General features: G+C 38.6%; 1 protein-coding gene, 2 long non-coding RNA genes and 1 pseudogene across 3 annotated transcripts; all 4 read left to right on the plus strand.

Annotated features, from left to right (window-relative positions):
- The first annotated feature begins 18965 nt into the window (after positions 1-18965).
- LOC127086872 (uncharacterized) lies at positions 18966-20322 on the plus strand. Its single transcript, XR_007789659.1, has 2 exons — positions 18966-19615; positions 19791-20322. It is a non-coding gene; the product is annotated as an uncharacterized LOC127086872 (long non-coding RNA).
- Positions 20323-26181: 5859 nt separating this feature from the next.
- Positions 26182-28246, plus strand: LOC127086873 (uncharacterized). The gene is made up of 5 exons (XM_051027692.1): positions 26182-26419; positions 26498-26712; positions 27138-27308; positions 27492-27727; positions 27819-28246. Exons 1-5 carry the CDS (start codon positions 26350-26352, stop codon positions 28066-28068), a joined length of 942 nt encoding a protein of 313 aa, XP_050883649.1. The 5' UTR covers positions 26182-26349; the 3' UTR covers positions 28069-28246.
- Positions 28247-37252: 9006 nt separating this feature from the next.
- On the plus strand, positions 37253-38064 carry LOC127083422 (uncharacterized). Its single transcript, XR_007788406.1, has 2 exons — positions 37253-37455; positions 37569-38064. It is a non-coding gene; the product is annotated as an uncharacterized LOC127083422 (long non-coding RNA).
- Positions 38065-51608: 13544 nt separating this feature from the next.
- LOC127086874 (probable L-type lectin-domain containing receptor kinase VII.2) lies at positions 51609-53903 on the plus strand (annotated as a pseudogene).
- Positions 53904-72089: the final 18186 nt, after the last annotated feature.

Here is a 72089-nt window from a genome sequence, read left to right on the forward strand (position 1 = left end):
TGTGTATTCCTCAGATGGTTATGATCAGTTCAGAGCCCAGATTCAGTGCAGATGACCAGATGGCTTGGAGGATGGCAACGCATTGCATTCATTCATCAGCATCATTGCATCTTGCATTAATTACATCTAACACATGTTTACCCATATGCAGGGACCCTTTGGATCGAGATCTTGGCTGAGAGACTTTCTATTCAGAGATGAGAAGACCCGGCTTGAAGGATGATGTTGCTTACAGTTTCTTTGACCCGGATATCAGTGTGCTGAAGGATATGATAGCGTTGATCACTCCTGACCATGTGGGGTTGTTTCGTGCGGTGTATGGGGGTATTCTGAAGATGGTTTTCAGGCTCATGGACAGAGACAGGAGCGCCATCCATACTCTACTTCAGTTTTACGATCCCGAGCTGAGATGTTTCGTCTTCCCAGATTACGTGCTAGGGCCGATGTTGGAAGATTATGCTGATATTTTGAATATCCAGATCAGGGATCAAGTTCCTTTCCGTGTTACTAAGGAAGAACCTGATATTGGTGGGATTTCCCGTGCTTTCTATCTGAGTCCAGAGGAAGTGAAGAGTAATCTGAAGGAGAAGGGTAAGCTGCCTGGTTTTCATCTGAGTTTCCTAGAGGCTAAGGCTAAAGAGCAGTCAGAATTGGGGAATTGGGAAGCTGTCTGTGCTCTGGTTGCGGCGAGCATTTATGGGATCATTTTGTTTCCCAACCAGAAGAACTTTGTGGATATCAATGCCATCCGCCTGTTTATTCGAAGGAATCCTATCCCTACATTGATTGGAGATGTCTATTATTCGGTTCATAACCGGAATGAGAAGAGGCGTGGGGGTTTGATTCGATGCTGCGCGCAGTTATTGGTCAAGTGGTTTATGGGTTACTTACCATCCAAGGGTGCTTTTGTTCTTCTGGGCCAGAATGTTACTTGGGCGACCAAACTGATGGGCTTGAGGGCTAAGGACATAGATTGGACTCACAGTAGTGGAGTTGGACAGGACTTTATCTGCAGTTGCAGGGGTTTTCCTAATGTGCCGCTTATAGGGGTTCAGGGTTGCATCAATTACAACCCGACACTTCTTAAGAGGCAAATGGGATTCGCTATGGAGCTTCCACCGTACAAGAGTGAGATTCAGGAATCTGTGTACTTCCCGGTTGAGGGTAACCAGGATAGGGTAAAGCAGGTATCCGATGCATGGCGCAGCATTCAGAGGAAGGGCAAGGCTTCCTGGGGTAGAGCTAACAACAGATCTTTTCCTCCGTTCGATGATTGGCTCAGAAAGAGAGTGGAGCTTACTTGTCTACCATTTCCTATGGTCGATCCGTGGTATCCGTTGGTTGAGGAGACTCCTTCTACTGTTAGTATGGATGAGTTCTTAGAGATGAAGCGGGAACGAGATCAGCTACTTGCAGAGAAGACGGAATTGGAGATGAGTGTTGCTCGGGTTCAGAGAGCTAATCAGGAGCTCAAAGCGAAGATGGAAGATCAGGATAAGCGGCATGCTTTGGAGACCAAGCGATTTGAGATGGATACAGCCTATTATGGGAAGATCAGCCAAGCTTTAGCATCGTCCAACCGGGAGCATGACATCACAAAGGAGAAGCTGTTCAGAGCATCAAAGGTGATTGAAGATGAGAAGAGGAGGCAAATCCTAGTCAGGGATCAGAGAGATGAGAGAGCCAGAGTCCTCGCTGCAGAGTGGGAAGCGGAAAAGGCAAAGATCAGGGCCGAGAGAGATCATTACATGGCAGAGAGAGACCACTACTTCAGGCAGATGAAGATTCATCAGAAGGAAGTTGGAAGACTACAGCAGGAGAACATAGAGCTCAGGTTCGCCGCAGAGTTCGCAAGGATGGAAGGCGAGATAAGGCCATCTGCGGGACCCTCATCCAGTTAGATCTTTCTTTTGTTGTGAATTACCGTCAGGCTTGTTGACGGAATTCACTTGTCTGTATTTCTTTCCTATTCTGGAGGATTGTATCTGACCTTATCGGGTTGATGTATGACTATTACACTGATTGTGCACTCTTTTGGTTATGTGATGGCGATTTTCATTCAGTGACTGGTCTTCAAGTTTTATTTGCTTTACCGTATGCACTTACACAAGCACACACATGGTTGGGGGTATCATGCTAAATCACATATCTCCAATCTGCACGACAAAATCAAACACTGCTAATCAGAATATTGATGCCAGATTATTATTTGTCTCGATGATGCCAGGGTCGAGAGACAGAGTGTCCTTCATATGGATAGGCACTGCATACATGCATAATCATGATAACTTGTGTTTTATTTTGCAGGTGACTATTACTAACGTGTTTGTTTGTAACCAGGAATCATTGCTCGCGCTCGAAGAGTAGTACCCCTGCACTCAACTCGCCCTCACAGATATTACACAAGAAGAAACACTCCCAGACTCATGGAGCTTCCCAGTGCTGATATGCTGGAATTGAAGGAGAAAATGACCGAACTGATCAATATAATGCAAGGTTTTGCCATTGGTCAGAAGGCTCTCGCAGATAAAGTTGAGAAACTCGAGCGGGTTTCTGCTCAGAACAGTGGGGTCAACCTGGATGGAGTCTCCAACCAGGGGCAGGGATCTCGTGATGGTGGAAAGAGGACAACAGTTGGTCTGGTGAATAATGCTGGTGCTGCTGGTCAACCTGGGCCTAGTCAGAATATGAAAGACAACTTTGTGCCTCCGTTTTATGGGTTTGACGAAGATCAGGAGGAAGATAGGGAGGCCGACCAGTTCTCTATGCGAAATGAGCCTTTTGTGCCTTACGACATTCCTCCTCAGAATAAGGAAATCCAGCTGCTGGCTGAGAAAATCAAAGTGCTTGAAAGTTATGCCACGCCAGGGGTGGTTAACATGTCCAACATGGGATTGGTGGAGGGGATTGTCATTCCTCAGAAGTTCAAGGCGCCTGCGTTCGACAAATACAATGGCAGTTCTTGCCCGGAAACTCATCTCCAGGCATTTGTCCGCAAAATCTCGGCATACACCGCGGATCAAAAACTGTGGATGTACTTTTTCCAGGACAGCCTGTCTGGAGGCTCCTTGGAATGGTACACCAAGTTGAGATCGTCCGATATCAAAAGCTGGCAAGATTTGGGAGATGCTTTCTTTAAGCAATACCAATTTAATGCTGATATGGCTCCGAGTCGTACCCAGCTGCAGGGTATGTCTCAAAAGCATAACGAAGGATTCAAGGAGTATGCGCAGAGGTGGAGAGAACTGGCTGCAAGGGTGCAACCTCCTCTGGTGGACAGAGAGATGTCCGATTTGTTCATGGGGACCCTGCAGGGGCCGTTTGCAGAAAGAATGGTGGGTTGCCCTGTCACCAATTTCTCTGACATTGTGGTGGCAGGAGAAAGAATCGAAAGTTGGTTGAAGCTGGGTAAAATCCAGGGTGGTGCATCTGCGTCTTCTTCAGGAACGAAGAAACCGTTCGGTAATAACGGTCAGAGAAAGAAGGAAGGAGACACCAGTGCAGTTTATACACAGCGCGGACCCAGTAGGGACCGTTACTTCCAGCACAATGCTGCAGTAACAATTCCTGCTGAGTCTCAGTCAGCACAACCGCAACAACAACAGCAGCAACAAAGGCAACCGTTCCAACAGAGACCCCAGAGGGCTGGATACCAGGTCAGGGGCAGAGCAAATGATAGACAATTCGACAGGCCTCCGGTGACTTATTCGTTTCTGTTGAAGAAGCTTCTGGATCTCGGGCTGGTGCAACTGAGGACGCTGGCGCCTTTGAGACCTGATCAGAGGCCGCCCAGTTACAATGAAAATGCTAAGTGCGAATTCCACTCGGGGGCGCCCGGGCATAATGTTGAGGACTGCAAAGCTTTTAAGCACGTAGTCCAGGACCTAGTGGATTCCAAAGCAATCAACTTTGCGCCTTCTCCCAACGTAAATGCAAATCCCATGCCTGCGCATGGTCAGAGGGGAGTAAACGCTATTTCTGTGGAAGATAGAGTGGGGCTGTCTGAGGTCGATCAGTTGAAGACGCCTTTGGTTGAGTTGAAAAGACAACTGCTGATGAATGGGGTTTACCCGGGCTGTGGGTTTGAGTGTGCTGAGTGCACTATTTCTACGAATGGTCGTGAGCTTCTGAGGAAGCATGTCCAGGGTCTGATGGACGGTGGTGAGATTGTGGTCGAGAGGACTGAAGGAAAGAAGGAAGAGGTCTCCACCATAACTATATACTATGATCCGGTGGATTTGTCTAACCTGGTGGAAGAGGCTCCAGTTACCATCACGGTACCTGGGCCAATTCCATATGACAAAGATGATGCCGTGCCATGGCATTATGGGGGAGAGGTCTACTGTAACGGTGAGAAGGTTGAGGAGCCATCTGCTAGTGAAACCACCGTGCTAAAAGTGGATAGTGCCGGTCCCAGCGGTTTCACTCGCAGCGGTAGGTTGTTTGCTCCCGACGCATTGAGGAGGGGGGAGGAAGAAAAAGAGAAAAAAGAAAAGGCCGAGGCTTTAGCCAGGGCAAAGGGAAAGGCTGTGGTGGATAATGGTAGTACTCCTGTGATGACACCGGCGCCTGCGGGGTCGGATAATAAATTTGATGATGAAGCTGAGGAATTTCTGAGGATCATCAAGAAGTCAGAGTACAAGTTGGTTGATCACTTGCAGCAGACTCCTTCAAAAATCTCAATTCTGTCACTGTTGTTGAGTTCTGAGGGTCATAGGGAGGCTTTGTTGAAAATATTGAAGAAAGCTTATGTTCCTCAGGAGATCACAATCAACCAATTGGAGACGGTCGTATCCAACGTGCATGCTAGCCATGGGTTGGGCTTTACTGATATGGACCTGACGGTGGACGGCAGGAACCACAACCGGGCTTTACACATTGCAATGGAATGTAAAGGAGCCGTGCTTTCGCATGTGTTGGTTGATACCGGCTCTTCATTAAATGTGTTGCCGAAGAAAGCCTTGGCAAAGCTAAACTGTGATGGGCTGATTTTGACCCCGACTGATTTGATAGTGCGTGCTTTTGATGGGTCAAAACGGGCCGTGTTTGGAGAGGTGGAGTTACCAGTAAAGATTGGCCCGGAGGTGTTTAAGTCAACCTTCTATGTTATGGACATCCAGCCGGCATACAGTTGCTTGTTGGGTCGCCCATGGATTCATGCTGCGGGGGCAGTTACGTCGACTTTGCACCAGAAGCTCAAGTATATCTGGGAGGGCCAAGTCGTTACTGTCTGCGGAGAGGAGGACATCTTTGTCAGCCACCTGTCTTCGTTCAAATATGTTGAGATGGACGGCGAGATCTGGGAGACGCCGAGCCAGGCATTTGAAACCGTCAGGGTGGAGAATGCCCTGTTCGCCAAGCAAGAGGAAGAGAAACCGTCCATCGCTTCCTATAAGCAGGCCGCTGAGGTGGTTAAAAGCGGAGAGGCTCCAGGCTGGGGCAGAATGATGGAGGTCCCTGAGAAAAAAGACCGTTTTGGGGTTGGATATCAACCGGGCCGAGGCTTGGGACGAGGAAGAGGACGTCGTGCGTCAGTAACTTTTACGAGTGCCGGAATGCTGGATCCGGATCACGTCTGTATGATGGATGAAGACTCTGACAGCGACTGTGACATGGACCGGTGGATAACGCCGTGCGAACCAGGGATGGAAATCCACAACTGGAAGGCCGAAGAAATCATCCGGGTCACTCTCCTCGAAGAGTAATATTTTTCTTGTTTTCTTTATTATTTGCATGCAAACCATGCGTGTTGCCCGACACGTAATGGTCCATTGTAAGGGCCACCTCATGTTTAAATTTGCAGAATTTTGCATCATTAATAAAAGGATGTTTTTCAGTTAAAAGCGGTGTTCCCTGTTTTTCATTTATTTTCGCAGTTTAAAATTAAAAACAAAATAAAAATGGCAATGTTTTCATTTTTCTTTTTGTTTTTTCACACCGGTTCTAAAGCAATGCATGAATCAACATTCATGCAGATGCGATTCCTCTCCGGATCTCATTGATAACAATCCTGTTACACCCTTGTATGACTTCGACAATCCAATCTATCTTGCTGAAGAAGAAGACGAAGAAGATTGTGAACTGCCAGGGGAATTAGCCAGATTGTTAAAACAAGAGGAGAAGGTGATTCAGCCGCACGAGGAACAGATTGAGGTTGTGAACCTGAGTACCGGCGAGGAGAAGAGAGAAGTGAAAATCGGGGCTGCTTTGGGGGAAAGTGTCAAGAGCAGATTGGTGGTGCTATTGAAAGAATATGTCGACATCTTTGCCTGGTCTTATCAAGATATGCCAGGATTGAATACCGATATTGTTATGCACAAGCTACCGTTGAGAACAGATTGTCCTCCAGTGAAGCAGAAGTTGCGCAGAACTCGACCTGACATGGCAATGAAAATTAAAGAGGAAGTGCAGAAGCAGTGGGATGCTGGTTTCCTTGCTGTCACTAATTATCCGCCATGGGTTGCAAACATTGTGCCAGTCCCGAAGAAGGATGGGAAGGTGAGAATGTGTGTGGACTACCGAGACCTGAATAGAGCAAGTCCGAAGGATGATTTTCCATTACCTCACATTGACGTGTTGGTAGATAATACAGCTCAATTCTCGGTGTTTTCCTTCATGGATGGCTTTTCCGGCTATAATCAAATAAAATGTCGCCAGATGATATGGAGAAAACAACGTTCATTACACCGTGGGGTACCTTTTGTTACAAGGTGATGCCATTTGGTCTCAAGAACGCCGGTGCTACTTATCAGAGAGCTATGGTGACTTTGTTTCATGATATGATTCATCATGAAATTGAATGCTATGTTGATGACATGATAGCAAAGTCCCAAACAGAAGAGGGGCATTTGGTAGATTTGGCCAAGTTGTTTGACCGGTTGAGACAGTTCAGACTGAGGTTGAATCCGAATAAGTGCACGTTCGGAGTGCGGTCCGGTAAATTGCTGGGGTTCATTGTGAGTGAGAAAGGAATCGAGGTTGATCCTGCAAAAGTAAAAGCGATAAAAGAAATGCCTGAACCTAGAACAGAGAAAGAGGTTCGTGGTTTCTTAGGTAGATTGAACTACATTTCACGGTTCATATCTCATCTAACAGCCACGTGCGAACCAATATTCAAATTGTTGAGAAAAGATCAAACAGTCAGGTGGAATGATGATTGCCAAGCGGCATTTGAAAAAATAAAAGAGTATTTGCAGGAGCCTCCGATTCTGATGCCTCCTGTTGAGGGAAGACCGTTAATTCTGTACCTGACAGTCCTCGAGGGGTCTATGGGGTGTGTATTGGGGCAGCATGACGAGTCTGGTCGAAAAGAGCATGCCATATACTACCTTAGCAAAAAGTTTACCGACTGTGAAACAAGATATTCACTGCTCGAGAAAACTTGCTGTGCTTTGGTCTGGGCTGCTCGCCGACTAAGGCAGTACATGTTGGTTCATACCACTTTGTTGATTTCCAAGATGGATCCGATCAAGTACATTTTTGAGAAGCCAGCTTTGACCGGACGGGTTGCGAGGTGGCAAATGATTTTGACTGAATATGATATTCAGTACACCTCTCAGAAAGCGATCAAGGGGAGTGTATTGTCCGATTACCTCGCTCAGCAACCCATTGATGATTATCAACCGATGAAGTTTGAATTCCCTGATGAGGACATCATGTTTCTCAAATCGAAAGATTGCAAGGAACCGATCCCGGAGGAGGGGCCTGACCCTGAATCCGAATGGATTCTGATGTTTGATGGGGCCGTTAACGTGAACGGAAGCGGTGTTGGTGCTGTTTTGGTTACGCCGAAAGGATCCCATATTCCTTTTGCTGCCCGGCTAACATTTGAGTGCACCAACAACGTAGCTGAATATGAAGCTTGTATATTGGGAATTGAAGAGGCGATTGATTTAAGGATCAAAAACCTTGTCATATATGGAGATTCAGCTCTGGTGATAAATCAGGTTAACGGAAAATGGTATACGCATCAATCTCATTTGGTTCCGTATCGAGATTATACGAGGAGATTGTTGACGTTTTTCACTAAGGTGAAGATGCATCATGTGCCCAGAGAGGAGAATCCTTTGGCAGATGCTTTGGCTACTCTGGCTGCCTTGATCAAGGTGCAGAGGTGGAATCAGTTCCCCAGTGTTGAAGTGGGACGTCTGGATAGACCGGCTTATGTGTTTGCTGTTGATACAGCGCCTGATGATGAGAAGCCGTGGTATTATGATATCAAACGCTATCTTGAGACGCAAGAGTATCCTGAGGGAGCATCAAAGAAAGACAGAAAGACTCTGCGGAGATTAGCCATGGTATTCTACCTGAATAAGGATGGGGTCTTGTACAAGCGGAATTTTGATTGGGTCTTGCTCAGATGTGTTGATGATGCAGAAGCAAGCCAATTGATGAAAGAGGTTCACGAGGGGTCGTTCGGTACCCATGCCAGTGGGAATGCAATGGTGAAGAAGCTGCTGAGGTCAGGCTATTATTGGATGACAATGGAGGCCCAATGTTTTAATTTCGTGCGGAAGTGTCATAAATGCCAGATTTATGCTGACAAGGTGCACGTGCCTCCAAATCCGTTGAGCTTGATGTCGTCTCCATGGCCGTTTGCTATGTGGGGCATTGATATGATTGGAAAGATAGAGCCTACGGCTTCGAATGGGCACAGATTCATATTAGTGGCTATTGATTACTTCACCAAGTGGGTTGAAGCAGCTTCTTATACGAATGTGACGAAGCAGGTCGTGGCCAGATTTCTCAAGAGAGACATCATTTGCAGATATGGGGTTCCCGAGAGAATCATTACTGATAATGGTTCTAATTTGAACAATAAGATGATGGCAGAGCTGTGCCGGGAATTCAAGATCGAGCATCACAATTCTTCTCCCTATCGTCCGAAGATGAATGGGGCGGTTGAGGCAGCCAACAAGAATATAAAGAAGATTGTGCAGAAAATGGTGGTAACCTACAAGGACTGGCACGAGATGTTGCCGTTTGCATTGCATGGGTATCGAACGTCGGTACGTACATCTACTGGGGCAACTCCTTTCTCATTGGTATATGGGATGGAGGCTGTGTTACCCGTTGAGGTTCAGATTCCCTCGTTGAGAGTCCTGATGGACGTGAAATTGCAAGAGGCTGAGTGGGTAAGGACCCGGTATGAAGAGTTGAGCCTAATTGAAGAAAGGAGGCTAGCAGCCATTTGTCATGGGCAGTTGTATCAGCAGCGGATGAAGCGTGCTTTTGACAAGAAGGTGCGACCTCGGGTGTATCACGTAGGTGATATGGTGTTGAAAAGGATCCTTCCTCCTCAAAACGATCGAAGGGGCAAATGGACGCCGAATTATGAAGGTCCATTCGTGGTCAAGAAGGTCTTCTCTGGCGGAGCCTTATTGTTAACGACCATGGATGGCGAAGATTTTCCATCCCCTGTGAATGCGGACGCAGTTAAAAAATACTTCGTATAATTGACCCGCTGGACGAAAAGAACAAAATAGTCCAGGCAAAAATGGGCATCCCGGCGAACCAAAAACAGAAAAAAGGTTCGGGCAAAAGTTAGGGATATAAAATGAAAAAATTGTACACCCGGCAAGTCGAAGACCTGAAAAGGCGACTTGGGCAAAAAGGGGTATCCCGGTGGACTGAAAACCCGAAAGGGCGGTCCAGGCAAAAGATGGATTGAAACGAACAACTGCGTCTAGCATGATCGTTTGCGCTTTGGTTTAAAGCATCATGGATAATACCCGGTAGGGATCAGTCAGAATTGTCTTGTTCAGAAGGCAGAAAGCATGGAGAGTCTGAGGACATATGGGGTGTAACCGAGTTGGAACTTGATGAGATCACGGGTTTCACATTGCCATTAGGATAGATTTTTCCTTTTGAGCGCAATTACCTCTTTTCAGGAATTGCTTCCTTTTGTATTGCTCATTTGAGCCACACTTGTCCAATCAATAAAATGCATATTCAGTCAAATAATTTTGTTTTTGTTTTTCATTACCGCTTTGATTGCGAAAACGTCCAGATATTTTTGATAAAGAATCTTGCATTTTTAAAACATACAGGTTCCCTTCCAATGCATGTTTATAAGATTGAAAGCTTGAAATCTTATTCGGAAGGTTGAATGACCCAAGTGTTGAAATCTTGACACGCCTGGGGCACGGTTTTATCTGACGGTCTGTTTTGCAGGTACTGTTAGATATTCTTCACTCACTTGCAGGTTGTGGTGTGGAAGCTTTTGAAAACAGATCCCCAGAGAGTTCGCTCAGGAACGGATGTGTGAAGAAAATGACGAAGACGTTGCGACGTACGACGATCCTTGATGATAATCAAGCAGGCTCTTCAAAATCGGAAGGTTTGAAAGCATGTAATTCCCCGCAGAGTCTAATCAGGGGCAAAGCAAGTTAGAGAACGGTAAAGGACGACGCGAGACGTCCGACGACCTTTGGAATTAATCAAGAAGACTCTTCAAAGTCGAAAGATTGAAATTTCTGTATAAATCCCAGGAGTACGTCTCTCGTCGAGCGCAGGGCGATTTGAAATACAAGATGATGGAGCAGAAAAGGTCCGGATGAGTCCGGGAATTCTTATTTCCCAGCTAAGTCCCCAAGCAGAATCGTAGGACTAGCTCCCCAGCCGAGTCAGTGTGGTTATACCTGGCAGGTTTATAATGGTGTTTCCTCAGCAGTCAGGTCTGAAGGTTGCTACCCCCGAGTGGAGCGGGTCTTTTCCAAAGAAATATATCTCCAGCAGTGTTCATCTTACCGGAGGATTGAACAAATTCCCGTGGCGGACGGGTTTCTGCATCCCCAGCTGAGCCGATTCTACCTATGGATTGATTGGGTCCTCCCCAGCGGAGTAGTTGTCGTTCCCCTAGCAGGGTCAGGATGATTACCCCAGCAGGTTGAAGATTGCTCATTTCCCCAGCGGGAGTATCTGTGAGGGTTCCCAAAGCGGAGTTGGGATCTATATCCCCAGCAAGTCAAAGACTGTGGTATTCCCACAGAGTGTAGTGAAGGATCTGTATCCCCAGCATGTCCTCGAGAGGGTGGGGTGCAAAGGAGGTATTCCCCAGCAAGGGTGGCATTTTCCTAGCAGCAGTGCTATCCCCGGCAGGGTGGAAATCGGAGCAGTGACGAGAGCCTCAGCAGAGAGTCTCGTGTCCCCCAGAGGATTCCCCAGAGGGGGATATTTCTTTTTATGCATTCATCATGAAAAAATAGCATGGCATATTGCATAAAAAATGAATAATCGCGTAGCATTTCCATGTTTATGGAGCATTACGCAGAAAAATCAATCATGCATCATTGCAAGCATAAGCTAGTCCCAAACCGTGGTTACCGTTTGAGGGGTGGTTTTGCTGAAAGATAAAGGTGTTATTCTGAGGAGTCTAGCATCAGAACGTCAGATCAGCAATGTTCCCCAGTAGTGCGATATTGGAGGAAATGTTTCCGTCAGGCGGAGAGGGAAATAAAATCAGAGGACGTTACGCGATTAGCAGTTTTCCGGAGTTCAGACCGAGGCGGTATCCAGACCGAAGTGGCGTTCAGGCCCAGTTTCCGATTCTCAGATCGAAGAAGTTTCCGACGATCAGGTTGATGTACTTGTGGTATTCAGGCCAATTTTCCGGTGTTCAGACCGAGGCGGTATTCAGACCGAAGTGGCGATCAGGCCAATTTCCCGGAGTTCAGACCGAGGCGGTATCCAGACCGAAGTGGCGATCAGGCCAATTTCCCGGAGTTCAGACCGAGGCGGTATCCAGACCGAAGTGGCGATCAGGCCAATTTCCCGGAGTTCAGACCGAGGCGGTATCCAGACCGAAGTGGCGATCAGGCCAATTTCCCGGAGTTCAGACCGAAGTGGTTTTCGGACCAGGTAGAAGAAGAGAAAATTTTCGGGGTTCAAGAAAAGCAAAAAAAAAAAAGAATGAGAATCCCGAGTGGATGTGGTGTTCAGACCCTGGTTATCCCTGCGTTACCATTTATTTTGGCATCCAGGTCGTCGGTTTTTCGAGTTTTTCTTCGCCGATGCTGATAGGCGTTGTTAATTATTATCCCATCAGAGTGCAAATTGTTCGTCTGTTCTTGGTATTCAATCACTCTTCATCCTGATCATCCGAAAGCCGAGGCTATTTCGTATCGACAGGTTCACAGTGGATTGAATAGGGGCAGCTGTAACACCTCAAAATTTGCCCTCCTCTCTTGGGACTAGCATTAACATATTTGCATTTCATTTTAGGACATTAGGCATTTCATATTGCATAACATGTGGTTACATAGTGCAAGCTATCTTCCCAAGTCTTGAATCAGAAGATGAGGAAGTCAGAAAATGCAAGCCTAGGGTTGTACTGATTGATCATGGGCCATCTGAGGATTGAGCTGTGAATTAGGGTTTTGTGACTCCCAAGGGTATTGGTCTTCATGTTGATGGAATCGATACATCATCATCACCATGGTTGGATGTCATCAGGAGATTGAAGAAGATTCCTTGAGATTAGGGTTTTGACCACTGGTCAACCCTAATCAGTTGCATTGGGCCAATCAGGGCATGATCAGGAGATGGGGTTTATGATGGTTATGGGGTTCATTGTATGATTATATTGTGCTTATTGAGGCTAGGGTGTCACCCTTGAGCCATTTCAGTTGGAGATTGGGGCTTAAATTGATCAATGCATTGCCAAATTCATCTATCAGATGAAAAGTCAACTGTGGTCAACTGTGCTTGATCTGATGGATGTGGAGGTGGAAATGAGTTGGATACACTTCATTCATGTTGGAACAAGTGATATTTGACATCTCAAAGCTTAAGAATGAAGAAAATCAAGTCAGGACAAAAACTGCCAAAAATAGCAGGTGACTGGTAACTGAAGTTTCCAAAAGTGGAAAGTTTTGACCTCAAAAACAGAAGTCCAAGGAAGCTTCAAATGAAAAATTGTTCAACATGACAGATGTAGATCTTGTTCTCACCTTTCCAAAAAGTCCAAGAACTTGAAAATCCAATGTGTGGTTTGCAAGATATGGCTCAGTGAATTTCAGAAAAGACCGTAATCAGGAGGCCATAACTACCACATACTTTGTCCAAATTGCAAGTTCTTTATATGCACAAACTCCATTTGACATGTACTTTGAGGGTACATCATTGGATTTTCCCAAAAATGGCCAATGCAAAAAGTCACTTTTCAACTGGACTGTTAATTGAACCAGGGGCAAAATCGTCCAACTTGTGAAATAATTGGAATTTTTGAGTGGGGATTTTTGCAACACCTCACAAATGGCATTTGAAATTTGTTGGAATATTCACAACATGCCTAGGCCTTGTGGTTTGAGAATTGGTTTTGAAAATGAATTGGAAAAATGGACACCTAAGCCATCACATAGTCAAAATGCAAAATATTGGGAATTTGAAAACAAGGCCAATACCAACAGCTCCCAAATGATATTTTTGACTTGCTCAAAGTGTTAATTTTCTGCAGAGCACGCTTCTAAATTCAAGAGCTTAAAATCCAAATTCACACATAAACCATTGCCCACTAATTCATTTTTTGGTTAATTACAATTAGTGTTGGATTAAGCATTGCATATATATTTTAATTACTAACAGAAATGAAAGGGGGCTAACAGCAAAGAAATCATTTTTTTCTGCAAAATTTTTTTCACAATCTAGCAGAATCACTCTAATCACAATTCTCACAATTCTTTTTCTCTGCAAAATCATTCTCTACACAAGGACTCTCTCAATTTTTTCCACAATCGCTCTCACAACTCTCACGACTCTCACATAATTCTCACAATTTTTCTGCAGTCACATTCTTTCACAAAAGCCATAACGGAAAAAACTGAACAATTGGCTCGTCTCGCATTTCGCCGGAAGCTTCACCAAAACTTCTCTTCAAAAATTCCATCAAGAATCCATTGTCTCGGCGCGAATGTGTTGTTGATTCTTAATTTGCAGGTGGAAGAGAGTTTCTGTTGATCGAAATTGGAGCAAGATCGCGACCGATTCCAACTGTTGCGAAGCCGTGAACATCCATAACAGTTGACGATTCTCGACAATCCGAATACCTTCGAGCTGCAAGAATCACTTCACGAATCTCCTGAATCAACATCTTGCATCTGTTTCGCGATTTGAAGCTCGAGCGCACGGTTCCGCCGGTACTGCACTCAAGAAGGTTGGGAATCGAATCTTGTAGTTTGTTCAAATTGAGTTAGGAATGTTGTAGATTGTGCTTTGTAGATTGAATATCAACCGATGGATTGTTTGATTTCACTGTAATTTGGTTGAGTTATTATCATTCGAAATTTGGATGCGATTTCCGTATTCGCTCTTCTCTTCGATTCGTCCTGTATAGTAGGTTATAGACAAATTGGCTTCCATAGTCATGATCCTGAGACGAAACCGGTTCGACCGGTATGTAGATCGCTCATTTCCGTCGCGATTTGCTCGAAACCGCTATCGCCGTTGAAGAACACGCCGGCTGCGCGAAGAAGACGATGAACATGACCATGCGCTTCAGTGTTTTTCCGCCCAGATCGCATCCTGGCCGTCCGTTCCAATCTAACTGAAACGCGGTGTTTTGGCATTAGCATTAAGTATTACCGTTTTGTCATCAGCTGTTAATTAAGTTAATAAATCTTAAATTAATTCTAAATAATTCTTAAATAAATATTTAGAAACTTAGAAAAATCATATAATATTCAATTTTAATCCAAAAAATTCAAGGATTTTTTTATTGATCATTTTTTTTCTCTACTTTCTTATAGAATAAAAAAATAAATTGTTGCTGGAAAAAAATATAAGTGGACCTATAGATATCTTTAATGTGTACATATTTCACATGAGTTACCATTTTAATTGTAGAGATCACGTACCATGTCCAAATTAATTGAAAATTTAAACATTGATTCTTGACATCCTTCTGGATTTTTTGACATAGGTTTGGTAATTTTTGGGCCTATGGTTTATTATATATGAATTATTGAATTTGGATGTGTACATATGTGACATAGTTTGGTATGCTGAATTCACCAAATTGATTACCATGCTTCCCTCTGGCCAATGGCCTTGAATTTTTGCATGAAGCTTGTTTAACATGTTAGCTATCATTGATAATTTTTGTGGATTTTTACAATCCATTTTCGATTTGATTCATATTTTTTCTTACTGCCTAGCATGTTAGAGTTCCATGGGTGTAACCTTTAGCATTTATGTTGCCATATCCTCATAATTAATCCAATGGACATGAAAATTGATAGCGTAGTTCCTGACACATTAATGTAGCTTTTGGCTTTGGTCCCATGAATTTCCAATGAACCATTGCTGTTTACCATTAGATGGAAGTTGGTGTATAATTTTTGACTTCATTTGATGTAGTTTTTGCATGCTGTACCATGTTTAATTAATTCCTATTGATCTATTAGGCCAAATGACTTGAAATTTAATAGGTGACTTGTTGAATACCCTCTGAATAAGGTGTAATTTTTGTGGATTTTTTGGATCCTTTTTGACATGTGGTTGGATATGATCTTGCTGGTTGTTTGTATGAGACTCAACATTGCTTCTTTTGCCTTCCATGTTGCATAAATAGAAATAGGAGCATAGTTTGAATATGGGGCCAATTGGGATCCCTTTGTTATTGATATTACTTGGTTTTCATCATGAATTGGCTGCTGTTTTAGGATTTTTCCATCTTTTTGACCCTAGGCTAGTCCTAGTGGTCATGTTACTTACATTTGAAGTTGATTGTGCCTTTTCAGGTTAAGAAGTTAAGGATTAAGGCTTTTGTTTCACATTTGGGATTGTGTTGCTTGACCTATAAACTAATGTGTTTGTTTTGTAGGATGTTTGAGCCTTGAGCTTTGTGCTATGCACATCATTGATTGATTGTTAATTGATCATTATATTGTTGTCTGTTTGTGAAAGTAGATGCTGATTCTGTTTGACTTTTGTACAGGTACCTTTAGTTGCTCAGTTCCTTGCGAACTTTTTGCTTTGCGTTGCTTAAGCAACTTGCATTGAGGTAGGTCTTCTTGACTTCATGTAGTCTGGAGACCCGGCTGTTACCGGGCCGGGCAAATTGTCTGAAGTCCTCCTTAAGAGGCAATGCTTGTGTATGTTTATTTTTAAGCCAAGCAGGAAAAGCCCTTCAAGTAAGGCAATTGGTGGAAGGTAGGGACGAGCAACCTGTCCCCCACTATTCAGTGAGTCTTCTCCTTGCTCCCATTACATGGTTGTAGCATTGAGATCAAAAGCCCAAGATCTGTGCAGTGCACATTGTGTCAGAGTCATCGAGTATAGAAGGGTTCCCCTATTCTGGACCCATGCTCATTTGTCAGCTCTCCCTGGTTAGGGATATGAGTTGTGAGGTCTGATCCTCACTTCACCTCTTCATCTGCTTCACCTTAGCCTCGTAATGGCAAGGTTAAGAGCAAAACCAGCCTGTACAGACGACTTGCTTAGGCAGTCAAACCCGATTGATTGAGCCCCTTGTTTGGCTATAGTGGGTGTTATGTGGATAATTGATTGACATGCTTGTGTTGTTTGAGATGCCTGTTCTCATCTGATATATGCTTGTATATTGTATGCTTGTGTGATTGCTTCTTTCCTGGTTAGGATAGTTTGTTTATGCAAGTAGGATAGAAAACCGAACTTAGGTGAATGATGCATGACAACATTAGGCTCGAGTCTCAGCTCCCTAGTTGTGTGTCTTTCCCCGGTTTCTGGTTAGCAATTTAGTCCCTTTCAGGGGAACTACATCGCCCTGATCCTCGTTCCAGACGAGGTATGTAGGCAGGTGGTCGTGCGAGACCACTCCGGGCAACCTTTTTCTTTTTTGCGTGCGTTAACTTGTTATCTGATTGTGTGTTTTGGCTCGGATGCCGACGTAAGCCCAGTGATTGGCAGTCGGGCTCCACGTTTGCCGTTTTGTACATATTTTGGTTCGGATGCCGACGTAATTCCATCCAGTGGTTGTCGGGCTCCATGTTTGCCACCCCCTTTGTATGATTGTTTTGTGTTGTTTGGCGTGCGTAAGCCGAACTACAGTGGCTCTGATTCTTGTTCCAGACAAGATATGTAGGCATAAGGTGCGATGCCTTATCGAGCCCTTTCTTCTTAACCCCACCTGCGTTCCCTGTGTATGTGTGTGATGTATGTTTATAGCAACCTTATCTTTCTAGAACGTGGATCCCTAGGAGTACCTAGGACGTGAGGGGTGCTAATACCTTCCCCTCGCGTAACCGACTCCCGAACCTTTTCTCTCTGGTCGCGAGACCATGTCTTTCCAGGTTTCTCTGAGCGTTTCCTTTCCCTATCTTGGGATAAATAACGTTCAGTGGCGGCTCTGTGTGTTTTTATTTTTAGCTCGCCGGTTGATTTTTCGCAGGATGCGACACCTGCTGTCGCTACGCAAAAAATACAGAGTCGCCATCGGTTTTTATTTATTCCAAAGGAATGGGAAAATATCGAGAAAACCCCAAAATATGGTCGTCGCAACCACGAATAGGTTCGGAAGTCGGTTATGCAAGGGGAAGGTATTAGCACCCCTCACATCCATGGTACTCCATGGGAACCATCTAGGATGTTTGCGCTTACGTGTGTATTATTTATCGAATGTTTGCTTGCCAAAGTTTTGCAGAGTGGAGGTAGATTTTAAATTAGTGTGCTCGCCAAGGAATAGATCCTCGTGCCTACGTATGCCCACTTGTTGAAGTGAGAAATCAGAGCGTTCGTAGTTCGTGGTTTTGAAATTTGTTTATGTTTGTTTTGTTGTTTTTATTACCTTGAAGAAGGGTTTTCGAATGGGTCGCCCTAAGGCTCAAACAAAAGGTTTGAATGCGTTGAATTGTTTTTAATTTTTGAGAAAAGTGTTATTGATTTCGAATCGCACTAAAGACTATGGATAAAGGTGAATACCTCAAACGGTCAAGTCGAACGTCTTGTGTTCGAAGCATTCAGGATGAGTGTAGGAGAGCTCCAGTCTCATCCCTTCTTTATCGCTTAAGGCTCGTGGCGTACGATCCTAATTGCCATTTATTGTATTTTTGAGTTTGGTTTAGAAAACGACCGCTTGACGTTGGATCAAGGGTTTGTTTATTGTTTTTGACTTAAGAAAAAGACCACTTGACGTTGGATCAAGGGTTTGATTATTGGTTGCGAAATGGTGAACGTTCCTAATGCCTAAGGAGTATCTAATCAAACAATAAAAGAAAGCAAGTAAATGCGTACATGAGAAAGGGGAGGGGGGTACATGTAAAGTACAAGGGAGTGCGGAAATAAAAATCATTCAAATGAAAGCTAATTCTAAAATCTAAACTCTATCTAAACATGCATTAGAACTAAGGTTAACCACATGAGAAATAATAACTAGCAATTGGAAAATTCTATAAGTCCTAAAACTAAGAGAGCATACAAAATTGAACTATTTCTAAACCTAGGGGTAGAATTGTCATTTCACAATTATGGTTAATATTGAATTAAATTTCTATTCTAAGTAAGTTCTATTTATTCTAAATCCTAAACTAATTTACTATTATTTCTAAGAATATTTCTACTTCTAAAGTTATTTCTAATTCTAGTTAAAATTCTAAAATTGTTATTTAATTCTAAAAATCAGTTTTTAATATTTCCACAATTAATCTCTAATTAATGTTTCTAATAACTTCTATTATCAACTAAAATTTCTAATTAGCTTTCAAAATCTATTTAGACTAATCCTAAAATTATTTCTAATTCTAACAAGTAAACTAATATAAATTAATTCTAATATTTCTAATTAACTAATCCTAAAATTAATATTTCTAATTATCTAATTACCTAATTACCTAAACTAATCCTAATATCAATTAATTCTAATAATATTTCTAATTACTTCTAAACTATCTAATTATTCTAAAATTATTACTAATACTGTTAATTGAAACTTTAAGTTTAACCATCTAAAATTCCTAATAATCCTAATTATGACTAATTTGATCTAAGTAACACCTAATCCTCTAACTACGCTAATTACAATCCTAATTAACCTAATTATATACTAATTGAAAACCAAACAAACAGTTAGAACTCAACACAAAATTCATCTTCTTCACACGGTTTCGTGACAACGAGAGTGGAACAAGCCACGACGAAGACCAAGCTGCGCCGCTCCGTCGCCGGCAACGACGATCTTGAACGACGATGTCGTCGCTCCACCTCCTCCAATCTTAATCAAGAACGACTCATCCATCAATACGGAACAGAAGCTAATGCGATTCGGTCCTTACCGGTGCCGGTGTCGAATCTTTCGCTGGATTTTCGATCGATTCTTCGTCCTCCCCTCTGCTTCTGTTCGTTTTGCCGTGGATTGAAGATTTGGTTTCGCGGTTCGATGAAGATTGGTGCGGTTTGTTGTGATTTCGCGTGGTGACGGTTGAAGGTTCGGTTAACGGAGATTACGGTTACGGTTACGGTTACAGATTCGCAATGGTTGAAGGTTTGGCCAATGGAGATTACGGTTACGGTTGTAAGAAGGTTTTGGTTAGAGATGCGATGAGGTTGAAGAAGAAGAATCTGGAAGAGGAATTTGAGAGAGGGAAGAAGAATCTGGAAGAAGCTTGAGAGAGGTGAAGATTGGTTTATATAGAGTGATGGAGAGGTTAGAAGTTTGTTAGAAAACTGTTATTTCCGTTTTTCATTTTATGCAGAAATTTTTTTATGCAGGTTATTACGATGCAGAATTTCGGTTCAATTATAATGCAGAATTTTTGTTGTGCAGGTTATTACGATGCAGAATTTCGGTTCAATTATAATGCAGAATTTTTGTTGTGCAGGTTATTGTTGTGCTGTAATGCAGAATTTTGTTCATGACTGGCTCACGTTTGGAGCTTGGTTAACGGCGTCGGCATTGGCTTGCTAAGCTTGTGCGTACTAGCTGCGTTTTGCTTGTTGTTGTACCGGCTTGGCTCATGCTTTTCGTTTGCTGCTTTGTGAAGCTTGGAGCAGCTTTTTGCTTGGTGAAGCTTGTCATTGCATCTTGGATTTGTACGCTTGCGTTTAGATAGCATGAAGTGTGTGTTTGGAGCTGGCTTCTGCATTTGGATAGCAGCTCGTGTGCAATTGGATTGTTGCTGTACTTTATTTATTACTTTTCCATTTGGCTGTCGTCATTTTTCTGCTACTGTCCTGCGATTTGAAGCTTCACTTCCTTTTGATTTTACTGTTAGCTTATTTCATTGCTGTTTCTATCTTTTTCTTAGCTTTTTATTTTTCTTATTTGGACAATGTTAATGTATGGATTGGATTTTGTGGTAATTGTATCAACAATGGGTAATTGGTATGAATTAATTGGATTTGGTTTAAAAATGGATATGGGTTACAATGGATTAAAACTATGTTGGATTAATAAATGAAAAAGGACTAATGGAGAAAAGGATTGGAATTGGATATGAAGTGGTTTAATGGTTGTTAAGTGGATATGAAACTTGTTTATGAATAAAAATGGTTTTTTAATGGATATTAAAATGGATCATGGTTAAATTGGATTGTGTTAAAATCAAACTAAATGGATTATGGATTATGATTTGGATAATGAAATGGACTTATTTGGAAAATGGTTAATGGGCTAAACTTGTGGGCTTAACAAAAAGAAATGAATGGGCTCAATGCAACCACGATTAAATTTCCAAAATCCATTCAATTTTTCAGTAATCAACTCGGATCATCCAACTCAACTTGAATTTCCAAAATTAATTCGAGAAAAGAACGAAATGATTTCTAAAACCAAAATTTATTTTCAAAGATCAAATCTAACTTCAAAATCAATTCAAACTTCAAACGTTAATTTGAAATTGAAATCAACACGAAGTTATAATTAATCAGATCCATTATTAACATGATGCCAAGAGGATGCCTGCTTGTGGCGAACCATGCTTATTCAATGAAATGAATGAATGAGGATGATATGCAAATATTTGGGATTAGTGACCTATAAGATCAATGTGAAGGGTGAGGCGAATTTCAGGGTATGACACCTGCTGAGATCCCACAACCACCTCTTGAGCATGTTACAGAGACATCTTCCCGAAACCAACAAAGAAATGAGCGTCGACCCGCCACCATGAAAGACATATATGCTGAGATGTTACGACATAACCAAAGGACGGAAGAGCGCAAAACCCAAATGATGCAAGCGATCCAGCAAATACAAAGAGACCAGCATGACTATGCAAACTGGTATGACCAAGGGATGAAGGAACTATCTGAAGAAATGCGTGCCTTGACACATCATGTTGATGCCATCCAGGAATACACTCAGCATGTGGGTTTGGACCCTAACCAGCATGGTAGAAGTGAACGTGCATGAGCAAGAGCTAGAGCACGTAGAGCCCAACGTCATGGCGAAGAGTAGTGATCCTCCTGTTTCTCCCTGATTCTCACTTGTTTTTGTTGCATTGAGGACAATGCTTTATTTTAGCGTGGGAAGGAATCCTTACCGTTTCGTTTATTTGCTTCTTTCTAAATAGCCATAACAATTTTTTTTATGCTAAATGCATACTTGATACCGTCCTGACACCTTAGATCTCTCACTTTTGCGAGATCAGTTTGAATACTCATTATACAGATACCTTAAGTTTCCGTTCTAGATTAACCCCTAATAGTTTATACTAGCAGTCAACACCATCTTAAACACAAACCATGTGAAGAGCCGATGAATATAAGTGATTGATACCTACAAATTGAGAAGAACCTTCATACTTTTGCTATTGAGAAATTGAAAATGCACCATACAAAAGGTTGCAAGATATATAAAAGGAAAGAAAAACCCGTTGTCGGTTGGTTCAGAAGTACCTGGTACTGGATTCAGTAGGGCGAACTGCGGTTCAATCCCCCACAACCTTCAATTGGGATATATAAAGGGTTACCACACTCGTGTACCAGACCCCGTGCTAAAAAAGGATCAAAGTCACTAACCGGCTACTTCACTAAGTGTGTGTAAAGGCAAAAGAATTAATGTGATTGCGCTAGAATGAAACCGGGTGAAATAGAAACAAGAAGCATTAGGTTGAGCTATAATAGCATGATCTGTAATGGTTTGTATAGAGGAGAGATTTATGTTAATGCTTGTTGCTTGTGTCGTTACTTTATCTTTAGTGTTTTACTTGAGTATCTATCATTCTAATGAAATACCTAACAACCACGTACGAATTGGAAATGTGTCATGTATTCGCTTTAACTATTGTTTCGAATTTTATACTAATTTTTTGCTTGTGGACAAGCAAAGATTCAAGTATAGGGGAGTTTGATAACGCGGAAATGTATCGTATATTTGCCTTGATTTACATTCAAAATATATGATTTTTGAATGTAAATCAAGGCAAATATACGATATATTTTCGCGTTATCAAACTCCCCTATACTTGAATCTTTGCTTATCCTCAACCAAAAAATCAGTATAAAATTCAAAACACTAGTTAAACGCGAATACATGACACATTTCCAATTCGTACGTGGTTGTTAGGTATTTCGTTAGAATGACAGATACTCAAGTAAAACACTAAAGATACAGTAACGACACAAGCAACAAGCATTAACATAAATCTCTCCTCTATACAAACCAGTTCGAATCATGCTATTATATCTCAACCTAATGCTTCTTGTTTCTATTTCACCTGATTTTATTATAGCACAATCACATTAAGCCCTTTTCCTTTACACACACTTAGTGAAGTAGTCGGTTAGTGACTTTGATCCTTTTTTAGCACGGGGTCTAGTACACGAGTGTGGTAACCCTTTATATATCCCAATTGAAGGTTGTGGGGGATCGAACCGTAGTTCTCCCTACCGAGTCCAGTACCAGGTACCTCTGAACCAACCGGCAACGGGTTTTTCTTTCCTTTTGTATATCTTACAACCGTTTGTATGGTGCATTTTCAATTTCTCAATAAGAAAAGTATGAAGGATCTTCTCCATTCGTAGGTATCAATCACTTATATTCATCGGCTCTTCACATGGTCTGTGTTTAAGACGGTGCTGACTGCTAGTATAAACTACTAGGGGTTAATCTAGAACGGAAACTTAAGGTATCAGTATAATGGGTATTCAAACTGATCTCGCAAAAGTGAGAGATCTAAGGTGTCAGGACGGTATTGAGTATGCATTTAACATAAACAATTTTTTGTTATGGCTAATTAGAAAGAAGCAAATAAACGAAACGGTAAGGATCTGATTCTCCTTAAGTTACAACATTATCGACAGTCTACCTTCACTAGAAGAACCTCTAAGAAGTTATCCAAATGATTGTTTGTCCTTTCAATGTAAAAAGGTGTATTGGTAATGTAACTTATGAAATGGATCTACCTTCGTTTTCGAGAATCCACCTGGTCGTACATGTCTCCATTTTGAGACCTTATTTGGTGATAAAATTGAGCAACTCAACTATAAATTCGAAGCTTTACAAAGAACCACCACCAACAGTTTATCAGGGGAATCAAAATAACAGGAAGTTATTATCACTAAGCTTTCAAAGAAAGAAGAGTACAAAAACAAACAGAAGCAATAAAGCATAAATGTGGAAGTGATTCAGTGAAAAAGGAAATGATTGTACTTAGCAAGTCTAACTCAATAACATATGTGGAACTAGAAAACTTATTACCTCCAAAGAGCATTAAAATCCAACTTAATGCAGTAACCAACAGTCCAATGCATGCCCCTTCTACTTTTCCTCCTTGCCACGCATCCCTACTTCTAGTGCGCGTTGCTGCCACGTGCCCCAATCATCCATCATTTGATTTCCATCAACCTCTCACTAACACCCTTTTAGCGTGCCACGCATCTCAACCAACTTCCCAACCTTTCCTCATTTCCCATATGCCAACCCATTTTCCACTTCCCCATATGCCAACCCATTTTCCACTTTCCCACACCCACCTAACCTACCTCGATCCTCAACTTTTTCTCTTCCCAAGACTGCACAAGTAACCTACCATAATGTTATGTCTAATCTCACCCCCAATTGTCCAATCGGGTCCCATTCAGTCCTCCTCACATGTTATCATTATCCTCCATCCCCACCTTCCAACCGTCAACAACTTGACTTTCCACGTGACCACACAATTACAAAAGAACCACATTAATGACTCACCTCCTGCCCCACAATGCCACATGTCACGTAGCTATCCCATGAACCTTGTGGGCAAGGTTCTTTTGGGGCCTGAAAGTATTGATAAAAAGCTCATATTTAAACCTAAAAGATTGACAAAAAAAAACATGTTGGTTTAAGGGATTTTATTCCTAAAGGTGTGTATGAGAAATTCCTTCTAGTATTTCTAGTATTCTAGTTTATAATGGTTTAATAAGTGGAACAAACCCAATTTTGTTTAGAGTAAATCCTAAATATTTAAGTTGTATTGTTGCTCCTTTGTGAGGAAATGAAAAATTTCAAAAGTTTATTTTATGTTTTTCTTCTTTTGCAACTTAGATTAGTGTTAACCCTTAGTAAGATCAATCATCTAGCTAGATGGTTTTAAATTGCGATGGCTTTGCAATTTTTGATATTGTAATTGGTAAAAATATTTGCTAGATTAAACAATCATTAAGCATGTTATACTAGTATCTAATTATTCATTAATCTTTAGAATGAATTTTTTCCGGTAAGTATTCCAAATTTTAAAGGCAAAAGGCTGACAATTTACATAACTTTGTGAGAATATTTTGTTTGTGCAAGCAGTTATTCTACAAACATTCTACAAACAAACAATAAAATTAAATCTTTAATGAAGTTCAGCTCCCTTACCCTTAAACACCTTAAATATCGTATTCATTTGTTTCGAAATTTCCACATATTCTAAAAAACAATCCAAATTTTGAGATGCTCAACGGCCATGGATGATAATACCTTTGATTATGGTGAGAATGTAAAAGAAAGAAAAAAGAAAGAAAGAAATGTTAGAAGTACCGTGATAATGGATGGTATTGCATGTGTCTCGTGTTAAAGTCGCACACTATTTTTATTACAAGAAAATTTAGTCTTTATATATTAAAGGAAAACAATTTATCAAAAGCTTGTGGATTGGAGAGATCTCCCAAGTAGATGTGCGACCTTAAGTCCAAAACAATTTTTTTTTAAATGTGTATTAAATAATTTCCAATTACACAGTTTAAAATAAATTATTAAATTATTCCTAAACAAAATTTTATAAAAATTTAATTAAAATTATTAATTTATTAATTAAAAGTATTAAATAATAAATTATTCATCAATAAAAAGTATATTTAAGCTAAATTAAAAAGAAATGAAAAACCATAAAAGAATAAAAGTAAAAAATATGCTAAAAAAATTAAAAAGTCACACACACATATATATATATATATATATATATATATATATATATATATATATATATATATATATATATATATATATATATATATATAAAGCATAGAAGATAATACGCTAAAAAATTAAAAATCACATATTCGAAAGTATCGGAGAACAAAATTATTTAATTTTTAAAATAAATAAATTCAAATACTTCTTTAATATGTATGGACACATTATATTGATGTATCGATACGTATTAAATATAATTTGTCCGAAGTTTTAACTGAAACTTGAAGAATGCTAGGATTATCCTAAATTTGACATTAATATCCTACACCGTATCTTATTAGAGGATGTATAGGCAAGTTTTTCCAGTTATAGATAAAATATTAAAAAATTATAAAATACAGTATTTTATACAGAATTTGGTCAAATTAACATTTCACTTTAACTTATCTGTGCTTCATTGAAAAAAACTAAGCTAAAAGAATTAAATAATGATTTTTTAAACTTTTAATAATTGCAACCATTTGGCTGTTAAAAATATATACTCCCACCGTTCTCTTTTTAAATATTATTTTTTGATTTTTTAAATATATCAAAAAAATTAATTATTATTATTAGTTTTTTAAACAAAATTCTCCTTTTATATATAATATTTTTAATTTTTTATTATATTTTTTTTCTCTATAATGATTATTTAAGAGATAAATTTGACAAAATGAAATTAATACTATCTTAAATTTTATAAATGATAATTAAAATTTTTTTTAAAAAAAAATACTTAAAAAGGAACGGAGATAATAATTTTTATCATAACTAACTCTGTAAATGGTTTTGAAGTGCTTGCATTCGCTGACTATTAAACCCAATTAAATATACTTATCCAAACAAACCTCAATCATTCACCATTTATAAAACAGCATCCAAATATCTGCTATAATTTGTCTCCATCTCAACATTTCGTAAACGAGCTAGGTTCTTCATTTGTCCTATACCTTTGAAATTTTCTCTTCTTTTGCCATCATAACCCCCTCACACACACTCACACACTTCACACCGCATCCAACATGGAAAACATCAAGCACAGTAATGTGGAAGTGAAAGGACTAAAGCTTCATGTAGCTGAAATTGGATCTGGTATATCAACACCCTTATATCACAATTATTTTCTTTGATTCATTTCAACACCATTATGACACTGTTTTGTTTGTTCAGGTGAAAAGGTTGTTGTTTTCTTACATGGATTTCCAGAAATATGGTATACATGGAGACACCAAATGATTGCGGTTGCCAATGCTGGATACCGTGCTATTGCCTTTGATTTTAGAGGCTATGGACTTTCTGATCATCCACAAGAGCCAGAAAAAGCAACTTCGATGGACCTTGTTCATGAAGTCAAGGATCTTTTAGATTCATTGGAAATCAGCAAGGTAAGAACCAAGATGTTCTGCACAATAATTTTCTCCCAAGTATAGAATCTCTTGTATTTTGTTGAATGTAAGTGCCAGACACCGATTCAAAGAGTATCGAATCAAAGATGTAAATTATTTTTCTGGCGAACACTTGTCTGACTTTTCCAACACGTGTCAGTCATAGAAGTGTCCGACACGCCTAATTCTAAAGGTGTATATGCTTCTTAGACAAGAACAAAGATCTTTCTAGTTGAGGTGAATGACATGTTTTCTTGGCTAGGCAAACATTAGTTCATTAATGATCATGTTGGTATTTTCCCTTTGATCAGAGTTTGAATGAACCTAAGTTATTTTAACTCTTGTAAATTATAATCCTTAGCTCACACCATTTGAGAACTTGTCTAAAACTTTTCTGGTGGTGCAATTTCAATTGCTTCTATCAGGCTTTCATTATTGGTCAGGACTTTGGTGCCATCATAGCATATCTTGTAGCGGTTGTCTATCCGGAAAAAATAGCTTCTGTCATAACTTTAGGCATTCCTTTCATCAATCCTGGTGCTTCTGCTGTCAAAAACGACCTTCTCCCAAAAGGCTTTTACATTACTAGGTGGCAGGTGCAAATTCTCTTCCATAATATTTTCATCCTCTTCTATATTCCTTCCGGACAATATAAGCAAAACGAAATACACGCATATCTGATCTATATTAGACCAAATATACATGTATTTTTTTTTGCTTGTATTTCACTTCGGAGTAGTTTATGACAATGATGAACTATTGAGTATAAAATAATTCAGGAGCCTGGGAGGGCAGAAGCAGATTTTGGCCGATTCGATGTTAAGTCGGTTATAAGGAACATCTATATTCTGTTCTCTAAAAGTGAGGTGCCAGTAGCAGGTGATGATCAAGAAATAATGGACTTGTTTAACCCATCAACTCCTCTCCCGCCATGGTTCTCTGAGGAAGACTTGAACGTTTACGCATCTTTATACGAAAAATCTGGCTTCAGATTTGCGTTGCAGGTTCCATACAGGTAATCAAAATCTCACTGTTCAACTCAATATCCATTTACTTCTAGATTGCTTTATATTCGTCTAAGTGGAACTGAATTTTGATCAACACAGATCTCTGACAGTGGAAAGTGGCCTAATTGATCCTAAAGTCAACGTTCCTGCATTGTTGGTAATGGGTGAGGAAGACTATTGCTTCAAGTTTCCTGGCATGGAAGAGTACATTCGAAGTGGGGTGGTGAAACATTTTGTGCCGGACTTGGAAATCATATATATTCCAGAAGGAAGGCATTTTTTGGGTGAACAATTCCCAGAGAAAGTGAACAAGCTCATCATTGAGTTCTTGGACAAACAAAGTATCTGATTGTGATTGTGGGTGGAGGCTAAGAGTCTCATGCTAATGGTTGTGTGACAAATGATTCTCTTGTGCTAGTGTGATTTCTATTCTGTGCATTGTACCTCTGATTTCATTAAGTAATTTGATTTGAGCAAGAACTATGCATGATTTTATTCTACAATGAAAATATTTTTAATTTTGGAAATATTAGTATAACTAGTATCATGTTGTCGTTCTAATCGGCAGCCCAAACTAGGGAGCATGTATCAACATACCGACACTTCATCTTGTGCGTTTTAGATTTACAATTGTAGAAAGAAATATCATCAAAACCATCAACGGAACATTGGATTGGGCTATACTATCCCTCTCCAGTAGGGAAAGGTATGATATTTTAAAAGAAATGCCGAAAATTTCCTAACTCTAGCACCGAGAGAATTCGGGATCACAGACTATGTCACGAACCCCCCTCATTGAAGTTACATATATTCAAATGATTTTCGGTAGTAAGAAGTTCAACCATAGCATAAAAAAACTTGAAATTTTTAAACACTCGGTAAAACTTCAACATTTTAGGGGGTTGTTTAAATTGGACTAAGCCATAGGGGACACAGAACCGTCCCGGTCAACTGAAAAATATTGAAGAAACCCCTCAAACAAACTTCGAGTCTAGATATATTGACACGCGGATTAGAAAGTCTTAATAATAATCCAACAATTGTGATGCAATTGTGAAGGAATATGTACCGGACAACGAAGAACTATTGAAAAATTCTATCGAGGAAGGTATGAATTCTATCTTCCCGAGCATTAGATGACAATTCATATTTCTCTTACTGCATCGAATCGGAATATACTGAAGGGGTTCCTAGGAAAACATCTATTACTCAGGAATGTGAGTTATGATTATCCTCGTCGATTGTAGGTTCAAAATGGCACTTGATGGCCTAGATCAGTGTATCTAATCATAGAGAAATGAGAGTGAGATACGATGAAGACAATCCCATTTTCTCACCACTCTCATTTGCATGAAAGATATGACGACTAAAATATCATTGTACCAGTAGCTAAACACCCACAAATAATCTAAAACCCAAATCAAACTATCATACTTACTGCACTCCAAAAAATGTAAAGAGTTGGATGAGGAAAACTTACCATCGGAGAGAGTTAAGATAGTTGAAGGAGAAGAATAAAATGTCTCAGTGTAGAGAAAGAACATTTCTAGTAAAAGAAATAATAAAAAGGAGAATTCAAAAGGAAGAAATGTAACACATTCAATTATTTATATGTGTGTCTTCGGAGAAAGGAGACAAAAAAATCAAAATCCCACAATCTAGAAGTGCGAGAAACCAAAGGTCGCACATCACCAAATAATCGAATAACATGTCATCTACGACATCATCAAAATAATAATTACAATGAGAATTCCTAGAAGAGTCATCGTATTAGGTCTAGTAATAGACCATCATGCTAAATACTACAAATTGGCGTGTGTCATGCGGTAAAGGCACCTGATTTCAAAAAACCCCATCATTTTTATAACAAAGAAGGGTGAGAATGCCAAAAGCCCAATGATGAGATAGTCCAATGATGATTAAAACATCAACAAATATCATCACCATCTTGGAAGAACCTCATATGTCATGTCCTAACTCTACTTGACCAATCTTGGAGGGAAACGGTTCCTATTTGGGCTGAATTCAAGAGAACATCAATCTATTAAAATATTAGCATATGTCAAAGATTATCCAACCTTAAATGCCGACCATCGTCGACAGTTGGATCAAGGGTAACATGTAAAGGAGGACTAGAAGAGAAAGAGCATAAAACCTCATGAGCATCTTAAGTTTTGCCCTAAGAATACATCCAATTAAGGTGCGAGATTAAATGAAGGATGTTAGATGACATAATTAGTAGTATTATGATATATGTCCCAAGGATGAGGATTCTGGATTCTCGACAATCCTAGAGTTTGTCTATAAAAGAGGTTCAACATCGTAGTTAAGGTATATATTCTTTAAAAACCTAAAAGCATTCTTCTTTACCTCATTCAATCACTGACTTAGGTGACAGAATGTTTGCACACACCACCCTCCTTTTTCGACGTTGAGAAAACCTGAATATAAAAAACATTATTGAAATCCTCCATCTCAATGAAGTTAAATCTATCATCAAGATTCATTAAGTTCAAATCGATCATGTATTTCCTTGATAATTCACTCCAAAAAGTATTATTAGTAAAAATATAGAGTTAATTGTTTTAAATTTATTACATAATTGTATAGCATCCCATATTTATTTCGTATAATTTCATTACTTATTCAATATGTATATTTTTTTTTAATTATACCAAATTCTTAATAATTTATCTTTATCTTTTGTATCATGTGATTCCTAGTAAATATGATGATTATAAAAATAAAAAAAAAAAGGAAAAAGTTATTATATGTAGAGAGCGTATAGGTAATATGATAAGAGTTTTTCTTTTTTCACTCTTTAAATTTTTTAAAAGTTTATGGAAATAACATAAATTCTCTAAATTTTAGAAATCAAAACATGTTTTAAAGACATCTGAATTCTAGAAGCCAAACCATGACAAAAATAAGAAGAAAAATAATTTGGATGTCTACATTCAAACTCCAAAAGTGTATTTCAGATTCAAAAATTCAAACATACTAAGGGGTATTTGGAATGTATAATCCAAACTAGGACCAGAATTAAACAAACAACAACAAGGATTAGTATATCCAAGTTCAGGATAAAGAATAAGGTCAAAGATATTTTCGCTCACTATTATTTGGGTAAATTTTAGTTTTCCCCCTTGTATATTAGTTTTTTACTATTGCACTCTTGTTATATTATTTTGCACTTTTATAATATTATTTTGCACTATGACTTTACAAATTAGATGATGTGGTGGGGAGGAAAACTTGAACTCTCTCCAAATAGCAGAGGGAAAAAGCAAAACTTACTCAAACGATAGGGGCAATATTAGGCCCACAAGAGAGAAACTAAACAAATACTATAAGGTTGAAATTGAAAAAAAAATTATAAGGGAGAAATCAAAACTTGTCCAAATGGAGGGGAAAAAGTATCTATAACCCTAAAAAGTATAACAAAATACCATTCCATATCGAAAATGTATGGATCTCATTAATCATATACCTTTTAATTAATATTCGGCTAATATATATATTGATCCTATGTTCCTGATAACAAAAGAACAATAAGATCAATAAAACAAAATGCGGAAATAGAATTAGAGGTTTTACCTCCAGCCATTGTTGCAGTGTTGTGAGTGCGCTGCCTTTGATTCTTCCAAGCTCTTGCTCTCTCAATATAGATGGTGTATTTTCTTTTCTGATGAGAGAAAGCTTTGGCGACCAAAGACTATTTATAGGTTTGATTCTATCATCAAGAATTTAAAGCCATTAAAACTCATTACCACCCAATTAAATGGTCATATCAATTTACATTAAAACCAAAATAAATCATACCCTTTTCAGAACCAAAATTCCAAAACTATATACCACATTAAAATTGGTTTTTTATTATTAATAATTATTATAATAAAAATAAGAAACCGTTACATTCTCCCACTTGGTCCATAGAACTTATTATTGGCATAAATGAGCCATGGAAAACTTACTCAAGAAATAAATATGTAATCATAGAGATAATCTCTCTTAAAGCGAGTAGTCTCATCTATGTATTACAACATGTCTATTTTCAAGTATATATCTGTAATGTGGTAACTAACTTGATGAATAAGTCAATGTTTACTCTTGGTCCAGATGTAACATATTTTCTCAAACTGATGTGCGCATGAAAATGAGAAAACATCACAATATAAGAGTTTTATTAATAAACTGTATGTATACAATCATAAGGAGGACCCAAGTCCCATGTTCTCTACATGATCCTTAAATTTTATTGGTGGCATGCCCTTAGTCAAAGGATCAACGATCATTAAATCAGTACTAATGTGATTAATAACTACTATTTTATCTTTAACTCTTTCTCTAATGGCTAAATACTTTATGTCGATGTGCTTGCTTCGACTTCCACTTTTATTGTTCTTAGCCATAACGACAACTGCTGAATTATCGCAAAAAATCTTCAGAGGTTTGGAAATAGAATCCATGATTCTAAGTCCAGAAATAAAACTCTTAAGCCATACACCATGAGAAGTAGCCTCAAAACAGGAGACAAACTCGGCTTCCATAGTAGAAGTAGCAATCAAGGTTTGCTTAGTACTTCTCCATGAAATAGCTCCATCAACCATCATAGAAATATATCCTGATGTTGATTTACGAGAATCAACGCAACCAGCAAAGTCGGAGTCTGAATAGTCGATCACATCAAGATTGTCCATCTGCCTATACATTAACATGTAATCTTTTGTTCCTTTAAGATATCTCAACACCTTCTTTGCAGCTTTCCAGTGATCCATACCTAGATTACTCTGATATCTTCCTAAGATTCCAACAACAAATGCAATGTCGGGCCTTGTGCATACTTGAGCATACATAAGACTTCCAACAACAGAAGCATATGGAATGTTCTTCATTTGTTCCCGCTCAAAATCATTCTTAGGGCATTGATTCAAATTAAACCCATCGCCCTTGACAATGGGTGCAACACTTGGTGAACAATCTTTCATTCTAAATCTCTCTAAAACTTTATTGATGTAGGTTTCTTGTGATAGACCCAAAATTCCTCGAAGTCTATCTCTGTGGATCTTAATGCCAATGACATAAGACGCCTCACCCATATCCTTCATATCAAAGTTTTTAGAGAGGAATTGTTTCACCTCATGTAGAAAACCTTTATCATTGGTTGCAAGTAGTATGTCGTCCACATACAAAATGAGAAAACAAATTTTACTCCCACTGACCTTCTGGTATATACATTGATCCATGGGGTTTTCAATAAACCCAAATGAGGATATCGTTTCATGGAATTTAAGATACCATTGACGAGAGGCTTGTTTTAACCCATATATGGATCTCTTAAGCTTGCAAACCAAATGCTCACCACTATTAGAAGAGAAACCTTCAGGTTGTTTCATATAAACCTCCTCCTCTAAATCACCATTAAGAAATGTTGTTTTCACATCCATTTGATGCAACTCAAGGTCAAAATGTGCAACTAATGCCAAGATGACACGAAGAGAATCTTTCTTAGATACAGGAGAAAAAGTATCAGTGTAATCGATTCCCTCCTTTTGAGTAAATCCCTTAGCAATGAGTTTGGCCTTGTATCTCTCAATGTTGCCTAATGAATCTTTCTTGGTTTTAAAGACCCATTTACAACCAATGGCCTTTTCCCCATTAAGTAACTCTACAAGATCCCATACGTTGTTGTTTTTCATGGAATCCATTTCATCATTCATGGCATCATACCACAAATTTGACTCTTCGTAACTCATGGCTTGTCTAAAGCTCTCAGGATCATTCTCAGCTCCAACATTATAGTCAGATTCTTGTAGATACACAATGTAATCATTAGGAATAACTGATTTTCTTGTCCTATCAGATCTTCTTAATGTTTGATCAACATTTTCTTGTGGATCTTGTTGCTCAACTAATTGTTCATCATCTTGATGACCAACTTGATTTACTGGATCATTAGAAGCTTGTGGAGTCTCGATGATTGGTTGATCAACATCCATTTGAACTTGAGGGATGTTGTAAATAGTAACTAATCTATTACTTGAAGTGGAAGGTTCATACTCTATATGATCATGCACAGAAATTGAATTTTTGATTTGATCGCTCCCACTAGTCAAATGATTTTCAAGAAACTTTGCATTTCTTGACTCCACAATCCTAGTTGTATGAGATGGACAATAAAATCTATAACCTTTAGACCTTTCGGCATATCCAATGAAATACCCACTAATGGTCCTCAAATCTTGTTTCTTTTCTTGTGGGTTATAAATCCTCACCTCAGACGGACATCCCCAAACGCGCATATGTCGTAAACTCGGCTTCCATCCTTTAAATAACTCAAATGGTGTCTTTGGGACAACCTTGGATGGAACCCGGTTTAGAATATACACAGCCGTCTTTAGTGCTTCATTCCACAATGATTTAGGAAGGTTAGAGTTGCCGCACCATGTTCAATAATGTCCGGTTTCTTCTTTCTGCAACACCATTTTGGTTCGGAGAACCGGGCATGGTGTATTGGGAAACAATCCCATGTTCTTGAAGAAACTTAGCAAATGGACCAGGTGCTTGTCCACTCTCAGTGTATCTACCATAGTATTCACCACCCCGATCTGATCTCACTATCTTTATTTGTTTTCGACACTGGTTCTAAACTTAAGCCTTAAAGACTTTGAAGGCATCCAATGCTTCATATTTATTGTTAAGCAAATAAATATTCATACATCGTGAGTAATCATCTATGAAAGTGATGAAATATTTCTGACCGTGTGCATCCATATCAGGACAGCATATGTCTGTATGAATTATTTCTAATATACTTGAACTTCTATTGGCACCTTTCTTAGACATGTTGGTCTGCTTTCCCTTAATGCAGTCAACACAAGTTTCAAAGTCAGCAAAATCTAGAGTATTAAGTATCCCATCTTTTACTAACCTTTTAATTCTCTCTATGGAGATATGTCCTAATCTCCGATGCCATAACATAGAAGAATTCTCATTAATATTACACCGCTTAGTGCCAATTTGAACATGCATTGAACTATAAATGGATTCGATTTATAAATTAATACGATAAAGACCATCAGACAATATACCATTCCCAACACATTATAAATTATAAAATAATTCAAACAAGGTGTCTTTAAAATTAAAGGAATATCCAAAAGGTACAAGTCTAGAAACTGAAATCAAGTTTCGTGAGAAACTTGGTACATAAAAGGTTCTTTCTAATTAAAAAAAACCATTACTCAAAATTAAATTGCAAGTTCCAATAGCTTCCACATGTGAGCCCATCCTGCTTCCTGATAGGACAGTCCGCTCACTTCCCACTGGCTTCCTTAGGTTTTGCATACCCTGTAAGGAATTTGCTATATGGATTGTTGATCCAGAATCAATCCACCAGGTGTTAATATTAACATCGGTCATATTAGATTCATAACAAACAAATGAGAATAAATTACCTTTCTTCTCAAGCCATTCTTTGAATCCAGGGCATTCCTTCTTCATGTGTCCTCCCTTTTTACAGAAGTAACACTTTGCTTCTTTCTTGATATCGCCTTGCGGTGGTATTTTGAATTTCCCTTTCTGATTGGCTTGTGACTTGTCAGTTTTGAAAGCTCTGTTCTTCCCGCGAGTGCTTGTCAGCAATGCACTCTCACTCTGTTCCATTACAAGCCTTTCTTCTTCCTGAACACACATGGTCATTAATTCATTGATTGACCATTTGTCTTTATGTGTATTGTAGAAGATCTCGAAAGGCCTATACTCAGACGAAAGATAGTTTAGAATATAGTGCACCAGGAAGGAGTCAGACATATCAACCTCAAGTTTCTTAAGTTGAGCTGAAATGTCACGCATTTTCATTATGTGCTCACGCATACCTTTCACACTGGTGAGTCGGTAGGAGGAAAATTTCATAATTAATGTGCTTGCCAAAGCCTTTTAAGAAGTGACGAACTGATCGTCAATGACTTTCAGCAAATCACAGACATTCTCATGCTGATCGACAGAACCACGTATTCCACCTGTGACCTTAATCTTAATGAACATCACATTGAGCCGGTTGGATCTCTCCCACCGCTCATATAGTGCGATTGCAGTTGGAGTACTTTCATCTGTAATTGCAGGTGGTTCGTCTTTCCTAATAGCATAATCTATGTCCATCCATTCTAGATGGAGGAGAATTCTTTCCTTCCACACCTTATAGTTATCTCCTCTGAGCTCGGAATATCACATCGGATATCAGAAAAATTAGCAGGTTGATGATTTTATTTGTGACGAATTCGCCTATGATCCACAACAACCATCTATTTTAACATTGATGACGGTTTTAAAATATTGATGTATAAACAAAGGCAATTCATCTTGTTTTGGAAAATTGTATCACACTTGTGAAAGATTTGATGATTAATTAGTATGATGTGCACTCTTTCTAGTTGGGTGTGATTTTTTATGTGAAACTTGTCTATCAAGATGCAACGAGTTGACATGCTCAAGAAAAGATGGCGAATTCTCGGTAGAAAAATTCTGTCCTTTTTGGTGTATCCTATATCTTAGCCTTACTTGTAGGTGCACATATTGAAGTTGATTTTGGATAAGAAAATAAACGAAATTGCTTTTTCATATATATCATTATGTAATAGTAAACAAATTTAAACGTATAACTATTTATCAGGTATTTTTATTTGTTATCAGATATTTCATATGTTACATTTCAGATCTTGGACTTTTGATAGACTCTTTATATATATATATATATATATATATATATATATATATATATATATATATATATGTTGCGCATTATTAATATATTTAATAGTAATTGCAGTGTTGGTCTTTTGTTTCCTTCAATGTCATCAAAATGTTTCTTGGAATGACCATATTATTATCACGTCAAGAACAACTATGGTCACTTTCATTTTTAGAAGATATGCATATTTATGACCTTCAAAATAATTTTCAGCTTATAAATGTGTATCCATTCAAATAATAATAGTCCATAAACTATAACTCAAAAAATAACTCTTCATTCAAAATGAACACTCACATTTTGAGGATGATGTATCCCTGTGTTTCTTCTTCTTTTTATATTTTTGATATTTATCCGCTATTTCACATTTCGATAAAAGAAATGAAGTTGTATTTTTCTATGTTAATGTGATATTGAAATAATAATATTAAATTTTAACTTATTTATTTCACCTCTTATCATATCACATTTTGATCATTAATTGTATACGAGAATCAATATATGCATTTGAAAGTAGATGACAACTTTCACATCAACGACTTTCACATTGATAATTTGAGGTACAAATTCACATGAGTAACACACACAATCGATAAAAGATTCATCATGGGAGTCCATATTTAAAAGGATTAAATATGTATGTGATTCTCTTAAAAATTTCATAATTCAATTTTAATCCTCTAAAAATTTGATCGGAATAATGTTCTTTCTAAAGTTTCCGGTCCACGGTTTTGGTTTATACCGTCAATTTTCTCTAACACAAACTGAGGTGGAAGGACAACTAGCATATTTTTGACACCTAGCAGAGGAACAAATGACACCTAGCATATTTACCCTAACTTACACTTTCTTTCCCAAATTTCCTGCAACTTCCCTAGCAGTTCATCATCTAAAAAATCCAAACCAACTTTTCTTTTCATCTCAATTCCTCACCTCAACGATTCTAATCAAACTCGTTTCAATGTCTTCTTACAACTTTTACGAGATGTACTGGGTTCTTTTATACATTGATTCAACAACCTTTAAAATCGTCACTTGTAATTTGTTTTTGTGCAGCTTAGTATTAATCTCACTCAAAGTTTGGTTGTTTTATATTTCAGATCTACAAGACATTAACAGTTCTCTTCTAAAAATCATCTGATTATACTTATTTACTATATTCCTACATTTGTTAGGTTCTATATGGATTATTTAAGATAACTGGGATTCCACTTGAACTGTTTGATGAGTTGTCAGCGAGGAATTTGGCTATTTGGAATGTGATGATACGTGGGTTTTGAAGGGATAAAGGTTGAGTATGTTATTTCATGAAACTCTCTGGTTTCTATTTATGCAAACAATAATTCAGCATGAGTTTAGGAATGAGTAAAGACGAAATCTAGAGTTCTCTGATACTAGAGGTAGAAAGTTGAACTTTATTAGTGTTTTTCACTTGAGTTGGTAATTAAATTAAATTTTAAACAGTTTAAGAGAAATGAAAAATATGAAGTTTGTATATTCTACGATTCATAATATTTGAAGGTATTTGAAGGTGTTGGTGTTAGTTGTCAACAAGATTTTAGGAACTATAATAGGAATATAGTTATTAATTGTTAATTATCATGATTTGGCTATAATTATTCTGATTTAGTTATAATTAGAAATATGTTTTATGTGTATATAAATATAACCTATTCCCTCCTTGTAATATACTATTGAAATAATATGAAAGTTTTATATCAGTTTAACATGGTATCAGAGCCTGGTCTTAATCCTGTCCTACGGTAACACTTTCCATCCTTCTTCCATGGCCGACTCGGATTCAAACTCCGATGAGGTTACCTCGTCTTCCATTCTTGCTGAATTGACGAAGAAAATGACGGAAGTTCTGAACCGTGCGTCATCCCCGTCACAAATTGGTTCTGACCATACGGTGGCACCGATTGGCATCAAGTTAGATGGCAACAACTATCCCCTTTGGTCCCAGGTGGTCGAGATGTATATCTCGGACAAAGACAAACTAGGATATATCAATGGAGATCTTCCGCAACCCCCTCAAACAGATCCTACGTTTCGACGTTGACGAACTGACAACACGATTGTTAAGGGATGGATAATCAACTCAATGGACTCTTCTCTAATCAACAACTTTATTCACTTCTCCACTGCCAAGCTGGTGTTGGATGCAATTACGACCACGTACTTTGATGGCAGTGACACCTCCCAGGTGTATGACCTTCGGCGACGGGTGACACGTCTTAAACAAGCCGGTGGTTCTCTTGAAAAATATTATAACGATCTCCAAGGACTTTGGCGTGAGATAGATTTTCATCGTCCAAATCCGATGACATGTCAAGTTGATATCCAACACTACAATACACTTATCCAAGAAGAACGAGTGTATGTGTTTTTGGATGGACTTGATGACCGCTTAGATAATATCAGAAGCGATGTTTTACAAATGAAACTGTTTCCAACTGTGGAGCAAGCATATGCACATGTTATGAGGGAAGCTCTTCGTCAGGCAGTGATGACAGACAACTCCAATGAGTTATCTGGAGTAGTTCTTGCATCTAAGGGTCTCAAATTACATAGCAGTAAGATACTTTCTCATTCCAAACATAAAGAACCATCTAATGGCACTAAGTGCTCTCATTGTGGAGGTAACAAACATACTAGCGAGACCTGTTTTAAGCTTCATGGTTATCCAGACTGGTGGACAGATTTTCAGGCTCGAAAGCGTCGCGATACAACTGATAGCAACCCGGGAAAAGCTGCAGTAGCTACTGTCGAACCCCATCTTTCCCTCATTCCAAAATCAAGTTCCCACACCACTGAAGGTAATGTTCTGATTTGCTCTAATCATGATGATGACTCTAATGCATGGATACTTGATTCCGGAGCTACCGATCATATGACGTTCGATGCTGCTAATTTTTCTGAATGTTCAACCCCTCGGCGCTTAAGTATTGCCAACGCAAATGGTGGTTTATCGGCGGTAACAGGGGCTGGAACTGTGATGTTATCACCAACCCTTTCGCTTTCAACTACACTACTTGTTCCCTCTCTATCTCATAAGTTGCTGTCTGTGAGTCAAGTTACAAAAGACTTGAACTGTGTTGTGCTGATTTATCCATTTTTTTGTTTCCTTCAGGATATTCTCACGAAGGAGATCATTGGGCGTGGTACTAAGAGAGGGGGACTTTACTATATGGAGGATTTTAGTGTAGGCCGAGCGCGTCACATGCATTATCCAAGAAACAATAAAATGGAGCAAGTCTTACTTTGGCATCGCCGATTAGGCCATCCTTCGTTTGGCTACCTGAAACATGTGTTCCCAAGCTTATTTTCAGATACATCTTTGTTGAACTTCAAATGTGAAGCTTGTATTTTAGCCAAGAGTCATCGAGTTACTTTTCCATCAAGTATGAATAAAAGTAATGCTCCATTTGCTTTAATCCATTCTGATGTATGGGGTCCATCCCCAAAATCTTCTATCTCTGGTTATCGGTGGTTTGTGATATTTGTTGATGATTGCACTCGAATGACTTGGATTTATTTGTTGAAACAAAAAAATGAAGTGATACACATATTTCAACAATTCCATAAAATGATTCAAACTCAATATTCAAAGAAAGTTAAGATCCTTCGCTCTGATAATGACGGGGAGTTTGTAAATCATCAATTCCATGAGTATTTCAAAAAACACGGACTTATTCATGAAACCACGTGTCCACAAACCCCACAACAAAATGGTGTTACAGAACGAAAAAATCGCCATATTCTTGAAACTGTCCGTGCTCTTTTACATGGAGCACATGTGCCTCACCACCATTGGACTGGCGTTGTTACTACAGCAGTACATCTCATCAATCGGATGCCATAGAAGGTCCTTGAATTTAAAACTCTGCTGCATACCTTGTCCACATTTGTACCGCTGCCTACAATACAAATGTTGCCACCTCGAGTCTTTGGGTGTGTTGCGTTTGTTCACCTACATAAAAACCAGCGTATAAAGCTTGATCCGTGTGCCATTCGCTGCCTGTTTTTGGGATATGGTGTACACCAGAAAGGGTATCGTTGCTATGACCCTATTACTCGACGCATTTATGTAACTATGGATGTTACATTCTTGGAATTTGACCATTTCTACTCATCTGTATCACCCAATTCTTCTCTTCAGGGGGAGACACCAGAAGAAGAGTCGAATTGGTCGACATTTGACTAGTTCAAAGATATTGATATACCTTCAACTGAAGTTTTTGGTGATTCTTGTAAAACTCAAACAGATCATATGAGTCCTGAAGTTGAAGTATCGGAATTCCCCCCTCTCCAGTACTCAACGATCCATCTCCTGAGAATATCATTGAGGTAAACTCTCCTATATCTCATAATAATAATAATAATGGTGATATCTCTCTTAGCTATGAATTACCTCATATGCATAATCGGGGAAAACCACCGAAGCGTTACTCTCCTGAAGAAGAGGATCATAGATCAAGGTATCCAATTGCTAATTATGTCTCTATTTAGCACTTGTCTGAACCCCTTAAGAAATTTGCAAATGAGATGTCTTCATACAATGTACCTAGCAATGTTGAAGAGGCCATTGAAGACCCTAGACGGGTTCAAGCTATGAATGAAGAAATGGAGGCATTAAACAAGAATGCGACATGGGCTCTTGTCCCTTTACCAAAAGGAAAGAAACCAGTAGGGTTTAAGTGGGTTTTCTCTATCAAGTACAAAGCTGATGGGTCTATTGAAAGGTACAAAACAAGATTAGTGGCTAAAGGCTTTACACAAACATATGGCATAGACTATCAATAAACTTTTTCACCTGTTGCCAAGTTGAGCACTGTCAGAGTTCTTTTATCTCTTGCAGTAAATCTGGATTGGCCATTGCATCAGTTAGACGTGAAAAATGCATTTCTCCATGGGCACTTGAAAGAAGAAATATATATGGATATCCCTCAGGGATACATGACAAATTATGAGACTAAGGTGGTGTGTAAATTGCAACGCAGTTTGTACGGCTTGAAGCAATCTCCTAGAGCGTGGTTTGGGAGATTGAACCTGGCAATGAAAAAATATGGCTTCCAACAAAGCAACACATATCATACGTTGTTTCTGAAACATCGTCAAGGTAAGGTCACAGTTTTGATTGTGTATGTAGATGATATGATTATTACAGGAGATGACTCTGAGGAAATAACAAAACTTCAAAAACAACTTGCAACCGAATTTGAGATGAAAAATCTAGGTGGGCTCAAATATTTTCTAGGTATTGAAGTTGCTAGGTCGAAGAAAGACATCTTTTTATCTCAACGAAAATATATCCTAGATCTTTTATCAGAAGTTGGGCTACTAGACTGTAAACCTGTAGATACTCCAATTGTCCAGAACCACCAACTTGGAGAATATCCAGACCAAGTGCCAACAAACAAAGGAAGGTACCAGAAATTGGTTGGCAAACTTATTTACTTATCTCATACACGACCTGATATAACGTATGCGGTAAGTGTAGTAAGTCAATTTATGCACAACCCGAGTAAAGATCACATGGACGCGGTAATTTGAATCATGCGGTACTTGAAGTCCTCGCTTGGAAAAGGCTTGATGTTCACAAAGAATAATCATGTACAAGTTGAAGGTTATACAGACGCTGACTGGGCAGGAGATATTGTAACACCCTTCTAAATACCCCACATATTTAATTAAAACAACAACAATTAAATCATACATATCAGAGTAAATATTGTCACTCAAGGGTGTCACATAACAACTTCTTCACATAATTCAACATAAAAGCAGTCATACTCAATTTTATTCGACATAAAAACTTCTTTAACAATACGCAGCGGATAAAAGATTTCAACATCTGTAATTCATCAAAATTAACATTTATTCGATAATTCAAACATCCCGTCCCGATGTTACATCTATCAGAGCATGACCCTCTAACCACACTAGACTTCAAGCACTAGCTCCTACTCAACTCACTGCTCGTTACCTGAAAAATATTGTAAGGGTGAGTTTCTCAATCGATATAACAAATATTATAAATCATCATGTTATGTTAAGTAATTCTACACGTTAATCACCCAAATCATATCATGCATGCGGTAACGGCACATTCAACTCAATTATCATACGCAAATACAACGTAAATACAACTCAATAACAACATAAAATGCAACTCAATGAGACTCGACTCTTTATGCATGTGGTACCATTTGGAGTAAAACTCCCAACTTAAAATCATTGCCAGTTTAGTGGGCATCAAGGCATAAGCCTCCAACTTTCAACTTAAAATTTTGCCAATCCAGGCCAACGTGGTGTGAGCAAAAGCCCCATAATTTTTGCCAATCCAGGCCAACGTGGTGTGAGCAAAAGCCCCGACTTAATGCATATGAATGTCTATGGCATGTACGACTTGAATTCAACAACATAAGAATAACAGCAACATAACAGCTTTTCTTTCAACAAAACAACTTATAATCAACTTTGGCTCATCAGCCTACAACTTAATATTTTCAACAAGACAACTTATAATCAACTTTTCAACATATTTGCATCGGCATTTCACAACATAAACTCAACAATTTTATTCATCACAATTAACTGCAATAGGCCAACTACCAATTGCATATACAACATAAAAATCAACTATTTTTCCACACTGCAACAGTGTTAACCGGTTAACGCTATAGGTTAACCGGTTAACGCAGGACAAAAATACCATTTCTGGCAAAACGCAACAGTGTTAACCGGTTAACGCTATAGGTTAACCGGTTAACGCAGGCAAAACTCCACATTTTCTCAATTTATAACAGTGTTAACCGGTTAACACCCTGGGTTAACCGGTTAACGCAGGCGAAACAGCAGTTCCTGCGCTAACACAAGGCAGAATGCAGAGTTTCCGCATTTTCCGCCGTTGGAGGACTTCCGGACCTCCGATTCCAAATCCGTAAAAAGCGATACGTTCAGAATCTCACAACTCACACAGCTACCGATCTAATTTCAGCTTAAATTCAACTTATTCATCATAATACTTCAGCATCCATAATCTCAATTCGGTCAAATTAACAGCTTATCACTACCCATTACATGTTAATCGATAATACCCGTTAAACGACGATAACCCCCCTTACCTTAACAATCCGGCAAATCTCTAAGCTTTAGCTTCTCCGTTCCTCAACCGTGCTTTTCGGCTCTTTGCCCTTCTTCCTCTTCTCTGCAGCTTCTCTGTTTCTCACGTGAAACCTTTTCCAAAAATGAAACCCTTTCCTTATTCTAACTTATATATTTTTCCAATAATTATTATTAATAATAATAATAATCCAATAATTCAATTTTATTTAATTAAATTAATAAATATATTATCAACTTAATTAAATAATTCTTTTTCTTTATTTGGGGTGTTACAACTCTCCCCCACTAAAAGAGTTTTCGTCCTCGAAAACATACCTCAAACAAATAACTCTGGATAAGACTCCTTCATCTGACTCTCCAGTTCCCAAGTCACATTGCCACCTGCTGGTCCTCCCCAAGCTACCTTCACCAAGGCAATCTCTTTACCCCGCAACTGCTTCAACTCTCGATCCTCAATCCTCATAGGTGATGTTTCAACAGTCAGGTTATCTCTCACCTGTACATCATCTACTTGGACAACATGCGACGGATCATGAACGTACCTCCTCAACTGAGACACATGAAAAACTTCATGCAAATTCGCAAGTGACGGCGGTAAAGCGATACGATAGGCTACTTCTCCTATCCTCTCCGAAATCTGATAAGGACCAATAAATCGCGGTGTCAACTTCTTCGACTTCAAGGCTCGACCAACACCAGTTATCGGAGTAACACGAAGAAACACGTGATCTCCCTCTTGAAACTCAAGTGATTTCCTCCTCTTATCATGATAACTCTTCTGACGACTCTGAGCAATTCTCATCTTCTCCTGAATCATCTTAATCCTTTCTGTAGTTTGTTGAACAATCTCCGGTCCAACCACAGCACTCTCACCGGACTCATACCAACATAACGGTGTCCGACATCTCCTACCATACAAAGCTTCAAACGGCGCCATACCAATGCTCGAATGAAAACTATTGTTGTAGGTAAACTCAATCAAAGGTAAATAACAATCCCAAGTACCTCCCTTCTCCAAAACACAAGCTCTCAAAAGATCCTCCAATGACTGAATCGTCCTCTCAGTCTGACCATCAGTCTGCGGATGATATGCAGAACTCAATCTCAGCTTAGTTCCCAAAGCCTTCTGCAAACCTTCCCAGAACTTCGATGTAAATCTAGGATCTCTGTCCGAAACAATACTCGACGGAATACCATGCAGACTTACAATCTTCTCAATATACAACTCAGCTAATTTCTCTAACGGATAATCCATTCTGATCGGAATAAAATGAGCCGATTTCGTCAATCTATCAACAATCACCCAAATGGCTTCAAAATTCTTACTTGTCCTCGGTAACCCAGAAACAAAATCCATACTGATACTATCCCATTTCCACTCTGGAATCGCCAACGGTTGCATTAGCCCAGACGGCTTCTGATGCTCAATCTTTGACTTCTGACAAGTCAAACAAGAATAAACGAAACTCGCGATATCTCTTTTCATTCCCGGCCACCAAAATAACTTCTTTAAATCATGATACATCTTCGTAGCTCCAGGATGAATACTCAACCCACTACGATGTCCTTCTTCAAGAATACTCTTCTTAAGTTCAGTAACATCCGGAACACACACCCGACTACCAAATTTCAAAATACCATTCTCATCAATTCTGAATTCGTCACCTTGACCTTGATTCACTAGAGTCAACTTATCAACCAAAAGCATATCAGATTTCTGACCCTCTCTGATCTCCTCCAGAATACCACTTGTTAACTTCAACATTCCCAATTTAACACTGTTGTGAGTACTCTCACACACCAAGCTCAAGTCTCTAAACTGCTCAATTAAATCCAATTCCTTAACCATTAGCATAGACATATGTAATGATTTCCGACTCAATGCATCAGCCACTACGTTTGCTTTACCCGGATGGTAATTCAAACCAAAGTCATAATCCTTCAGAAACTCCAACCATCTCCTCTGTCTCATATTCAGCTCCTTCTGATCAAACAAATACTTTAAACTTTTATGGTCACTGAAAACTTCAAATCTTGACCCGTACAAATAATGCCTCCACAACTTCAGAACAAACACTACAGCCGCCAACTCTAAATCGTGCGTCGGATAGTTCCTCTCATGAACCCTCAGCTGTCTTGAAGCATAAGCTATAACCTGCTTATTCTGCATCAACACGCCACCCAAACCCAACAATGAAGCATCACAGTAAACTTCAAATGGTTCCGATGAACTCGGTAATATCAGAATAGGAGCAGTAGTCAACCTTCTCTTTAGCTCTTGGAAACCTTCTTCACATTTTGAGTCCCAAACAAACGCTTGCCCCTTTCTAGTCAACATCGTCAACGGTAACGCCAACTTAGAAAATCCCTCAATGAACTTCCTATAATAACCAGCCAAACCAAGAAAACTTCGAATCTCAGCAACAGACTTCGGAGCTTCCCACTTAGATACCGCTTCTCTCTTAGAAGGATCAACAGCAACGCCACCTCTTGAAATCACATGACCAAGAAAACTCACCTCTTCTAACCAAAATTCACATTTAGACAGTTTAGCAAATAACTTCTTTTCTCGTAGGATTTCTAAAACCACTTTCAATTGCTCAGCATGCTCTTCTTCAGATTTCGAATACACCAAAATGTCATCAATAAACACCACAACAAACTTGTCTAGGTACGGATGGAAAATCCTATTCATATACTCCATAAATACTCCAGGTGCATTAGTCACACCAAAAGGCATTACAGAATACTCATAATGTCCATACCTTGTTCTGAAAGCAGTCTTCTGAATATCCTCTGTTTTCACACGTATCTGATGATACCCAGATCTCAAATCTATTTTACTGAACACACTTGCACCAACCAACTGATCCATCAAATCATCAATCCTCGGCAAAGGATACCGATTCTTGATCGTCACTTTATTCAGTTGCCTGTAGTCCACACACAACCTCATAGTACCTTCTTTCTTCTTAACCAATAGCACTGGTGCACCCCACGGTGACACACTCGGACGAATAAATTTCTTATCCAATAGATCTTCCAACTGACTCTTCAATTCAGTTAACTCAACAGCAGACATACGGTACGGAGCCATCGATATCGGTCTAGTACCAGGTACCAAATCAATCGAGAACTCCACTTCACGTTCTGGTGGTAATTCATTCACTTCTTCTGGAAACACATCAGGAAAATCACACACCACGGCTAGATTGTCAATCACCAGTTTATCCTTAGCCTCCAAAGTCGCTAACAGCATAAACAACTCTGCTCCCTCAGCTACTGCCTCATCCACTTGCCTTGCTGATAGGAACAAACTCTTTCCTTCTTCAATCTCAGGAAAGATCACCGTCTTATCAAAACAATTGATAGAAACTCGGTCGAACACCAACCAGTTCATACCCAGAATAACATCAATCTGCACTAGTGGAAGACACACTAGGTCCATCCCAAAGTCTCTACCAAAAATACTCAAAGGACAATTTAAACAAACCGAAGTAGTAGTCACTGAACCCTTCGCAGGAGTATCAATTACCATACCACCAAACAACTCAGATATCTCTAACTTAAGTTTCACAGCACAATCCAAAGATATAAAGGAATGAGTCGCACCTGTGTCAATAATAGCTACAAGAGGAAAGCCATTAATATAACACGTACCTCGGATCAAACGATCATCAGCAGAAGTCTCAGAACCCGATAAAGCAAAGACCTTGCCTCCAGACTGATTCCCTTTCTTCGGCTTCTGACACTGACTTCCAATATGCCCTTCTTCACCACAATTAAAACAAATCACTTCCTTGTGCTTGCAATCAGCTATTGCATGCCCAGTCTTACCACAGCGAAAACACCTCTTTACTTCAGCAGTGCATACATTACTCTTATGACCAGCCTGACCACATCTGAAGCAAACTATACCAGTAGGAGCACCTCCCCCACTAGCTCTCTGAGTCGGAGCAGCTCTTTGTTTCCCTTTCCCAGCTGGAACATCATACGGCTTGCCACGGTTTTGATGTTGCTTGCCTCTGCGGTCACTGACAATCTTGTAATGAGCATTATTGTCTTCTTCAAATATCCTGCAGCTATCAACCAAATCAGTAAAAATGCGTATCTTCTGATACCCAACAGCCTTCTTAATTTCAGAGCGCAATCCGTTCTCAAACTTGATGCACTTCGAAAATTCAGCACCACCACCAGTGTAATGAGGATAAAATTTGGACAACTCCACAAATTTCGCAGCATAATCAGTGACAGACATGTTTCCTTGCTTCAGCTCAAGGAATTCAATTTCCTTCTTACCACGGACATCTTCCGGATAATACTTCCTCAGAAATTCCCTACGGAATACATCCCAAGTAATGACTTCACCTGCCACGGTCAACCTCTCGTGAGTCTCTAGCCACCAGTCATCAGCTTCGACTGCTAGCATGTGAGTACCATACCGAACCTTCTGAGCTGGAGTGCAATCCATAACACGGAAGATTCTCTCAATCTCTTTCAACCATCCCAAGGCTGCATCTGGATCATGCTTTCCCTTAAACACCGGCGGATTCTCTCTCTGAAAAGTCGCCAAGCTACGTGACCCAGCATCCCCACCAGCATTTGGCAAGTTCTGCACCGCTTGTGCCATTGCTTGCATTGCGGCAGCCATTGCAGCGTCATTCCTTCCAGCCATTTCAACTTATCACTACAACACAACTTAAAAGTTAGACTAGTAACAATTACACAATTGTTAGACGGTAACGACACGACAACTGGCCGGACAGACCGACCTGCTCTGATACCACTAATGTAACACCCTTCTAAATACCCCACATATTTAATTAAAACAACAACAATTAAATCATACATATCAGAGTAAATATTGTCACTCAAGGGTGTCACATAACAACTTCTTCACATAATTCAACATAAAAGCAGTCATACTCAATTTTATTCGACATAAAAACTTCTTTAACAATACGCAGCGGATAAAAGATTTCAACATCTGTAATTCATCAAAATTAACATTTATTCGATAATTCAAACATCCCGTCCCGATGTTACATCTATCAGAGCATGACCCTCTAACCACACTAGACTTCAAGCACTAGCTCCTACTCAACTCACTGCTCGTTACCTGAAAAATATTGTAAGGGTGAGTTTCTCAATCGATATAACAAATATTATAAATCATCATGTTATGTTAAGTAATTCTACACGTTAATCACCCAAATCATATCATGCATGCGGTAACGGCACATTCAACTCAATACGCAAATACAACGTAAATACAACTCAATAACAACATAAAATGCAACTCAATGAGACTCGACTCTTTATGCATGTGGTACCATTTGGAGTAAAACTCCCAACTTAAAATCATTGCCAGTTTAGTGGGCATCAAGGCATAAGCCTCCAACTTTCAACTTAAAATTTTGCCAATCCAGGCCAACGTGGTGTGAGCAAAAGCCCCATAATTTTTGCCAATCCAGGCCAACGTGGTGTGAGCAAAAGCCCCGACTTAATGCATATGAATGTCTATGGCATGTACGACTTGAATTCAACAACATAAGAATAACAGCAACATAACAGCTTTTCTTTCAACAAAACAACTTATAATCAACTTTGGCTCATCAGCCTACAACTTAATATTTTCAACAAGACAACTTATAATCAACTTTTCAACATATTTGCATCGGCATTTCACAACATAAACTCAACAATTTTATTCATCACAATTAACTGCAATAGGCCAACTACCAATTGCATATACAACATAAAAATCAACTATTTTTCCACACTGCAACAGTGTTAACCGGTTAACGCTATAGGTTAACCGGTTAACGCAGGACAAAAATACCATTTCTGGCAAAACGCAACAGTGTTAACCGGTTAACGCTATAGGTTAACCGGTTAACGCAGGCAAAACTCCACATTTTCTCAATTTATAACAGTGTTAACCGGTTAACACCCTGGGTTAACCGGTTAACGCAGGCGAAACAGCAGTTCCTGCGCTAACACAAGGCAGAATGCAGAGTTTCCGCATTTTCCGCCGTTGGAGGACTTCCGGACCTCCGATTCCAAATCCGTAAAAAGCGATACGTTCAGAATCTCACAACTCACACAGCTACCGATCTAATTTCAGCTTAAATTCAACTTATTCATCATAATACTTCAGCATCCATAATCTCAATTCGGTCAAATTAACAGCTTATCACTACCCATTACATGTTAATCGATAATACCCGTTAAACGACGATAACCCCCCTTACCTTAACAATCCGGCAAATCTCTAAGCTTTAGCTTCTCCGTTCCTCAACCGTGCTTTTCGGCTCTTTGCCCTTCTTCCTCTTCTCTGCAGCTTCTCTGTTTCTCACGTGAAACCTTTTCCAAAAATGAAACCCTTTCCTTATTCTAACTTATATATTTTTCCAATAATTATTATTAATAATAATAATAATCCAATAATTCAATTTTATTTAATTAAATTAATAAATATATTATCAACTTAATTAAATAATTCTTTTTCTTTATTTGGGGTGTTACAGATATCACCAACAGAAAATCCACCTCATGCTATTTTACCTTTGTTGGAGGAAATTTGGTTACATGGAAAAGTAAGAAACAAAAGGTTGTAGCATTATCAAGTGCTGAAGTAGAGTTTCGAGGGATGGCTAAAGGTCTTTGTGAGCTTCTTTGGCTTCGAAGATTGTTAATTGAAATTGGCTTTGCTCCGAACAATGCGATGAACCTTTTTTGTGACAACAAGTTTGCAATTGAAATTACTCATAATCCGGTTCAACATGATCGGACAAAACACGTGGAAATATATCGACACTTCATTAAGCAAAATTTGGAGACCAAGATAATTCAATTCCCGTTTGTTAAATCTGAAGATCAATTAGCAGATATACTCATAAAAGTTGTATGTAGCAGAGAGTTCTACAACACACTTGACAAGTTGGTCATTCGAGATCTCTATGCACCAACTTGAGGAGGAGTGTTGGCATTAGCTGTCAACAAGATTTTAGGAACTATAATAGGAATATAGTTATTAATTGTTAATTATCATGATTTGGCTATAATTATTCTGATTTAGTTATAATTAGAAATAGGTTTTCTGTGTATATAAATATAACCTATTCCCTCCTTGTAATATACGATTGAAATAATATGAAAGTTTTATATCAGTTTAACAGAAGGAAATTCAAGAATGAAAGAAAGTGAATTAATCGACCTTTCAAAAACTCTGAAACAAAGAGTTCAAATGGTCAAGAATCATGTCAATGAATTTGCTAGAGAATAGTTACGATTTCAGTTACGAATTATCTATCATTTCTGGATTATCTACCATTTCTGGATTATCTAAATTTAAATATGGTATTGATTTTAACTTCGCGGCATGTCACATCAGTATCTTTTCCACACTGGCACATTTACATGTTTGTCTAATCATCAAAAGAACTTCCATATCGCGTGCCACGTTAGCTTCTGTTAACGGACATTGACGGAAAAATATCACAAGTTTAGATGAAAAATATTAGGAGTATCGTTATTTGATGCAATTTTTTGAAGAGATTAAAATTGAATTATAATATATTTAAGGAGATTAAAAATATCCAATTAAAATTATAGAATCCACATGTGTATTATGGGGATTAGTCATGTATTCGGATTGTATAATTCGAACTCATTAACAGATTGAGTGACATGAATGAAACAAAAACTATAAAATACAATGACGAAGATTTTTGCATTAAGACAAAAATGATATATTTGAAATCTATTTGATGATTTGATTGTCATTTTAAAACACAAATTTCTATTCCAAAAATTTCTTAGAGGTTTAAAGGGTAACAAAACAATTCATATTATAATATATACTACAATTCATGATTTGATATGTGATGACTTATTAAGCCGCCAAATTTGTATACCGCCTTGGAAATTGGAATTATTGTGTGGATCACATACGTACTTCATTCATCATTTTTCAAACAAGTATATACTATAGCATTTTTAGCAACCACTCATTCGTTTTTTCTAGCATCTAATATCAAATAAACTCAATTTAGCAACAGTTTCTCTTTTCATTCTCAGTCCTATCCCAATGTCTCAACTTCAGCTACTTCCTATTCTTCTTCACATTGTAACCATGATTCTATCTTGTGTTTCCACTACTGAATTTGTCTATAATACAAACTTCAACTCCACAAACATCGACTTATATGGAAATGCAACCATTAACAAATCCATTCTCACTCTCATTAATGGCACTTCACCTTCCTTCGCAATAGCCCGTGCTTTTTACCCTTTTAAAGTACCTACCAAATCACCAAACTCTTCCACTCTTCTCCCCTTTGCTACTTCCTTCATTTTCTCTGTGGCTCCTATTGAAAACTTCATCACAGGACATGGCTTTGCTTTCATATTCACGCCTTCAACAAGTCTAAATGGAACAACATCGACCGAGTATATCGGTCTCCTCAACTACACCAATGAAGGTAATCATAATGACCATATATTCGGAGTAGAATTCGATGTAGTTAAAAACGAAGAATTCGACGATATAAATGATAATCATGTTGGTATCGACATAGACTCTCTTAAATCCGTAACTTCGCAAACGGCTGGCTATTGGGGTGGGAAAGATGGCAAGAAATTTAAAGTGCTCAACATAAAAAGTGGACAAAACTATCAAGTATGGATTGAGTTTATCCAACCTCATCTAAACGTTACGATGGTTCGAGCAGGACAAAAGAGGCCTAATGTGCCTCTTATCAGCAGCACGAATCTTAGCCTTTCTAAGGTTCTCAGCAATGAAACTTATGTTGGATTCTGCGCAGCCAATGGGGTGAAAAAGGATAGTGTTAAGATTCTTGCTTGGAGCTTTAGTAATTTGAATTTTTCAATTGGTGATGCTTTAGTGACATATAACTTGCCTTCATTTGTCCCTTATAAGAGATGGTTTTCTCGAGCAAAAGCCATAGCTGTAGAAGTCGCCGGTGTTTTCTGTGTGTTAATCATTGGTTTCGGTTGTGTAGTGTTTTTTATGCTGTATAGAGGGAAAAGAGGAGAAGAAGAAATTGAAGAGTGGGAACTAGAGTATTGGCCACATAGAATGAGTTTCCAAGAGATTCATGCAGCAACAGGAGGGTTCCCTGAAGAGAATGTGGTTGCTATTGGAGGGAATGGAAAAGTATATATAAAGGCATTTTGCAAGGAGTTGAAGTTGCGGTCAAGAGAATCCCTCAAGAAAGAGAAGATGGGATGAGAGAGTTTTTGGCAGAGGTTTCAAGCATAGGAAGAATGAAACACAGAAGTTTAGTAGGATTTAGAGGTTGGTGCAAAGAAGGAAATGGAAACTTGATTCTAGTTTATGACTTCATGAATAATGGTAGTTTAGACAAATGGATCTTTGAGTGTGAAGAAGGAAAGATGCTAACATGGGATGAGAGGATTCAAGTTTTGAAAAACGTAGCCGCGGGGATTCTATACCTACATGAAGGTTGGGAAGTTAAGGTCTTGCATAGGGATATCAAAGCAAGCAATGTTCTACTTGACAAGGACATGAATGCAAGATTGGGAGATTTTGGTTTGGCTCTTATGCATGAGCATCATGGACAAGTGGCCAGCACAACAAAAGTACTAGGGACATTAGGATACATTGCTCCGGAAGTGATTCGAACGGGAAGAGCGTCCACTATGTCTGATGTGTTCGGCTTTGGAATATTGGTGTTGGAAGTAATTTGCGGGCGAAGACCTATTGAAGAACATAAGCTAGGACTAATTGAATCGGTGGAGTCCTTAATGGTGCTGGATCAATTGCACAATGCTGTTGATGAAAGGTTGAAGGACAAAGGAGGATACAACGTTGACGAAGCTGAGAGATTGCTTCATTTGGGTTTGTTGTGTTCGAATCCAGACCCTAGTGTTAGACCAATAATGAGACAGGTTGTGAAAATGTTGGAGGGAGAAAAGGATTGCATTGATTCTGAAGAAGAAAATATGGAGACAAGTTTACTTGGTAGGATAAACTCAGCTGCAATATGGTCTAGAACTGAAAGTGCAGTTCCAAATAGAGATCACCTTACTTTTGAAGAAATTAGAATGTTTAGTTACAATTCTAAAGCGTCTACAAGTGGCTCAAATTCCATTCCAACATCAGATTCAGATGTCATTCGGGACGGCCGGTAATGTTGTAGGTCTTCAGTTGTTGCAGAACTTTGGCTATCCATCATGTTGTAAAGAATGAAGAATGTCCAAGGTCCAGCTTATTTGGACGTGGTTTGTGTATACTATCTAATGAATTAGGTGTTTTTCTACTATAAGATTTTAACATATTATCATTGCATGAGCATCCAGTTATAGTTCTCTTCACTTTCACAGCAACTACTTCACCATCCAACCCTACATTGGTAAATCAGAACTTGATAGAAATAATAACTTCCACTCATTGTGAATTTCAGGCCACCATTTCTTTTACATTTAACTCTGCATCACATTCACATAAGCAACAAAAAGAAATCCCTTGTATAAGCTAGATGACTATAGACAACTGTTGGGGGGAGTTTTTTTTACTAGGGAGCATTTTTTATTCACCACTTAAGTGTGAGTACACACAAACTCTTGTATAACATTTCTTATTCACCACCACTCAAGTGTGAGTACACACAAACTCTTGTACAACATTTCTTATTCACCGCGCTGGTGTCAGATGAGTTTTTTCACTAGGAAGCATTTCTTATTCACCACTCAAGTGTGAGTCCACACAAACTCTTGTACCACACGGAACATTTCTTATTCACCACGCTGGTGCTGTTGACTTTTGATACAAGTAAGGCGGTCTCTTTTCTCGAATCAAAGGCTCATGATACCATTTGTTGGAGGAGTTTTTCATTAGGGAGTATTGAACATTGTGGTACTTCTTTTTAGAGCAACACCTTTGTGAGAGGCACACCACATATTCACCTAAAACTTTAAGGTGATAGGTATGTGAATTCTCTCACTTATAAATACTCAAGTCTCCACATTTTCAACCAATGTGAAACTATTATCCACACTAGTCACACTTGATACATTCTCAACAACAGCTATATTAAACTCATAACATATCTGCTTAAGATTTTAAATTGTGGTCCTTGGAAAGACATCGTAACTGCAGTTTTAACTCCATTGGTCATATTCTTCTATTAATATGTGAAAAGAAAAATACAGTCTTTATTATTGAAATTGTCAATACATTAGCATTTTTATATGGTATACATTGTTTTGGGACAGACTGGGGTGTTTTTGAGAGTTGATAAAAACTCAGTGGATTTAGCGGTTGTTTTGTGGCGGTTTGGTGGTGTTCTACATGGATATGGTGTACATTTGTGAGATTTCGAGTCGAAATCGCGTGTGCGGCTGTATTATTGGTAAAAAAATATCGACGGAAATTGAAAACAGTGTTGAAGGCAGTTCTAAGAAGTTCATTACCCGAGTTCCTTACTACTTTCACAAAACTTACTAACATCAAACTTTATGGGAATAGTGAAAAGTATGTGTAGTGGAAGTACGTGTTGAAGTTAGTCTCATTGGAATATGGAAAACGGATGGACATTTAACATAAGTATGTCCAATGGAAACAAATGTACCAACGATATGAAATACGGATGATAAATGCATTTTGACCTTACTTGTGAGTTTTATTGATACGTGAGCTCAATCTCTTATTACTCACTAAGAGTTGTAGTTTTTTTTTTAAATTTAGTTTTGGTAAACCTGATCATCTGAATCACATTTATGCTCTTTTGCAAGAGATTTTCTGCCCCAAACAGGATAAGAAAAAGTTGATGGATTATTTTCTAGAGTTTAAGAAATAAAGTAAGGAGTCTACTTCTCTTCTAGCATGAAAATTTGTCAAAGAGATGTTAATCCAACAAAAGAAACCGATGGCCTTGAGTTGGCTTTCTGGTCTTGATTCAGAGTATAAGGTGGTTCGATCCCAAGTTTTGTCCAGTAAACAAGTTAGTAACTGTTCTGGGCAGGACATATCCTCTCAATCCAGTCGCGTCTCTGTTGGTTCGATCGTCCTGAGACGGAGCCCCACCGTTTTGAACATACCAGCTAGTCACTCCAACGACTTCTAGAATATTATACTCACCAATGGAATATCATGTATCCAACTACATGAGAACCATGCCCTAAGCATATCCAACGGTCTTTCGCTTTTTGCATTTGAAAGATAGCGATGCACTTATTCCTTTTCCCAATATATACATAATGACACCATTTTAGATGATAAGTTTCAAACATAATTTGAATACTCTCTCATTATTCACATACTGACTTAAGCATTAGAGTGATAACCTTGTAGGTACACCCATATTCTGTCGTACCGGGAGCTCTCCTTTGTCGCAGCTTCTACAATGACCATAATGGCCATAAACGCACCAACATTACTTTCTTGGATCACTTATATCAAAGAATACAATGAACGGGGAAATCTACCTTTGGATCCATTGAAAGCCATGCTCATAAAGAGAAAGTTCAATGGATATGCGATGGTCGGGGAATCCTATACGAAAGAGGCCTTTCCACCCCTTGCTAAGATACCTAGAAAAGGTGGAGGCCGATTATGCCCTCTTGGAAGTACACGAAGGGAGGAGTTTTCTCTTTAGCCAAAAAGATGCTAGGGTGGGATATTTCTGGCCAACCCTGACCTAGAACACTCGAGAGGAATGTCAAGAAATACGACCAGTGCCAACGCCACGAGGACGTATTCAACGCTCCATCCATTGGGTTATGTGTCCTTACTTCGCTATGGCCCTTCATGCAATGGGAAATGGACCTTCTTGGTCCCTTCGCTTCAGCACCCGATCAACTCAGATACTTAATCGTGATTGTTGACTATTTTACAAAATGGATTAAAGTCGAAGCTCTAGCAAAATCACAACAGCAAATGTTTTAAAGTATTTCAAAGATAACATATTGGCAAGATTCGGAGTTCCCCAACCCATTGAGACTGACAATGGGATACAATTCATAGACAGGAAATTTCAAAGCCTGGTGGAGGAGTTAAGAATTGAAGACAATCGTCATTACGTAATTTTTATGAGAAAATTTGGAATAATAATGAGAAAAATTCATGTCAAAATGTGAAGAAATGAGTAAATATCCAAAACAAATAAGAAATAAGGACTTAGTGAAATTTTTAAAGAAAAGAGAAGAAAATAAGCATTTTTCTTCTGGATTTCTCACGCGCCCGATGTATCCCATTGTGGCGCGATGATGCTTGCATCACAACACGATACTGTTGTGTAGTGGCGCGTTGGGACGCGTTTTAGCTAACACACATATTTCCATTTAAAGGAAAATTTGGCTACTTTTTGGGGTTCTAAACTTTGGAGAGAAAGGTGACGGCTCAGAATGCTCAGGGGGCAAATTTGGAGAGAATTAGGATCATTAAGGAGATATTCTTCCATACATTTTGATGATGAATACTTATAGACTCATGATATTTGTTAATTTATCAACGAGTAGCTAAGTTTATCTAGATTAAGTCTTTTTTAGAAGAACATTATTTTTACTCTTTTGGATCATATGTCTGTTTGAGATTTATTGATTACTTTTATTATTATTATCTTATTTAAATTACCTTTGAGTTTAATGTTTTTTTCACTTATGGGCGTATGAATCAATCTAGATACGTCGAGATTTTTGACAGTTAGTCTACTTATCTAATCTAGCGCAATTTATTCGGCTTTTTATTTACTAGGGATAGGTAATTAGAAGTTATTTCTTTTGAATTAATGCACTTAGAACACCTAATTTAACTTTGAATTGACCTAAGGATATAGAGAATTATTGTACAAAATTAGTGAGTTGCACACCAATGAATTGGGTGGAGTGGTTTTGTAAATTTGCAGGGAGATAATAACCTAATTGAAACTCAATAAATACACAGTGCATCAACAGGTAAGAATAAGGGGATTCGACATAAAGAGACCTAATTGGATTGGGTTAGAGACCTAATCGGATTGGGTTTGATCACTCACTACTTTGTTTAATTCTAAGTACATTGTGTCCACCTTAATCCTATCAAACATTGCTTGGTCTTAACATACATGCATACTTGCTCACATCATTCACCATAGTCGGCCTTGAGCAAGGGCAAGACGACCCTTAGCCTAGGGCCTCCAAATTAAGGGGCCTCATTTTATTTTTAAAAATCAAAATATTATATTAAATAAATTATAAAATGGAAAATAAACATGAATTAGTCATTGTCCAAGTGGTAAATGCTTGATTTTTAAACATGATGGTAAAAGTTATGGGTTCTTGTGGGTTCAATCCTCCTTGTACTTTTTTAATTTTTAATTTTATTTAAAATATTATGAATTAGTTGATGAATTCACTTTAAAAAAATATTTGGAGAAAGACTCTTTTTAATTTATTTGAAATTTTAAGTTGTATGAAATAATTTTTTTTAATAGTTTAAACAATACTTTGAGTTTTTTTGTTGCTTCACTTTATTAATATATAATTGTATTTTTAATACATTACTTTTAATTTTAAAATTATATTTATTTTTAATTTAGGCATATTTTTTAAATTTTAACATGGTTTTCAGATTGATTAGTTCGGTCCGGGATAGTGAAAAGTGTGACTACGTTTAATTTATTTAATTTTTAAAAAATTATTATCATTGTTGACGTGTCGATGTAGTGTATGATGTTTGTGTTGTATACGATGTTGAATGCACGCATATTGTTGAAGCTTTTGCTGGTTTTGTAAACATTGGAATGAGGTATTTATGTGAACTATATAGAAGATTCTTGTATGTTTTTTCAAGAATCTTTAGCATAAGATTGTTCTTTCTTTGTTAATTTCATCATTTCATACACATTTTTTGCAATTACTTGCTTTTATAATTTTGAGTAATGTTATGAATACTTAGCAGTATAATATAACCACCCCATATTATTTTTAATATTTATTCATGTCTTATAGATTGTCACTATTATAGTATATATTTTCTTGGTGGTTAGTCATCTATTATGTTCTTCATATCATTTTTAATGTTTTAAAACTCCATTCCGTTAGCGTCGATATTTTATATGGTATCATTAGTATAAAACATATTGTTAATGTAGGCAACATCGTGAAAATATTTTCTCTTTCTTCTAGTGTGGTAGTTTTCTCCCTTGATAACTTTGATAAGGTTATCTTAGATGAAACAAAATGTGTTCTAGTGGAGTTCTATGCACCATGATATGTATAGATTAAAGCGCACTTTTGTAACTTTATGATATGGTGATTTTTATTCATTTTTAATATTTCTGAATCTTATTTTTTGACAAAATCATTATTATATTTAAGTGTGGTATTACAAGACTCTTTCTTATGTAAGAATATTCTCTTGTCTAAGACTTCTATCTTAGCTAACTTATAATCTTAATTTGATAATTTTCACTTATGATTAACTATATCAAGATTGATCCTTATACTGTTTATACTATTTATTTAGACTTATGAAAATGTTTTCGCAATATTCAAGTTGGAGGAGGAAGTAGTTATAGTTAATTCCGATGTTGACAAATACAAGGATATGATAGACAAGATTGCAATAACATATTTTTATTTGACGAATACAACATTGTTCTTTTTTTAAAAAATTGTATTTTTTATTAGGGGTCCATTTTTATTATTTACCCTAGTATCTAAAAAGTCAGGATCGATCCTGTCATTCACCAATATGGTTTGTATCACTAGGCTTCCAAACCAAATCCTAAAGGTATCTATGTCTAAGAAATTACCTAAAGATCTGAGGAATCAAAGGCTAACATGAAAATCAAGGGTTCATACACATGGCAGAGGAAGTTGTGGGTGAGTGGTAATTTTAATAACTCCCATAATTTTCCTAGAAATCCCAATTGTATGCTAGATAGAGGTAATTACAGGTGGGTGGTAATTTTAATTACTCCCGTAATTTTCCTATAATTCTCAATTGTGTGCAAGACAGTGAAAATTACCGATAGAGGTAATTTTAATTACTCTCGTAACTTTCCCATGATTTCCAAATCATGATTTCATCAACACTTCCAAACATATCAATCATCACTTTAATTCAGTCCTTCCTAGAAATCTTAAGCATGAATTTTACACAATTTAAACAAGGAACCATGCACACAACCCTACCATTAAGGTAAAATACACATGTATTAAGTATAATCATCATCACATGCAAGAAACCTTAATTCATACCATTTAAGATCAAAACCTAAAGGGGGAGGAACCTGTTGGAATTAAACCCAAAACTTTAAGTAATTCTGAGTCAGTCTTAATGAACAAGATTCAATCAACCGATTGAATTCCCACTTGTTCTTCACTTTCACTAGAGTCAATCAATCAAACATGATTGCAAGATTGTATCGCTGCACAATGATGATGAAAACAAGAAAAGAAAATTGAATAAGAAAGAAGATTAAGGTTTGAAGGAAATTAGGGAAGAAGATGATTTCTGCGGAGCCTCTCTCTGACCATAGCCTGTGGAAAATCTCGTTAAGTTTGCAACTGCAAGTGATTACAAGATTGTTATGAAAATAAGGGTTACTCCCTCTATTTATAATTGAGCTAGCTTTCTCCCTAAGCTAAAGCCCAAAAATTACAAATGCCCAAAATACCTATTTTGGTCTAAGTTGAAATCCCGTGTCAAGCCTGCTTTGACACTTCTTATCTAATACAACTCGACGCACACTACATGTTTTGACACATCATTTTTTCTCTAACCACTATCTGCTTTGACACAAGGAATTACAATTCAAGAGACCACCTAATTTATTGTGTCTAAGACATCTATATTCATCATAAATCTTAAATTCTTAAACACTTCAACTTGCACTCCTTTCGTCATGATATTTGCAATCTGATTCTCAGTTCTGCAATGTTCCAAATTCAGCTTCGCTTCTTCTACCTGCTCTCGAAGATAGTGGAACCTCATTTTGACGTGCTTGCTTCGCGCATGTGTTATTGGGTTCTTTGTCAGATTGATAACGGACATGTTGTCGATCTTCATGGTAATTGCTCTGTGATTCTTCCCTATAATCTCTTCGACAAGATTCACCATCCATGTTGCTTGACATGCACAAAGAGAAGCAGTTATGTACTCTGCTTCACACGACGACAATGTTACTACTGGTTCCTTTCTTAAACTTCAAGCATCATTACACCAACTTGAGTCGGTGTATCCCACCAACTTGTATTATTTTCCTTTATCAATTGTAGAAAAAAATATCGTAGTCGAGAGTTTCTTTCAGATGCCTTAGTATCCTCTTCGCTGCTCCTATGTGTGATACCTTTCACTTCTGCATGAATCTGATCACCATACCTACATTGTATGCTAGATCAGGCCTTGTGTGACAAAGGTATCGAAGTGATCCAATGAGTCTTCTGTACTGCATTGGATCAACATCATCTTCATTCGTTTCTTTTGACAATTGTAATATAGACTCAACTAGAGTCGAAGTTGGGTTGCAATCTTGCATCTCAAATCTCTTAAGTATTTCGCCTGCATATCTTCTTTGGTGCATCATCAAACCTCTACCACTCTTGTAGAATTCAATGCCAAGGAAATATGAGAGATTTCCCAATTCTGACATTTCAAACTCCTCACTTATGTCATGTTTGAAATCTTCGATCTCCTTCTTGCAACTTCCTGTTATTAATAGGTCATCGACATAGAGACAAAGTATAAGTAATTCAATATTTCTTCTTCTTACATATACTCCATTGCTTAGTTGTGCACTTCACAAATTCCTTTTCCCTTAGAAAGCTATTTATCTTCTTGTTCCAAACTCTTGGAGTTTGCTTAAGTTCATGCAGGGCTTTATGCAACCTGTATACCTTGCTTTCTTCGCAATGTTTCATAAACCCAACTGATTGTGCAACATAAACTTCTTCATCTAAGGGGTCATTCAGGAATGCACATGTCACATCCATCTAACATGTGTTCCAGTTGTTCATGTTTGTTAGACCAATAACCAACCTGATTCTTTCAATCCTAGCAACAGGTGCAAGAACTTCATCGAAGTTTTATGTTGAGTTACTTCTCCTTTAGGATTCAACTTCCCCTTGTATACCCATTTCACATCGATTTCCTTCTTGCCTTGAGGAAATTCGACAAGTGACCAAGTGTTGTTGACTTTGATGGACTTCAGTTCCTCATTCATTGCTTTCACCCACTTCGAATCATTCAATGCCTCAGTTGCATTGACTGGTTCGACATCTTCATAGAAAGCATAGTGTACCAACTCACCTTCATCGTCGACCATATCATCCTATGTAATCACACATTATTGCAACCTTGCAGGCATATGTCATGTTCTCTGAGGTCTGCTTATGCTTGCATGACCTCTGACTTCTTCTTGTCAAACTTCTCTTTCGACTTCATTTACTGGTTCCTCATATAAGATTCTCACTTAATCTTTCTTGACATTTCCAGTCCAGTCCCATTCCTTAAGCTCATATATGATCACGTCCCTGTTGATCACTACTTGCTTGTTTACTAGGTCAAACAACTTGTAACCTCCAATCGAATGATATCCTATTAGGATCATCTGACTTGACTTGTCATTAAGTTTTCTTCTCAATTGATATGGCACATGTCTATATGCTATATATCCAAATACCTCAGATGACTTAAGCTATGCTTGACACCAGATCAACATTCATCCGGTGTATTTCCTTCTAGCTTCTTCGTCGGACATCTGTTCAATATGTGTGTTGCAGTCGACACAACTTCTCCCCATAATTCTTTGGGTCGACGTTTGGCGTTCAACATACTTCTCGCCATGTTCATGATGGTTATATTCTTCCTTTCCACTGTTCCATTATGTTATGGAGTATAGGGTGGCACCACCTCATGAACAATCCCTTACTTTTCACATAACTTGTAGAATTCTTTCGACACATACTCTCCACTACCATCAGTCATCAGAATCTTGAGCTTTCAACCATTTTTTCTTTCGACCATAGATTTAAACTTGACAAATACCTCGATCACTTCACTTTTCTTCTTGATCAGGTAAGTCCATAGTTTTCGACTGAAATCATCTATGAATTTAACAAAGTATTTGTTACCTCCAATCGAATCCACCTGGATAGGACCACATACATCAAAGTATATGACTTCAAGAATTGCCTTCGACTTGCTTCCTGCATCCTTGCTGAAGCTATTCTTGTGTTGCTTCGCCTCTACACATTTTTCACACACTTCATTTGGAATGTCGATTTCTGGTAACCCTAAAACCACATTTCTTATTTTCATATCTCTTATTTCTTTGAAATTGAGATGGCCAAGTCTATAGTGTCATATCCACTCATCCCTGCTAGTTGTAGTTGCAAGACACTTGTGCTCAATCACATTAAGTTCAATCCTGAAGGTTCTATTATGAGACATAAGTTCCTTCAAGATTAACCTTCCATCTGAGTCGAGAACTCTCATCATCTTGTCTTTGATCAACATTGTGTAGTTCTTTTCGACCAACTGCTTAATGCTGAGCAAATGACTTTTCATGTCTGGTATGTATAGTACATTGGAAATTACTGACCTCTTTCCATCTTTCCTCATAATCAGAACATCACCAATACCTTCAGCTACTAGAGTATTGTCATTTTCAAATTTTACCATGTTCTTCATTGAGGGTTTCATGTTGACAAATCAATCTTTCCTACCAGTCATGTGTGATGAGCATTCTGAGTCCAAGTACCATTGGTCCTGGGATTTTTCTTCTTCTCTTGTTGTGACCATCAACAACATCTCTTATTCTTCATGCTTTGCAAACTTTGCATCATTATCTTGACTCTTTTGTTTTTCAGAACAATCACTAGAGTAGTGATCATACTTCTGATAGTTGAAACACTGAATATGACTTTTGTCAGGTTTTTGACCACCACCTCTTCTTCTACCTGCACTGTAACACCCTTCTAAATACCCCAAATTATTATAATTAAAATACACATATATTTATCAGAGTAATTATGCCCCGAAGGGTGTCACACAATCATTTCACTTCATTTATCAAAATATCCTGTCATGCTCATTGGTTTAAATCAAAATAAGATTCTTTTGCATAATTCGCAGCGGAATAATTCAACTCAATGTAAAACATGTAACACAATACATGTAAATCATTCGACAACCGATATCAATTTAATTAAAACATCCCCTTCCCGATGTTACATCTATCAGAGCATGACCCATAAGACACTACTCTAGACTCCAAGCATAAGCTTCTACTCAGCTCATTTCTCGTTACCTGAAAAATAGGCGTAAGGGTGAGTTCCTCAATCAATATAATAAGCATTATAGAACAACATGTAATGCTAAGTAAATAACACATTAATTCACCCTAATTAGACTACTCATTCAGCTACAGTAATATCCATTCAAACATCATACTCAACAGTACAGTTCTCCATCCTATTCAATCATTAACAACACAACACACAACACACATATGATACTGGAATACATCCAATCATATCATATGCCACACATTCATTATGCAATGAGACTCTATGCATGCGGTACCGACTATGTTGTGAACATATAGTTCAACCTCACCGTCCAAATCCAGGCACGGCTACCAAGCTCACTAGTCCCACTCATTTGAGACATAGTGACTCACTCACTAATTCCTCACCATGGGAATTAGCTACCACCCCAAATGGGCCATGATATGCACGCTAATCACCTAGCATGCAAACAACAACAACAACAACCAACATGATTTACTCACTAATTCCTCACCATGGGAATTAGCTACCACCCGAAGGCCACAATACACATGCTAATCACCTAGCAATGCAACATCAACGATAATCAAGAATAGACACATGCTCACACTCTAAGCCATAGAATAGTCTATTCACAAATGCATACATTCACAACATCATGTATACCATTCCACATTATCGACACAATTTATCACAAAAGTATATTATATCATGCCAAACAACAACCACAATATTAGCACACTCCACTAATATCTATACTGCTCAAAACAGCGGGAATTAATCTCTATTACCTCATAGGCCGACATAGGCCAACCCTCAAATAGGCACACAACATTAGAATATTCCTTTTTCCCACTCTGCAACATACTATATCAATTTTTCCACAGCTCGAAGCTCACAGGTCGGCGCAAAGACTCTGCCCAACTGGAGGGAGTCGGCGCAAAAGCCCTATGCGTCGACGCGTACAGTCGACGCTTAGCTCACTGGTCGGCGCAAAACTACCATGCGTCGACGCATGCAGTCAGCGCATGCCTCACGGTTCAGCGCACGCCGACCCTATGGTCGACCGCTCGCGCGCAGACTCAGATTTTTCTGAGTTTTCCAGGGTTCCGTTAGCTTACGTTTCACAGGTTTTCCGGCCGTTTCCTCAACTACGACCATCTCTAAACAGAACAATTTGCCCGGTAAATTGGTAGCGCCGATTCAAGTTTTTAACTGGAATTCGTGTTCTAGTCTAACATTTACGACTTACACCACTACCGATTCAATTTACAGATTTTAACACCGTTTATCCAACATCAAAATCAGCATATACCGTCCCAATTAGGGTTAATTTAACGGCTTATCACTACCCACTACGTATTATCCCATAATACCCATTAATCGACGATAAACCCCCCTTACCTGATTAATCCGGCAAAATCTCTAAGCTTCGAGCTCTTCTCCAACCTTCAGCCCTTGCTCTGTCTCTTTGCCCTTTTTCTCTTCTCTGCAGCTTCTCTGAGTTTCACGTGAAAAACTTATTTTCCCCAAATGAACCCTATTTCCTTATTCCACTTATATATTTTCCAATAATAATATTAAAATCCAATAATTATTATTCCAAAATAATAATAATTATAATCCAATAATAATATTCCAATTTATTTTATTCCAATAATAAAATAACCCAATTATTCAATTAAATTAATATTATACTATTAACTCAATTTAAATAATTATTTTATTTTATTGGGGTGTTACAACTCTCCCCCACTAAAAGAGTTTTCGTCCTCGAAAACATACCTCAAGCGAACAACTCCGGATAAGACTCCTTCATCTTACTTTCCAGTTCCCAAGTCACATTGCCACCTGCTGGTCCTCCCCAAGCTACCTTCACTAAGGCAATCTCTTTACCCCGCAACTGCTTCAACTCTCGATCCTCGATCCTCATAGGTGATGTTTCCACAGTCAGGTTATCTCTCACCTGTACATCATCTGTTTGGACAACATGCGACGGATCATGGATGTACCTCCTCAACTGAGACACATGAAAAACCTCATGCAAATTCGCAAGCGACGGCGGTAAAGCGACACGATAGGCTACCTCCCCTATCCTCTCCAAAATCTGATAAGGACCAATAAATCGAGGTGTCAACTTCTTCGACTTCAAGGCTCTACCGACACCAGTTATCGGAGTAACACGAAGAAACACATGATCTCCCTCTTGGAACTCAAGTGACTTCCTCCTCTTATCATGATAACTCTTCTGACGACTCTGAGCAATTCTCATCTTATCCTGAATCATCTTAATCTGTTCGGTAGTTTGTTGAACAATCTCCGGTCCAACCACAGCACTCTCACCGGACTCATACCAACACAAAGGTGTCCGACATCTCCTACCATACAAAGCTTCAAACGGTGCCATACCAATGCTCGAATGAAAACTATTGTTGTAGGTAAACTCAATCAAAGGCAAATAACAATCCCAAGCACCTCCTTTTTCCAAAACACAAGCTCTCAAAAGATCCTCTAATGACTGAATCGTCCTCTCAGTCTGACCATCAGTCTGCGGATGATATGCAGAACTCAATCTCAGCTTAGTTCCCAAAGCCTTCTGCAAACCTTCCCAGAACTTCGATGTAAATCTAGGATCTCTGTCCGAAACAATACTAGACGGAATACCATGCAAACTTACAATCTTCTCAATATATAACTCAGCTAATCTCTCCAACGGATAATCCATTCTAATCGGAATGAAATGAGCCGACTTCGTCAATCTATCAACAATCACCCAAATAGCCTCAAAATTCTTACTTGTCCTCGGCAAACCAGAAACAAAATCCATACTGATACTATCCCACTTCCACTCTGGAATAGCCAACGGTTGCATTAGCCCAGACGGCTTCTGATGCTCAATCTTTGACTTCTGACAAGTCAAACAAGAATAAACAAAACTCGCAATTTCTCTTTTCATTCCCGGCCACCAAAATAACTTCTTCAAATCATGATACATCTTCGTAGCTCCAGGATGAATACTCAAACCACTACGGTGTCCTTCTTCAAGAATACTCTTCTTAAGTCCTGTAACATCTGGAATACACACCCGATTACCAAATTTCAAAACACCATTCTCATCGACTCTGAATTCACCACCTTGACCTTGATTCACTAAAGTCAACTTATCGACCAAAAGCATATCGGATTTCTGACCCTCTCTAATCTCATCCAGAATACTACTCGTTAACTTCAACATTCCCAATTTAACACTATTGTGAGTACTCTCACACACCAAACTCAAGTCTCTAAACTGCTCAATTAAATCCAATTCTCTAACCATTAACATAGACATATGTAATGATTTCCGACTCAATGCATCAGCCACTACGTTTGCTTTACCCGGATGGTAATTCAAACCGAAATCATAATCCTTCAGAAATTCTAACCATCTCCTCTGCCTCATATTCAGCTCTTTCTGATCAAACAAATACTTCAAACTTTTATGATCACTGAAAACCTCAAATCTTGACCCGTACAAATAATGCCTCCATAACTTCAGAACAAATACCACAGCTGCCAACTCTAAATCATGTGTCGGATAGTTCCTCTCATGAACCCTTAGTTGTCTCGAAGCATAAGCTATAACCTGCTTATTCTGCATCAACACACCACCTAGACCCAACAATGAGGCATCACAATAAACCTCAAATAATTCCGACGAACTCGGTAATATCAGAATAGGAGCAGTAGTTAGCCTTCTCTTTAACTCTTGGAAACCTTCTTCACATTTTGAATCCCAAACAAACGCTTGCCCCTTTCTAGTCAACATCGTCAACGGTAACGCCAACTTAGAGAATCCCTCAATAAATTTCCTATAGTAACCTGCAAGTCCAAGGAAACTCCTTATCTCAGAAACTGACTTCGGAGCTTCCCACTTAGATACCGCTTCTATCTTAGAAGGATCAACAGCAACACCACCTCTTGAAATCACATGACCAAGAAAACTAACCTCTTCTAACCAAAATTCACACTTTGACAGTTTAGCAAATAACTTCTTTTCTCGGAGAACTTCTAAAACCACTCTCAAATGGTCAGCATGCTCTTCTTCAGATTTCGAATACACCAAAATGTCATCAATAAACACTACTACAAACTGATCTAGATACGGATGAAAAATCTTATTCATATACTCCATAAATACTCCAGGTGCATTAGTCACACCGAAAGGCATTACAGAATACTCATAATGTCCATACCTTGTTCTGAAAGCAGTCTTCTGAATATCTTCCGTTTTTACACGTATCTGATGATACCCAGATCTCAAGTCTATCTTGCTGAACACACTTGCACCAACCAACTGATCCATCAAATCATCGATCCTCGGTAAAGGATACCGATTCTTGATCGTCACTCTATTCAATTGCCTGTAGTCCACACACAACCTCATAGTACCTTCTTTCTTCTTAACCAACAACACTGGTGCACCCCACGGTGACACACCCGGACGAATGAATTTCTTATCCAACAGATCTTCCAACTGACTCTTCAATTCAGCTAACTCAACAGCAGACATACGATAAGGAGCCATCGATATCGGTCTAGTACCAGGTACCAAATCGATCGAGAACTCTACTTCACGCTCTGGCGGTAATTCATTCACTTCTTCCGGAAACACATCAGGAAAATCACACACCACAGCGAGATCTCCGATCACCAGTTTATCTTTAGCCTCCAAAGTTGCTAACAGCATAAACAACTCTGCCCCATCTGCCACTTCCTCATTCACCTGCCTGGCTGATAGAAACAAACTCTTGCCTTCCTCAATCTCAGGAAAGATCACAGTCTTATCAAAACAGTTGATGGAAACTCGGTTAAACACCAACCAGTTCATACCCAGAATAACATCGATCTGCACTAATGGAAGACACACAAGGTCTATCCCAAAATCCCTACCAAAAATACTCAAAGGACAACTTAAACAAACCGAAGTAGTAGTCACTGTACCCTTCGCAGGAGTATCAATCACCATACTCCCCAACATCTCAGATATCTCTAACTTAAGTTTCACAGCACAATCCAAAGATATAAAAGAATGAGTCGCACCTGTGTCAATAATAGCTATAAGAGGAAAGCCATTAATATAACACGTACCTCGGATCAAACGATCATCTGCAAAAACCTCAGAACCTGATAAAGCAAAAACCTTGCCTCCCGACTGATTCTCTTTCTTCGGCTTAGGACATTGTGGACTGATATGACCCAACTCTCCACAGTTGAAGCAAGTCACAGTCTTCAACCGGCAATCTGCAGCTAAATGACCACCTTTTCCACACTTGAAACATTTCTTCTCATTACTGGTACACTCATGGATACGATGTCCAGCCTGACCACATCTGTAACACTTAGCAGGAGCACTAGAATCTCCCCCACTAGGCCTCTTCATCCCACTCTGCCTCTGGAAACCTTTGCCAGCTGCATACGGTTTCCCACGATCAATCTGATTCTTACCTTTCCTATCAACCCTTTGCTGGTAGCTCTCTGCTCTAGCCTTGGAATCCTGTTCGAAAATCCTGCAACAGTCAACCAAATCAGAAAACACTCTAATCCTCTGATATCCAATCGCCTGCTTGATCTCGGGACGCAACCCGTTCTCAAACTTCACACACTTTGAAAATTCCCCAGCAGCCTCAGCATAGGGAGTATAATACTTCGACAGCTCTGTGAACTTAGCAGCATACTCCGTAACCGACCTGTTACCCTGCTTCAATTCCAAGAACTCTATCTCCTTCTTTCCTCTGACATCCTCGGGAAAATACTTCCTCAGAAATCTCTCTCTGAACACAGCCCAAGAAATCTCAGCATCTCCAGCAGCCTCCAACTCAGTGCGGGTAGCAACCCACCAATCATCAGCTTCCTCTGACAGCATATGTGTACCGAACCTGACCTTCTGGTTATCGGCACACTCAGTTACTCGGAAGATCCTCTCAATCTCCTTCAACCACTTCTGAGCACCATCTGGATCGTATGCTCCCTTGAACATTGGAGGATTGTTCTTCTGGAACTCACTCAACTGACGAGCAGCTCCCATTCCCATAACATTCGGATTTCCTCCAAGTACTCCAGCTAGCATACCCAGAGCCTCAGCAATCGCAGCATCATCTCTACCTCTTCCAGCCATCTCTATTCTGAAACCCAAACAAGCTAAACAATAAGTACTGATAGGGTTACACAACACCTATCCCGTACAGGGGAAACAGGATAATTACGACTCGACACGACCGACTATGCTCTGATACCACTAATGTAACACCCTTCTAAATACCCCAAATTATTATAATTAAAATACACATATATTTATCAGAGTAATTATGCCCCGAAGGGTGTCACACAATCATTTCACTTCATTTATCAAAATATCCTGTCATGCTCATTGGTTTAAATCAAAATAAGATTCTTTTGCATAATTCGCAGCGGAATAATTCAACTCAATGTAAAACATGTAACACAATACATGTAAATCATTCGACAACCGATATCAATTTAATTAAAACATCCCCTTCCCGATGTTACATCTATCAGAGCATGACCCATAAGACACTACTCTAGACTCCAAGCATAAGCTTCTACTCAGCTCATTTCTCGTTACCTGAAAAATAGGCGTAAGGGTGAGTTCCTCAATCAATATAATAAGCATTATAGAACAACATGTAATGCTAAGTAAATAACACATTAATTCACCCTAATTAGACTACTCATTCAGCTACAGTAATATCCATTCAAACATCATACTCAACAGTACAGTTCTCCATCCTATTCAATCATTAACAACACAACACACAACACACATATGATACTGGAATACATCCAATCATATCATATGCCACACATTCATTATGCAATGAGACTCTATGCATGCGGTACCGACTATGTTGTGAACATATAGTTCAACCTCACCGTCCAAATCCAGGCACGGCTACCAAGCTCACTAGTCCCACTCATTTGAGACATAGTGACTCACTCACTAATTCCTCACCATGGGAATTAGCTACCACCCCAAATGGGCCATGATATGCACGCTAATCACCTAGCATGCAAACAACAACAACAACAACCAACATGATTTACTCACTAATTCCTCACCATGGGAATTAGCTACCACCCGAAGGCCACAATACACATGCTAATCACCTAGCAATGCAACATCAACGATAATCAAGAATAGACACATGCTCACACTCTAAGCCATAGAATAGTCTATTCACAAATGCATACATTCACAACATCATGTATACCATTCCACATTATCGACACAATTTATCACAAAAGTATATTATATCATGCCAAACAACAACCACAATATTAGCACACTCCACTAATATCTATACTGCTCAAAACAGCGGGAATTAATCTCTATTACCTCATAGGCCGACATAGGCCAACCCTCAAATAGGCACACAACATTAGAATATTCCTTTTTCCCACTCTGCAACATACTATATCAATTTTTCCACAGCTCGAAGCTCACAGGTCGGCGCAAAGACTCTGCCCAACTGGAGGGAGTCGGCGCAAAAGCCCTATGCGTCGACGCGTACAGTCGACGCTTAGCTCACTGGTCGGCGCAAAACTACCATGCGTCGACGCATGCAGTCAGCGCATGCCTCACGGTTCAGCGCACGCCGACCCTATGGTCGACCGCTCGCGCGCAGACTCAGATTTTTCTGAGTTTTCCAGGGTTCCGTTAGCTTACGTTTCACAGGTTTTCCGGCCGTTTCCTCAACTACGACCATCTCTAAACAGAACAATTTGCCCGGTAAATTGGTAGCGCCGATTCAAGTTTTTAACTGGAATTCGTGTTCTAGTCTAACATTTACGACTTACACCACTACCGATTCAATTTACAGATTTTAACACCGTTTATCCAACATCAAAATCAGCATATACCGTCCCAATTAGGGTTAATTTAACGGCTTATCACTACCCACTACGTATTATCCCATAATACCCATTAATCGACGATAAACCCCCCTTACCTGATTAATCCGGCAAAATCTCTAAGCTTCGAGCTCTTCTCCAACCTTCAGCCCTTGCTCTGTCTCTTTGCCCTTTTTCTCTTCTCTGCAGCTTCTCTGAGTTTCACGTGAAAAACTTATTTTCCCCAAATGAACCCTATTTCCTTATTCCACTTATATATTTTCCAATAATAATATTAAAATCCAATAATTATTATTCCAAAATAATAATAATTATAA

The sequence above is a fragment of the Lathyrus oleraceus genome, chromosome 5 (genome assembly GCF_024323335.1).
Source record: "Lathyrus oleraceus cultivar Zhongwan6 chromosome 5, CAAS_Psat_ZW6_1.0, whole genome shotgun sequence".
In the NCBI taxonomy this organism is placed as follows: Eukaryota; Viridiplantae; Streptophyta; class Magnoliopsida; order Fabales; family Fabaceae; genus Lathyrus; species Lathyrus oleraceus.

Bases quoted from the DNA above. Each gene is read 5' to 3' on its own strand.
- LOC127086873 (XM_051027692.1), top strand. From the start codon at position 26,350: ATGGAAAACATCAAGCACAGTAATGTGGAAGTGAAAGGACTAAAGCTT. The intron at 26,713-27,137 runs GTAAGAACCAAG...TGCTTCTATCAG, and splicing joins ATTCATTGGAAATCAGCAAG to GCTTTCATTATTGGTCAGGA. The intron at 27,728-27,818 runs GTAATCAAAATC...TGATCAACACAG, and splicing joins GCGTTGCAGGTTCCATACAG to ATCTCTGACAGTGGAAAGTG.